This window comes from Capsicum annuum, chromosome 1 (genome assembly GCF_002878395.1).
Source record: "Capsicum annuum cultivar UCD-10X-F1 chromosome 1, UCD10Xv1.1, whole genome shotgun sequence".
Taxonomy (NCBI): domain Eukaryota; kingdom Viridiplantae; phylum Streptophyta; class Magnoliopsida; order Solanales; family Solanaceae; genus Capsicum; species Capsicum annuum.
The window spans coordinates 24,934,998-25,007,086 of record NC_061111.1 but is presented as its reverse complement, the minus strand read 5'-3'; the positions used below and the strand labels follow the sequence as shown (position 1 = coordinate 25,007,086).

At 33.2% G+C, this 72,089-nt stretch overlaps 3 protein-coding genes across 4 annotated transcripts; 2 read left to right on the top strand and 1 right to left on the bottom strand.

Moving 5' to 3' along the window:
• Positions 1–36,368: 36,368 nt before the first annotated feature.
• LOC107870096 (bifunctional peptidase and (3S)-lysyl hydroxylase JMJD7) lies at positions 36,369–41,859 on the top strand. Of its 2 annotated transcripts, none has more exons than XM_016716509.2 (5): positions 36,369–37,125; positions 39,394–39,569; positions 40,743–40,813; positions 40,954–41,294; positions 41,438–41,859. In XM_016716509.2, exons 1-4 carry the CDS (start codon positions 36,448–36,450, stop codon positions 41,172–41,174), a joined length of 1,146 nt encoding a protein of 381 aa, XP_016571995.1. In that variant the 5' UTR covers positions 36,369–36,447; the 3' UTR covers positions 41,175–41,294; positions 41,438–41,859. The 2 variants fall into 2 exon arrangements, with proteins under 2 accessions (XP_016571995.1, XP_016572003.1); XM_016716517.2 differs by having other exon boundaries at positions 41,412–41,859.
• Positions 41,860–43,021: 1,162 nt separating this feature from the next.
• Positions 43,022–50,972, bottom strand: LOC107870115 (putative F-box/LRR-repeat protein At5g02700). Its single transcript, XM_016716539.2, has 4 exons — positions 50,682–50,972; positions 49,895–50,379; positions 49,387–49,548; positions 43,022–43,745 (listed from the first exon to the last, which is right to left on the bottom strand). The coding sequence occupies exons 1-4, from the start codon at positions 50,845–50,847 to the stop codon at positions 43,461–43,463; spliced, it is 1,098 nt and encodes a 365-aa protein (XP_016572025.2). The 5' UTR covers positions 50,848–50,972; the 3' UTR covers positions 43,022–43,460.
• A 6,126-nt stretch (positions 50,973–57,098) lies between these two features.
• Positions 57,099–58,652, top strand: LOC107870088 (pentatricopeptide repeat-containing protein At1g31790). The gene has a single exon (XM_016716498.2). The coding sequence runs from the start codon at positions 57,245–57,247 to the stop codon at positions 58,505–58,507; it is 1,263 nt and encodes a 420-aa protein (XP_016571984.2). The 5' UTR covers positions 57,099–57,244; the 3' UTR covers positions 58,508–58,652.
• The last annotated feature ends 13,437 nt before the right edge of the window (positions 58,653–72,089 follow it).

Genomic DNA, 72,089 nt, shown 5'->3' with positions numbered 1-72,089 from the left:
AGGATTCATAAAAGGAGTAAGAACGAAGCACACTTCATCAAAGTTTTTCTATACACATGAGCTACAAAAGAATGGTGATATTAATGTGCAACAAATTCGTTCAAGTGATAATATAACTGATTTATTCACCAAGTCTCTTCTAACAGCAACTTTCAAGAAGATGATGCACAAGATCGGGATGCAAAGGCTCAAGGATGTTCTCATTAGGGAGAGTTAATATGCGTTGTATTCTTTTTTTTCTTACAAGGTTTTTTCCCACTGGGTTTTTCTTGTAAGTTTTTTAATGAGGCAATATATATGCGTATTGTTAGAGATGTGTACTCTTTTTCCTTCACTAGATTTTTTTTCCATTGGATTTTTTCTAGTAAGGTTTTAACGAGGCACATTATCTATCAATTATACATTCAAGGGGGAGTGTTATAAATATTTCATATATAGTGAATGTCTACTTACTATATATAGTGAATACCTACTTTACCATATATTGTGTATGTCTATTTATGGAAAAGTTAGAAATCACAAGGTTAGTTTTCCCCTATAAATAAAGGGGTTTTCCTTCATTGTAATTCATTCCTCAAGAGAAATAACAATTACTCTCTCTTCTCTCTCTACTCTTGTTCTTTATTCCTTATTATTTCATAACAGATCAAATAGTTATTTATTTATTTATTTAATTTTTGAGTTGAAACATTTGATGGAGCTTATTTCATCCAACGTCATACTTTCTTATAAAAGATATATCTGGTGTATTTTTTCTTCATCCGTTTTGCTTTCTTTTGATATAGCGAGGATTCTTATTATTTGACATTGTTATCTCTCTTGAAAGTGCAACGTAAAATTACCATGTGATTAATATTTTAAGAGTTGTTTGACCTATGCTATATTTGTCATCATTGTAAAATATAAACATACAAAAGATTTTATTTACAGGGGAAAAATTAAATTCTTGATTTAAACATATATTTGATAATATATTGATTATTTGTAATATACTTGATAATATATTGATTATATTTGATAACATTATTATCAAATCTTCTCCGAATCATATTTGTGTAGCCATTGTCTATGCGTACTAACTCTAATGTTAATCTTTTATTTATGGATGTAGTTTAGTCATTCTTTTTTTTTTCTTTAACTACTAGATAAAGACCTTTTACATATAAAATTAATTTTTGGATATATATATATATATATATATTCCTAAATCGTCACATGATATCACAAAGCGATTCTTGTTTTTTATAACAAGAGAAATTAATGTAGAATCCGCTATTTATAACGTTCTTCTTCTATATTTACTCGTAAGGTTTGTGCCATTTATAGAACTAAACATAGGACAGAAATTATTTTTTTAGTTTGTTGTTCAAGATATTTAATTTGATGATGGCACTAAATATTGGTGTAGTAAAGTGTAGAATTTGTGATAAAAAGAACATTCTGGGGTAAACTTAATTGAAAGTTGAGAAGACACAAACCAAATATAAAGGATAATATCTAGAAAATCTATTGACTTCCACTGTTTGCCACTTCTATTAAATTTCACACAACTTTACTCCAACTTGTGGTGTCTTTAAACTGTTGTAATGACAATCGTATTGAAATTTAAATTTTTTTGTATCTTTATCATTTTGGCCTTTTCCATAATTGTTTTATCTTATTTACGAGTTGTGGAGGTGGTTGATCTAATTTGCGATGCATTTTGGAGTATTTAAATGAACTTGTGGTTTAAAACACCCTTAAAAAGGGTTGATTGGACTTCGGCAATATTTTATGATTCGAGCCTCGGATAATGATTCTAATAGTTTCATTAACTTTGAATTTTGATTTTGGATTAGTAATGTGGTTAGTTCGGGTCCCGAGCCCTTATTTTGTATTTCGACCCTCCATTAGGAAATTAGTTAAATTGTGCCTAAAGGGGTTTCGAGGTTAATTTGTTGATAACGGTCCTTTTTCAAAAATATTATGTCACCATTGAGTTCAGAACATCAAAATTAGTCTATAGGAATTATTAATTTATTTCTGTGGGTTTCCAATGAATCCCGGAGGTCCATTCGGAGAGTTTTGACTTGTGCCTTTGTTTCTTCAGTTGTTATCTGGTGCATTCTCACTTCCTCTTTGCGTTTGCAGCCTTAGGCTCACGTTCACGAAGCTCTATGGACCCTAACTTCGTGGTTGAGACCAGAGTCTAGAGTTTGCAAATGGTTTTGTCATTTCTTCTTTGTGTTTACAGTGTTAGGCTCGCATTCTTGAAGATCTGGGTTAGGGAAACCTTGCTATCACAACTTAGGTCCCCGCATTCATGAAGGCCTTTAGACCTAAAAAGATTATAATTTTATTCTTTGGCCTCAAATTTTACTTTCTCATTTTTGAACTTCTAGAGCTCAGATTAAGGCGATTTTAAAGGGGATTTCACAATTTCTTTCATGGGAGAGTTCCTAAACTTTTATTTTTTCACTTTATATTATTTTCATTTTTAAAATAACTTTAAAGCGTAGATTTTAAATGCGATTTTGGGGGTTTTCACCTGATAAAGTGTAAATTAATTTTTCTTCGATTCGAGATTCGATTTTTACTCGATTTTGCGTGAGTTTTCAACTATAGACTTCTCTTGATATGAAAAATATTATTCTTACATAAATTTTCAATTTTATCCTTGTGTTTCCTTGAAATAATTTTCAATGAGAATTTTAGACCCAAAATAAATATAGTCAATATAGGTATTGTTGGACTCTTTTTGACTTGTAGATGCCATATTTGATTAGATTAGATGCACTAATATTGAATTGAGAGAGTTGAGCTTCCAAATGATGCTTTTTGACTGTGCTTGGGCTTGTAGATCTTTCTTTAAGGTAAGGTAAGATATATCTTTACTTTTTTCAAAGTGTTTGTGTGTTGTATACTTGTTTGTTTGTAAGTTGTGATTCATTTAGGATTGGGGGGGAGGGCTTCTTAGATAAATGACAAACATCTCCACAGGTACCAGAGTCTTTGATAGATTGTGGTTAAATTATTATCTTGATTAGTAAGTCTTAATACTTGTAAATATCCTTAAGGTAGAATGTAGATAGATAACCTGATGATCTCGAATAAATGATATTGAATACCTATTTTAGAGCTTGAATCTTGTTATCAGACTATTGTGATGATTGTGATTTAGTATCATGTTAGAGGGTAATTATGTTATCCTCATTATTGATAGAATGATTGAGGTCTTAGAGGATACTCAGAGTATGAGTAGACTTGTAATAGTTAAGGAGACTTATGAATGGAACAAGCTATGTTTGGATTCCGGGATTAATTGTTCTTGGGATTGTGGTTTGTTTTGTGTTGCTTGTACGGGGCTTATGTGAACATTATTATAGACCTGAGTAATTATTTATGATGGTGTGTCCGAGTTGGGCTTATATACATATTGATTTTGATTTGAAAGGATGTATTATTGTGATGTCCGAGGAGGCTTAACTTAATGTTATTGGTCATGTTTTATGTATTAAATGCCTTATTTATTATTGTGTCATGTGAGTGGGGCTTGACTTAACATTTTAGGCCTTATATGAGCATTTAATTGCATATTCATTATAGTGATGCCAAGTAAGGGGATGAAAATGATAATATTGATGACTATATAACTATTTATTCTGGTGGTGCCAAGTGAAAACTGATATCATGAATTATTGATACATTGAGCTGATTTTGAGATCATTTATACACGTAATAGATTTTTAATCTTCATGTTGATTCATTATGAACATTATATCCTTATGTTATGTATGCATATTCATGAGATATTAGTACCAATGAGACGTTCTGATTTTTGTAAGAAAATGAGACACTTTATAAAATGCCTATACCGAGGAATATATCGATAAAATTAATTTGAGACATGAGATTCAGATTATAAAGAGTATATGAGTTGCAAACCCCCCATGGGTCCTATCTTAAGAGCGGTGAGGCTCAGTAGATGTATATAGAAAGTCACGCGATGACTATCAATTATTCATCATCATCATCAAATTACATTGCATGACATTTTCTTTGTATGGTTTGATATCGTCGTTGAGTGCTTACTTGTATAGTTAATTTTTATGACTAAACCTTGCTTGTGATATTGTGTATGGAACATTCATTTCACTTCATTACATTATATTATTATACTTATTGGATGATTTTGGAGTTGAGGTACACATGAGACATAGGGTATGACTATGGCTTGATTAGTGAGTCCTGTAGTGCCGCACCTAGTGGTAGCATGACATACTCATAATTGTACACTCTCACTACTTCATCATGGATTATTGACTAAACGTGATAATTTGACCTAAGATAGAGTGTAAGTGAGTCTTTCTTTTCCTTTTTTTATTCTTGTTGATCATAAAATGGCTAGTATTGACTCACCTAGACTTATGCGCCTACTTGTTTATGGATGATGTTATGACTGTGTTGGGTTTCCTTATTAGAATGAAGTAGAGAATTTAATAGTCATAGATCTATTTAGAGAAATCTTGGGTAGTTTGGGTGGTGGTCCTCACCATCACTTTAGAATAGGATCGGTTATCGACGATGCTTGCTTAGTATATATGATTTCGTACTCACCTTTTTTTTTCTTTTCTTCTTCTTATTTTTCTACACCTCGTGAAGGTATGGGGTTGAGTAGCATCTTGTAGATTATTTTATTTAATATTGGCATTGCGTAAATCGAGGTAGTACTGACAGACTCCAAACTTATTCAGATCTCTCTTTATTTATCTTATGCTCACCGACATTTAAGATACTTTAACTATTGATAGTATTATATATTTAGAGGCTTGTACTGATGACAACCAACCGTGGAATGTATTTTTTATACTTGAGTCGTGTGTGTGTGTGTATATATTTGAGATTCTTCCGTTTCTGCTTTTGATTTCCTTTAATTCTTGTTCTTTGGGTTGCCATTATGTGCCTATTCTTTTTGGTCATGGTAACTATCGTATTTTATTTATTGATTTTTTTCAAGGGTTTCAAAATTGTAAAGACCGCCAAGCGCCAACAAACACAACCTTTTAAATAGAAAGGGTTAGTTACTTATTAAAATAGGTGTCAACCTTCAAGAAATCATTAAGGCTTTTTTTGAAAAAAAATTATAATAAAAATAAAAGTTTAATTAGATAGGGTTAATTTAGTAATTTTACTTTTAAATTTACAAACAATCACTAGATCACGAATTTGATTACTAATTCACGAGTTTGAATAAGTAATTACTAAGAAAAGAATTCAAACAAATAATTACCAATGTTGTTAGCAACAAAATAAATTATCTACATCACATCACTTACATTATCATCCTTTCTCGTCAAACAAACAATCACTTATACACGAGTTCAAACAAACGATTACTAAATCACGAATTCAAGGAAGACTTCCAATATATATATATGAGATTCTAATTTTAATATCCTCTATGAATTAGGTTAACCTCTTAAGCTTTGTTTTAATTTATAAAAATTCAAGGCTTTACAAAATAGTTGTCACGATTCGAACCTATGCCTGGCCGTGACGGGCAATCTCAAGCCCACTATGGGCCAGAGACAACCCCTTAGATTTATCTCAAGAGCACCATAAATGTAAATAGTAGAAGTTAACCAAAATAACATTAAGAAGGATAAATAATCCAAGTGGTAATTCTAAGAATCAAAGCGAACAACCAACCCAACACTTGTCCACAAAGCCTCTAAACCAAGAATACAAAACTAAGTCGGGACATGCCCCCAACTATGACAAAGAGGAATTCATAATTCCCAGAATATGAAAAGAAATACTAATAAAGTGATAGGTTTTTCAAAAGATGGAGGCTCACCACTTCACAGCAACTCAACCGACGTACCACACCACTAATGCTGCACAGGAGTAATAGAAAACCCCTCAAACCTTATATCATGAAACGATGCAGCATCCAGAGACGATTAGTGGGGAGAACACTAGCATGTAACTCGAGGGAATGGAATAAAGTAGTGCACTTATCAAAAATCAGTCAAAACCACATACACAACATTTATATATACATATATAAGATACAGGGAAGGGACAGGGGCCATGAACATAAAAATTTAAATCATTATCCTAAACTATGTAGCTCACTCTGTCCTAAAGAAGCCCATGGGCTATATGGGTCCGACTCCTCCTACCGAAAGGGCCCAGTGCATGTTAGTAGTACGTATGACGAAACCGAGGAAAGGCTAAAGACACCGAGGTGATAGACATTCAAACTATAATGTGTGTACCAAGCACACAATTACATAGACCCCCATGCCGGCAAATGTGATTTTAAGTGTTGGTCCTCCCCGGACCTATACCTTCATGGTAAGCTACATAATTTCCTTTAAGCCCAAATTAAAATAATTTGCAAATATATCCAACCATAAATCAAGGAGTCTTTATTAAGGCATTTACCTACCTGGCATCGTCATACCAATATGCTTGCAAGCTTATATAATTATGTCAAACCAATGCATGTAACCATTTAACTCCTAAGTTCTATTTAAAATCCAAACCTTGACCACCAAGGTCCTTCAAAAATCATTTTTTATCCATTTATCCTTTAATTCAATACAATATTTTCAAAAGATAAATTAATTCATGCAATTAGCCAAATTCAAGATCAAGTTTACAAGGTGGGTTGAGGTTAATGCCATTACCAAGCGAAAAATCCCTCAATTTTGGAAACCTATGTCACCCATTCCATTCAATTTCATAATGCATCAATTTAGTCCGAAAAACAACCAGCTAAAGCATGAATAATCCACTTAAAATAAGGAATAAGCAATTCAAGTATTAACTACCCAAAACCCTCAACCCAAGTTCAAACACATAATTATTGAGTAAATAAATGCTACAATGTAAAAATACAAGTTAGGGATGAGCAACATGCCTTTTAGATGAACCAAATTTGTGACATCTTGAATCTGAGCCTTGGAAGTATGAATTTATGAGAAGAAAACCTAACTTTTCTCTCTTGAGAGTGGAGAGAAGAGGAGAGAAAGTATTGAAAAACTGACTAAACATCAATATACAAGGATTATTGAATGATTTAAGTCGTAGGGGAGGAGTTTGGGGTGAGAAAAATACCAAAATACCCCTAAAGAAACCAAAGAAAAATTGCAGGGATTCTTAAGTTACGACTAGGTTGACAACCCATCAGTTTGGTGACAACTCGTCAACTAGTCGTTGATATTTAGCTGATTTTACCATTTAATGGTTAAGGTTGACAACTTGGGTGGATGGATCTTCACCTAATTGATGACTCGTCAACTTAGTCGTCACCTAGTTGATAGCTTGTCAACTTAGTCATCACCTTATGGTAGATAGACACTTCCAAGTAAAATGAGCATAACTTTCACTCCAGTAAAGGATTAAGGTGAAATCGGAGGCGTTGGAAACAAGACACGAAGACCTATCATTTAATATATAGTAGGCCACCTGAACCGTTATATTATATAAGCAATGGTCATTGGAATTTGACCCAAGTTGAAACGTCCACTAAAACTCAATCAGTAGAAATGTTCTCAACTCATCTTTGAGTTAGGCGATTTGTATGATCTCAATTCATCTCCAAAGATGTTCCCACAATATAGAATTAATCAGCACACTTATATTGACATAGAATTATTGGGTTTGGTTTTATACATATAGGAATGGCGGCTTGAATTCTAGCCCAAAAATATAGGGTGTTACATTATCTCCCTCTTGAAATCATTCATCATCGAATGATGAGTATGAACTTATTAAAGCTCTAAAAGTATGGAATAAAGGATGTAGCTTCACATTAGGAATTCTTCCTCAATAAAGCATACATAGACATCAAGATGAAAGAGCTTCTTGACATCACCAAGTAAATCATGTAAGCACGAATTATGGGATGATGAGACTTGACATAGATATGATCTTGAGCATTAGCTCTATGGAACATGATCTAAACAACATAAGGCATGAATTTTTCCAGGAATCCTCAGATTGATTAAGATAGATATAAGATACAAAATGTGATTTTTTTGAGATACACGAATAGAGTAAAAGAATTCTCCACCTTAAATGATGAATCTAATAGACCTTAAATAGAGCCACACTTTTCAACTATGCTTTCAACTATGAATACAACATTTCACTATCTCAATCTTATAATTCCCTTACGAAAACCTAACTACCAGAGCTTGAGTTTAACTATATATTTCCTCCATGTTGAGGCCTAACTCTAAGTTAAATGGTGCTAGTTTAATCTATGGGACCCTATACTGTACACCCATCCGAGAATACTTCTCCACCTTACCACTATGATAAAACAACCTCAGGTCTTAATCAAGGAGTACCAACTATATCACACAATGATTTGTGTATCTATCAATCACAACATTCAAGCCTATTTTTACTATGCCCACTTTATGGATCTCCCCACCAAAAAAAACAACTTCAATCACTATGACAGAGATTTTCACCACATCTCCCCTTATTAACTATTTCACACAACCAAAGTTCATCTCCCTTTTCCCTCTTCATCTACAACCTTAGCTCGAGTGGCTACACCAAAAATTTTCACATCAAAGAATATCTACTCTCTTATCTAAAATATTACTCCGCTTCCATAGCCACTACCATCCTAACATAAGGACGGTAACTAAGGGACTAGAGTACAAGCATCAAGAATAGGAACGATACTACTCAATTATAACTCTTATTTATTATACTACTCAAGGTGTGACCTGTGAAATAATAGTACAATAGGCATGAAATACTTCATAAAAACCACCTAGATCAAAAATAGAGGGTCGTTTGGGCATAAATATAACATAGCCTATGTTCTTCGAACTGGGAACAGTGAGAAATATGAGGGCATGTATCATAACTCATATAACAAAAAGGCGGGATTCATATATTCAAAGAATAAGACAAGGGTTGCCTCTTGAAGCTATTGCTTCTAATTCTAAGAACTGAGAATTGTCATGAGTTTACATAAATAGCATCACTTTGGGCTAAGACATGACATAAGATGAGTTTGCAACATAAAGAGAGTATAGTTCCTTAGAACTAAGAATAAAACGAGACATGAGTTTATGGACCATGAGTGTCATATCATAGAGCTTGAATACTTGGAAGCTTGAATTCCTGAGAACACTAATGCTTCTAGTTCAGTGGTTGGAGCATGGACATAATTTGAATAGAGAACTCAAACTTTAGGCGCAGACAAAATTTTAATACATGAGACACTGGTAGAATGTCTACATAATCCCAAGTAGAAGAAATTTTCTAGGATAAGAATAGATTTATCATGACTCTTTCCTGAAACTTACCACCATGAGAAAATTCAAGATCTGCCTTAGTTCATAATCTCCCTGTCACGAGCTAAACCAGGACCTGGCTGTAACCACGAATCTCAAGTCCGCTGTGGACCAGAGACCACCCCCTTTGCCTAGTCAAACAAAACACAATACACTAACTGTGGCTAAATTTGAACATATAACAAGATAGAATAATCAAAACTCAAGAAATCTAAGAATGTCAACAACCATCCCAATCCACAGTATCCACATAGCCATTAGCATAACCAAAACCAATCTAAGTTGGGACATACCTCCGACGATATCCAAAACGAAAATCAAATAAGTAGGTCTAAGACATAAATGAATCAAGACTTTAAAATAATAGCTCTTTCAGAGAATGGAGCTCAACACTTCAAAGCTAACAGCTAACAATCCAAAAATCCTAACATTGTGTAGGAAAAATAGAAGTGTCTCTGTGTCTGACATTGCATGGGGATACAATGTCTGACGACGGTTAACGGGTTGAGCACTTAAATTTAACCCAGGGAAGGGGTAAAATAATACAAGGTCAAAACCATAATAAAATCCACATGCACACAATGTACAAACATATATATATAATCATGTTGGGTAGGGAACAAGGCTTATAATAAAGTAACTCATTAGCCTAGACTATGTAGCTCAACTATCATAAACAGGAACCCATGGGCTATATGGGTTCAGGGCCTCAGTGAATGTTAGCCGCACGAACCAAAGGTATCAAGGAAGACCAAGGACTGCACTGACTCCACGTTAATTAGGGATACAAATATATAATAAGTGTATCACAAGCACACACTCATCAAGACCAACCCTTACATCGGCAAACATGAGTTTCCAGTACAAGGATTTCAAGACTCACTCCTTTACGGCTTAGTTGCATGACCTCCATTAAGCCTAATTTAAAACAAGTTTTACATAACCCATTCATTTACCCCAGGGAATGATACATTAAGGCACACCACAGGAATCATCATACCCTTGCGCTTGTAAGCTTACACTTATGCCATTTTAATTACATTCCACCATCTTAGGGGAATTCCATGACCTCCTTTGTTTATTAAATAAAGTATGTGGAATGCCTCAACCTTTTTTAGTTTATCAAATAAATTTAGAGGAATGCCTCGACCCCCGAAGTTTCAATTTCAGTCAAAACACGGCCAACAAAGTCTTCAAAATCCATATTTAACCTTTTAACCATTTATGCAATGCAATGGTGTGGGTAAGTTAGTCAAACCATGTGACAAATTGATATTCAAAATCAACTTCACAAAGGGGTTGGGGGAACACAATTTCCAAGCCAATTTTAATACCAAAATTATCAAATTAGGGGAATGCCTTGACCCACATTCCAAGTTCCACACCCAATGTAACGCCTAGAGACTACACCCTGGGTGTCACACGGTACTTACGAACTCAAAGGACCAAAATCTAACCTATGACTGGTACCTGCTGTGAATACTGGATAATAATCACGGAACATATGTGGAAGTAAAACTGAAAATGCCGTAAGGTTCATAAACTAAAATCAATATTGAGTACAAATATAGAATAACTGCTAACTGAAAGTGTCTGAAAGCCTTTAAATATCTGAAATAAAAGAGTTGATGGGATAAGCCCCAATTAACTCCAACCACTGTATGAAAAATAACTGAAGTACTGAAATGATGCAATGACTGAATAAATATCACGTCCTTGATGGGTGAGGACTCACTACTGAAGCTATGGCTGATCGACTAATCTGTCTAAGTACGGTCAAGAATCCAAACGTCCGAACCTATGATATGAAACATCATAGTGCAGAAAGAGTATTTGTTAGTACTTTGAATATACTGGTATGGTAGTTGAGGTTAAGCTAATATGCATGGGTTCATGTACATAAGTAATAATAACTAAATACCATAAAGTAACTAGATGAGAGATTACATAAGACTGAGACTACTGCAAATACTGAACACACAATACCAAGCATATATCGTCTGTCTAAATTAGACTGAAACTGAAGTACTGAGTTGTGGCAACTGAATACTGATAACTGTACGTCGTGATCATGTAGAACTGAATTGAGTTTTGTACTGAATACTGAGTATAGAATATTGAAACTATAATTGTAGGAGTTATCATCTAATCGACATACCTCGATTATAGACTGATGTGAGGTTCAACTTGTAACCCCAGTTAGAAGAATGTTAGCACCATGCCACGGGATACTAAAACTGGCTGGGTCAACCCTAATTTAGAAGGAAGACTCATGAGATATATATGGTTATATCAACCCTAGTCTGGAAGAAAGACAATTTACCCTACGCTAGCTACGTAAGTTTGTAACTCAGGGACTGTTACTAAGGGTCAAACCCTAAGCTGGCAAGAATGCCCCCATCCCTGGGTTCGCTCGGTGCTGAATCCTACTTCCAACTGATATGACACTAATCACTAGACTGATTCTGTTAACTGACCAAATGCTACTATTTGGGATACTACAGGATCATTCTATTACAACTAAAAACTAATTAAGTAGCTAATTTCAGGTATACATTACCCCCAGGACTTGATAGAATAAACAATGGAACCATATCACAACTCTAAGAGTATTACAATTAGGACATCATGCATAATTCGTTCACATAGACACTTTGTCAAACACTTAGGGAGCATGATTTTTGTACATGAGAAAGAATAACATAGGGATATCATGGCTACAACATTCCACTCATAATTCATGGGTTATAACATGAGGAGTACACAAATCAACACACATGTTAGTTTATTTATATGAAATACATAATCTTCCTAGTTTAAAACCCATACAACAACACATTCATGAACATAATTCAATTTAAGAATGTAAATCATAATTTAAGTTTTCAAAAAGGATTCTTGAACTCTAGGGGTGGAAGGGACCCAAGGATGAACACCTAAACATACCTTGATTTATGAATTTGTGAGAATTGATGGTGAATTCTTGAGACTTGGACTTGAGTTAGATGAACCTAGGTTTTGTTCTTGAGAGGTTTTGAGTGAAAATATCAATTTGGGGGCAAAAATACTGTTTTAGGACTTAAATACCGTGTTTTGGACCACTTAGGTGAAGGTAAAAGACCCTTTTTGCCCTTAAAAATGTAGAACAAAATTGTATAAAATACACGGGATGGACTGGCCAGGGCGCCATGGGATCCAGAGTGCTGCTCAGGGCAGGGCGCCGTGGGCTCCATCGCGGGCTCCCCCAGCACCAGACTGGGTAGGGCACCGCGGGCTAATCGCCCTAAGCTACTATTTTGGAGTTTCAAACACACCTTTACACTTGTTTGAAAATTCCAAAACTCACCCGAGATATACTATTGACTTCCCCGATCATGAATAAACTTAGAAACTATATTTTCAATGTCGAGAAGGTCGAGAATAAATTCATCAAAGTTGAGGGCTCTATAAATAACAAAGTCCTAACACTTAGTAAAATATTCTAAATCTTGGCCCTTCCTACTTGAAAGAATGAGATAAAATGAACCTAGGATTACGGGGTCTTACACCTATGCACCCAATTAGTTCAAAAACCATTGGTAAAACACAACCAATGCATAATAAATCACAGGAAAACAATTTAAGAACCAACCATGCCAAAACCCTCAACCCATGTCAAAAACCACATTCAATTTCACATCAATAATCATTTAATACACATGTTTAAAGGAAAATAAGTTTGAGGGTAGAGTCGCATGCCTAAAAGGTTTACAATTATGGAGAAGAAATCAACCCTTGAGCCCTTAGATTACCAACTTTGAGAAACCTTAGCTTGTTGTTGCCTTTGGGATTTGAGATAGTTTGAGTGAGTGTTTATGCTTGATAAGTATTGAAAATAACACCCCAAAGGTGCTTTAGGGTTGCAGGTCTTAAGTGGATAAAGACGGAAATGTCAAAAGTTCCCTTCATTAAAGGCTAAAAAATTATCGCCAGTGACTACGGATCACTATAGGACTCGTAAGGACTCACTACGACTCGTCATCATGAGTCGTAGTCTGGATAGTAGTTGAGGGACCTCTCTCTGATAACCGTATGACTTACACTATAAAACTCATCAAGAGACCCTATGACTCATAGGATCCTAGTCACACACTAGTCACCCTATGATTTAGACACCACAACTCGTAATGATTTTTTATGACTCGCGACCTCTATTCATTATCAGGACAGTAGCATAGGAACCACTCACTGGTAAGACGATGATTTGGATCCTATGGATCGTAAGGACACCTTACAACTCGTCAGGTGAGTCATGGGATGGACATTGAGTTCAAAAACTCAAAAATTTTCAGGTACCAAAATTCGGGATTTTACATTCTCCCTCCTATAATCATTCATCCCCAAATAATGAGATAAGTCATCTATTAGTACGATTTAACACAGAACACAACCACACTACCTTTAACAAAGACAGAAAACAAAGATATTAAGGAATACACATACCTTAAGCACGATTATTCAGAGCGAAAAATAGGAATAGATATCTGGACTTCCTGTCCTCTTCAACTTTCCAAGTATCTTCTTCAACCTTATGATTCCTCCAGAGGACCTTTACCGAAGCCACATCTTTAGTCCGCATTCAACAGACTTGATGATCAAGGATTTCCACTGGGACTTCCTCATAAGACAAGGAATCTGAAACACCAACACTCTCAAAAGGAACAACTAAGAAAAGATCACCCACATACTTATTCAACATCAAAACATGAAAAATCAGATTAATGGAACCCAAACTAAAAGGTAACTCGAACTTATAAGCTACATTGCACAATTTTCTCAAAATCAAGTACGAACCAAAATATTGGGGACTGAGCTTCCCCTTTCTTCCAAACCTTATAACTAACTCCCTTTATGGGAGACACCTTCAAGAATATCCATTCACCAACATCAAACTTCAACTCCCTACGCCTCACATTCGCATAGGAATTTTTGTGACTTTGGGCGGTCTTAAGTCTATTCCAAATCACCATTACCTTTTCTATGGTTTGGTGAACCGAGTTCAGGCTGAACAACCTAGTCTTACCAACTTTGAACCACTCAATGGTAGACCTACACCTCCTACCATACACAGCCTCGAACGAAGCCATTTGAATACTCAAGTGATAGATATTATTATATGCAAATGCTATGAGAGGCAAATGATCAACCCATCTACCACCAAAGTCAATCACACAGGCCCTTAGCATATCTTCCAAAGTCCAAATAGTATTCTCCATTTGTCTATCCATATGAGGGTGGAAAGCGGTGCTAAGGTTCACCTTAGTCCCTAAACTTCTCTGAAGTGAATGTTAGAAGTCAGATGAAAATTGTGTACCTCAATCAGATATGATAGAAACTGGATCACCATGCAACTTTACAATTTCCTTAATGAACAACCTCGCATTATCCTCTGTCACATACTTAGTCCTTACAGGCAAGAAGTGAGCAAACTTAGTCATCATTTCCACAATAACCTAGATTGAATCAAACTGACTACGAAACCTTGAAAGGCCAGTAACAAAATCCACATTGATCACTCCCCACTTCCACATAGGTAACTCAATCTCTTGAGATAAATCGCCAGGCCTCAAGTGTTCAACCTTCACTTGTTCACACACCATCCAGTTAGCCACAGAATTAGACACATCTCTCTTCATATCATTCTACCAATAAATCTCCTTCAAGTCATGATACATTTTTGTCAAACTAGGATGAACTGTGTACCTCAACTCATAAGCCTTAGCCAAAATCTTTTCCCACCTATCGACATCAGGAACACACAATTTCCCTTGGTACCTCAAGATACCATCACCACCAATCTCAAAAGTTAAGACTTTCTATTGACCCACATCTTTCTTAATCTGCATCAATATAGGGTCCAAAACTTTCTTCTCCTTTACCTCAGCACCAATAGATGACTTTACCACCTCTTACACAATCACACCTCCATCCTTAAAGTCCAAAAGATGAACTCTAAGGTTAGCCAAATAGTGAATATGCTTCACCAAACCTAGCTTCTCATCATCCACATAGGATAAGCTTTCTATGGACAACCTGCTAAGAGCATCAGCAACCACATTAGCTTTACTTGGATGATAGTGGAGACTCATATCATAATCCTTGAGCAACTCAAGCTATCTTATTTTCCTGAGATTCAAATCCTACTAGGTTAACACATACTACAAGATCTTATGATCAGAATATTTATCAACATGAACTTCATACAAGTAATGATGCCAGATTTTCAAGGCAAACAGCATATCCAACAACTCTAAATCATGAGTCAGATAATTCCTCTCATAAACTTTCAGCTGCCTAGAAACATACTTCACCACCTTGCCACACTGCATCAAAACACAACCAAATCCCATAAGGGATGCATCACAAAACACAGTAAAACCATTAGTTCCCTCGAGTAGGGTCAAAATAGGAGCAGAAGTCAAATTATCCTTCAACTACTCGAAACTCCTCTCATAAAAAATAGAGCAAAAAAACTTTACCTTTTTTTGAGTCAGTTTAGTCAACGGAGCAACAATAGATGAGAAGCTCTCCACAAACCTCCTATAATAACACCCAAACCCTAAAAGCTCTAAATATCGATTGGAGTCGAGGGCCTAGGCGACTTCTTAACCACTACAACTTTCTGTGGATCAACCATGGTCCCTTCACTAGAAATAACATGACCCAGAAAAGTAACAACATTCAACCAGAACTCGCACTTAGAAAATTTAGCATTCAACTGTTAATCCTTAAAAGTCTACAACATTATGCGTAGGTGATTGGCATGATCATACTCACTCTTGGAATACACCAAAATATCATCAATAAATACAATGACGAACAAATTAAGAAACTGACAGAATACTTAATTCATAAGATCCATAAATATCGTTGGTGCATTAGTCAAACCAAAGGACATCACCAAAAACTCAAAATGACCACATCGGGTTCAAAACACAGTCGTAGGGATATCCACCTCCCTAATCTTCAGTTGATGATAACCCAACTGAAGATCAATCTTAGAGAAGTACTTAGCACCCTAAAGCTGGTCAAATATATCTCTGTTCCTAAGAAGAGGATACTTATTCTTCACAATCACCTTATTCAATGGCGATAGTCTATACACATTCAAAGGAAACTATCTTTCTTATGCACGAATAGCACAGGGGCACCCATGAAGAAACATTAGGGCGAATAAAACCCTTATCAATAAGATCTTTCAACTACTTCTTAAGTTCTTTCAATTCAGTTGAAGCCATTCTATAGGGAGAAATAGAGATAGGACGGGTATCCGATAGAAGGTTAATCCTAAAATCAATTTCCTTATCAGGAGGATTTCCAGGGAGATAGGAAAGGCCTCAAGAAATTCACTAACCACGAGAATGGATTACAACAAAGGGCCCTCCAATTTAGAATCTTTAACTCAGACCAAATAATAAACACACCCTATAGAAATCAATTTTCGGGCTCTAAGATATGAAATAAACCTTCGCTTAGGCACTAGGAAACTATCTTCCCACTCAATCACTACCTCATTCAGGAATTAGAAACTGACCCTTCAAATTTTATAATCCAGAGGCACATAGAACAAATGGAGCCAATCTATCCCCCAAATAACATCAAAGTATAACATATCTAACTTTATCAGATCTACCAATGTCTCCCTACCACTGATAGATACCACACAGCCCTTATATATTCTTCTAGCTACAACAGAATCACCCGTTGAGGTAGAAACCAAAAAAGGGATCAGAAATATACTTGAGACTAAAACCAAAATAAAAAGCTACATAAGGGGTCACATAAGAAAGAGTAAACCCTGGATCAAGTATACATTACACATCACAGGAAAAGAATTGTAACATATCAGTAATGATATCAGGATAGGCCTCAGAGTACTGACGGGTGGTAAGAGCATACAAATGATTTTGGCCAGGACCGGTACTAGAAACAGCACTCTTTAGAGCAGGAGCTGAAGAAGTAGCCATAGGGACCTTATTAGCCCTAATAGAAACATCGCCTGAAGGACAGTTCCTCTAAATATGGCCAGGCTGGCCATATCTAAAATACTTATTTCTCCGCTCATCAAAAAAACCATGATGCAACTATCTAAAAAATACTACAAGAAGAATATGATAGAGCTGATTGAGCTCCACTGGACTGAGATTAGGCATCTTGTGCATTAAACCCAATGTTTCTCTAAAAGTAGTGATCACCGAATGGTTGAGGATATGGAGCACTAGCCGTAGAATAAGAGCCAGAATTTTCTCACTTCTTCTTAGATCATTGCCTGCCACCTCTATCACTATTTTGGTGACCTCCACCCTGCTTAAAATATTGGGATCTCTTACTTTTCCTCTCTCCCACTTCTGTCTACTTCTTATTTTACTCCTCCACTTATTGCATGTACACCACAAGTCTAGAAATATCCATGTTATTATTCAGCAAAGCGGCCTTACACTCCAACACCAAGTCCCAACATAAGCCCAATGCTAATTTTCTTATCTTAGCCCTCATAAAAGACACCAACTCCGGAGCATAACTGGATAACTAATGAAACTTTAGGGCGTACTCCTTCACACTCATCCTGCCTTGCTTCAAATTCACAAACTCCTCAACTTTCACCTCTCTTAACTCCTAAGGAAAGAAGCAATCCTAAAAAGAACTAAGAAATTTATCCCATAGCGTCAACTCTGCATCATCACCCCTAGACTGATCACACTCCTCGTACTGCTAATATGCCATATCTTTCAGATGGTATGCGGTTAATTCTACACCCTCAGAATCATAAACATGCATAACTTAGAAGATTTCTCTATCTCATTTATGAACCCTTGAGGATCCTCCTCAAACTTAGAGCCAGTAAAGGTCGGAGGATTGAGTCTCATAAACTTTCCAACTCGAGTAACCTCAGAAGAACTCATAGTAGTACCAGTATAACCAAATTGTCATGACTGGGATGTCATCAGCTAGGTTAACAGTTGAATAGAATGGCAAAACTCGGCATTGTAAATATCTTCTTGGGGAGGTGGGTCATGATTATCATCTAACCAAAAAGCCTGGGAAGGACTGGTTGGACCAGTGGAATCCACGAGGTGTAGTGCAATCAGGAGCTAGGACCCTAGATCGGGTTCGTACCTCATAGGTAGGATAGGCTCCATTACCATTGTTCTCAAGTGGGACAAAATAGGTTCCACAAGTATCAGATCTTCTTGGAGGCATGATCTAAAATGCGAACAAATAGGAATTAGAGAAATTTGAGACCTTAGATTCTAAAGCCCAAAATTGAACAACAAGAAAGTAAAACATTCCTAAGTGTCTCATAGCCTCTCTCTTATAAGAGTGGCATGCTACACAATCATAAAAAAGACTCTACTTGACATAGATTTGTGGACACCTAATTGATCATGAACCTAATCTTTGATACCAACTTTGTCACGACTCGGACCAGGGCCTGGCCGTGATGGGTATCTCAAGTCTGCCGGGGACTAAAGACCACCCCCTTTGCCTAGTCAAACATAATATAATACACTAACAGTGGATGAATTCTAAGCATATAACAAGATAGAGTAATCAAAACTCAAGAAATCTAAGAATGTCAACAACCATCCCAATCCACAGTATCCATATAGCCTCAAGCAGAACCAAAATCAATTTAAGTTGGGACATGCCCCCGACAATAGTTAAACTAAAACCAAAGAAGTAGGTCGAAAACATAAATGAAACAAGACTTCAAAATGATAGCTCTTCTAGAGAATGAAAGCTCACCACTTCAAAGCTGGCAGCTGATAATCCAGTAATCCAAATACTGCATAAGAAAAGCAAAAGTGTCTCCATGTCCTGCATCGTATGAGGATACATCGTCTAGAGATGGATAATGGGTTGGGCGCTAGCATGTAACTCAAGGAAGGGATAAAATAATGCCATGTAAAAACCACAGTAAAATCTACATGCACACAATGTACATATATACATATATATATTTATATAATCATGTTGGGGTAGGAAATAGGGCTTAGCATGAAGTAAAACATTATCCTGGACTATGTAGCTCAACCGTCATAAATAGGCTTCTACGAGTTAAATAGGTTCAGCTCCCCCTGCTGAAAGGGCCCTTAGTATGTGTTAGCCGCATGAACCAAAGGTATCAAGGAAGTTAGGGAATACCTAGATCCCACTTCAATCCAAGATACAAGTATATAAGAAGTGTGTCACAAGCATATAGTCATTAAGACTGGCCCTCACATCGGCAAATATGAGTTTCTAGTACAAGGACTTTAAGACTCACACCTTCACGGCTTAGCTATATAACTCCCATTAAGCCCAATTTAAAACAAGTTTCATATAACTCATTTATTTACCTAGGGAATGATACATTAAGGCACACCATAGGTATCATCATACCTTTTTTCTTGCAAGCTTACACTCATTCCAATTTAATAACATTCCATCATCGTGGGGGAATGCCACGACCTCTTTGTTCATTAAATTAAGTTTGGGGAATGCTTTGACCTCTTTTAGTGGGAATTCCTCAACATTGGAGGTTTTAATTTCCATCAAAACATGGCCAACAATGCCTTCAAAATCCATGTTTAAACTTTTAATCATTTATGCAATGCAATACTGTGGGTAAGTCAAACTATGTGACAAATCGATATTTAAAAACCAACTTCACAAATGGATTGGGGGAAAACAATTTCAATACCAAAATCATCAAATTATGGGAATGCCTCGACCCTCATTCCAATTCCCATACCCATGCACCCAATTGGTTCAAAAACCATTGCTAAAACACAACTAATGCATTATAAATCATGGGAAAATAATTTAAGGATCAACCATGCCAAAACCCTCAACCCATGTCAAAACTCACATTCAATTTCACATCAATAAACATTTAATACACATGTTTAAAGAAAAATAAGTTTGAGGATAGAGTCATATGCATGAAAGGTTCACAATTATGGAGAAGAAATCAAACCTTGAGCCCTTAGATGACCAACTTTGAGAAATCCTAGCTCATTCTTGCCTTGGGGATTTGATAGAGTTTGAGAGAGTGTTTATGCTTGATAATTGTTGAAAATAATGCCCCAAAGGTTCTTTAGGGTTGTGGGTATTAAGTGGGTAAAGAGGGAAATATGGAAAATGGCCTCTATTAAAAAGCTAAAAAATTATTAGCACTGACTACGGGTCACTATACGACTCGTAAGGACTCACTACAACTTATCACCATGAGTTATATTCTGGATAGTAGATAAGGTACCCCTCTATAATAACCCTGCGATTCACACCATATGAATCCTCAATATGCCCTATGGCTCGTAGGGTCCTGGTCGTAACCAAGATAGAAGCATTTGGGTACACACTAGTCACCCTATGATTTGAACACCACAACTCATGACCTCTAGTCATTATCAAGATAGTAGCGTAGGCACCACTCACTAGTCAGACAATGATTTATCTCTTATGGATTGTAAGGACACCTTATGACTCATAAGGTGAGTCGTAGGTTGGCCAATGAGTTCAAAAACTCAAAAATTTTTAGGGACCTAAACCCGGGGTGTTACACTCCCCCTTACATCAAGGGTCACCATCCTAGACTTGCGTACATATCCTCTCATCAAATCTACAAGCACAACACTTAGCACAATGGATATGCCACTATACATAAGAACACCAAACTCTCCTCATAACTAAAATATGAAGATGCTACCCTCCAGGGATACTAATCTTAACTTTTTCTACGTTACATAGTCATCACCTTATAACTCACACTCTCATGACCCTACACATCCATACTTTTTAACACATAAAAATCCATTCTTCACTCCTTAGTATACTAGTATTAACCCTTTAGTTGTATAACCTCACAATTAACAAAATACTTATAACTATACCAAGGAAACACATCATCTATCTATATTTTCCTCAATTCAACTCTAAAGAACGCCATACAAAAACTCTCTAGACTCCTATATACAAGAATTTCAAAGACATGAACTAGGTATATATACACATGACACTATACACTTAAAACCTCATCTAACAACATGCTACCTGGGGTTCAAATTATTCTTATAAATCTAACACTCTTATCCACCTAATGACTAAGCCGAAATTCATCATCTCAATATTAGTCCTCACGTATATATCAAAATTATCCACCCACATCTTTCATAAGTTATCAACTTAGGATCTTCCACACATCAAATCAAGTCCACTAATTACTCCCACAATTCTTGCATCACTATCCTCGAGCTAACATTCTTATCACCATAATTACATCTACAGTTCAAGCTTAACATCTATTACCAATCAGGAATTGCCAATGGAACATCCCATATTCTGTACTAGTCCATCAAAATATATGACAAATTAATCAACCCAAATTCTTTATTCCACTAAACTATGACCTACAAGAACATATTCTTCACAATATTACTACTACACCTTAAAATTGACTACACATCTTTCCACCTCCTAGACTAGCTTGCAACTACTAGGTAAAAACTCAAGGGTCTCTCGCAGTAGTAAGACTACATAATCAGGATAATCGATCTTAATCTTATAACTTAACCCCTTGTGGTCTATTAGCACATTCTCCTTCCACACAATATAGCTACTTACTCATAACTATATTTAAACAACCTTCAAAATTCTAGAAACACCACTGAGTCCCCCTTTCTAAGATTTCCCAATTGAATATGAAATTTAGACATTACGAGTCAACCTATTCTTCCATTTACATCCTATGATCAATTTTCTTACTACTACAATAACTATCCCTCATTAGCTCCTTCCCTATTTCAAATAAATTCTAAATCACCATAACTAATCACCTCTTTGACTAACAACTCTAAAATCTACACATTCTGGAACCATAAAAAATCACCATAAGAGCATACCACCCCCAACATTCACCTAATGGTACACAAATACAAGCATTTTTTTACAAAAAAACTACCCCCTTTGATTTTTAAACTTATGAATTCATATCACTAACCTTGGGATTATCTCACTATTCATAGGTCATAAAACCCTGATTTATACTACAGCTCGGGTGGAAATACTATTCCAACATTCAGATATATATACTTTCCCCCTTAAAAGAGATGTTTGAAATAAAGTTTTCAAAGTTTCTTTGAAAAAGGACTGAATAAGCCTCTTACCTTGGGCAATAATGCATGATTCATAAAGATAGAGGTACATACTTAAACCTATACATTTTGACTGACTAATGGACTCGTTTCAAGTCCTTGTGCCATTTCACAAGATTTTGATGACTCAATAGGAAATGACTACATCATTAGGAATCTAAGTTTTTGCACTTGTATTGCCTCGATAATGAATCATAGCCCATAATGTTAGAGAAAGGAAGGAATTTGGACAGCTTTCACATGGACAACACTAATGCACGATCTAGAGTATGAATGAATGAGAAACATTTCCTAAATGCCTCGTAGAGTCCTTATAAGTGTTTTGCGCTACACACTCATAAAAGAGACTCTACTCGGCATGGCTTTGTAGACACCCTGGAACCCTAAACTGTTCTCTAATACCAAGCTTGTTATGACCCAAAATCGACCTGGCCATAACGAGCAATCTCAATCCCACCATGGACTAGAGACAACACCCTTAGCTTTATCTCAAGAGCACCATAAATGTAAATAATAGAAGTTAACCAAAATAGAAACAAGAAGGATAGATAACCCAAGTTATAATTCTAAGAATAAAAATGAACAACCAACCCAATATTTGACCACAAAGCCTCTAAACCAAGAATAGCAAACTAAGTTGGGACATTCCTCCGACTATGACAAGGAAGAATTTATAATTCCCAAAATATGAAAAAAAAACTAATAAAGTGATAGGGCTTTACAAAAGATAGAGGCTCACCATTTCACAGCAACTCAACCGATGTACCGCACCCCCTAACATTGCACAAGAGTAACAAAAAAACCCCTTGAACCATACATCATGAAATGATACAGAATTCAGGAATGGTCAGTAGGGCGAACACTGGCATGTAACTTGAGGAAAAGGGATAAAGTAGTGCACTTATCAAAAAACAATCAAAACCATATGCATAATAATTAGATATACATATATAGGATGCTGAGATTGGGACAAGGGCTATGAACGTGAGAGTTTAAATCATTATCCTGAACTATGTAGCTTGCTCTATCGTAAAGGCACATTTTGTCTATATACGTCTTGCTCCCCCTTCCGAAAAGGCCCAAGTGCATGTTAGTTGCACGTACCGAGGAAATTAAGGAAAGTCTAAAGACACCAAGGTGATATCCATATAAAAGATATTGTATGCACCAAGCATACAGTCACATAGACGCCCACGCAACAAGCATGGTTTCCAATGTTAGTCCTCTAGGAACCTATACCTTAACAGTGAGGTACAAAATTTCCTTTAAGCCAAAATTAAAATAGTTTGCACATAAACCCAACCATAAATCAAGGAGCCTTTATTAAGGAATTTACCAACCTAGTATTGTCATACTAATATGCTTGCAAGATTATATAATTATGTCAAACTAATCCATTTAACTATTTGACTCCCAAGTTCCATTTAAAATTCAAACCGTGGACATTAAGGGACTTTAAAAATCATTTTTATCCATTTATACTTTAATTCAATGTAATGTTTTCAAAAGATAAGTTAAATTATCTAGTTATCCAAATTCAAGATCAAGTTTATAAGGTGAGGTGAGGTTAATGCCATTACCAAACCAAAAATCTCTCAATTTGGGAAAACCATGTCACCAATCCATTCAATATCATAATTCATCAATTCAATCCTAAAAAGCATCAGTTAAAATATGAATAATCCAGTTAAAACAAAGAATAAGCAATTCAAGTGTTAACCACCAAAAACCCTCAACCCAAGTTCAAACTCGTCATTCAAAACACATGATTATTGAGTAAAAAAGCAACATGCCATTTAGATGAACCAAATTTGTGACACCTTGAATCTAAGACTTGGAAGTATGAATTTTGGAGAAGAAACCCTAACTTTTCTCTCTTGAGAGTGGAGAGGGGAGAAAGCATTGAAAACTGACTAAACATCAATATACAAGGCTTATTGAATGATTTAAGTCATGGGGAAGGAGTTTGGGGTGGGTAAAATACCAAAATACCCCTAAAATAATAAAAAAATTACAGGAATTCTTCAGTTGATGACTAGGTTGACAACCCGTCAATTTGGTGACAACTCGTCAACCTAGTCTTCAATATTTAGTTGATTTTTTCATTTATTGGTTAAGCTTGACGACTTGGATTGATGTCTCATCAACTAGTAGATGGATCATCAACTTAGTCGTCACTTAGTTGACAGTTCGTCATCTTAGTCATCACCTTCTGGCAGACAGAAACTTCCAAGTAAAATGAGCATAACGTTCTACTCTAATATCGGATTAAGGTAAAATTTAAGGCATTGGAAAGAAGACTCGAAGAACTTTAATTTAATATATATTAGGCCACCTAGATCATTATATTCTAGAAGTAATGGTCATTTGAATTTGATTCAAGTTGAAACGTCCATTAACCTCAATCGGTAGAAATTTGATCATTTTTGAGTTAGGAGATTTTTATGATCTAAATTCATCTCCAAAGATATTCCCACAATATAGAATTGATCATTACACTTATATTGATATAGAATCATTGGGTTCGGGTACACGCAGGAATGACGATTCGAATTCTAGCTAGAAAATGTAGAGTGTTACAATAGTGAAACTAACAACTTATTTGGATGATTGTTATAGGTTGTATTGTATCGAGTTGTTAGTTTAAATGGAATATTTATTTTGATTATTATTTAAATTTTATTGTATAATATTGTGTAATTATAAAAAGTTCCATGTTGTGTAATGAACGCTTCAGTGTGATGACGTTTCTCTACATTTATTTTTCTTATTATTTGTCTTTACTTATTATTTGATAATTTTATTTTATTCTTTATCTTTTTTTACAGTAGTCTACCCACCTTACTTTTTCTTGTAGGTTTGTCCTCCAACTTATTGGCGTGTAACATTATGTAAGTATAAAAAATGATTATAGTATATCTAAACGACCATCTATATCTATAATCTATAATATATTAAAAGTGTGAAGACCCTTAGAAAAGTGATTTGAACTTTTTGCCCTTTATTAAAAGTTTCTGCTTTAGATAAAATTGTCTTTTTACCTTTTTCTTAAATTATTATACTATTATCTTTATAATATTGAATATTGACTTTAATAAATATATTAAAAGGGATTAGTTGTTTGGGGTTTTTTTTCCTTACGTGACCTTTCCCGAAAGAAAAAGGTTTACTAGACTTTTTCCAAAAAAGAAAGTCGTGTGTTTGTGCTTTTGTGGTTGAGCAGGTGAGGTTTTCCCAAAAATCCTTTCCTTAAAAGAAAAAAATTATATTTTTTGGGGGGGGGGAATTAAAGATCGGCTAAAATTTATGAAAATATGAAAAATTCTATTGAAATATTAATTAATGTCCTTTTTTATTTATGAATTCTCTATTTCCATATAAATCATTATATGTGGTTTTTTCTTGAATGTCTAGCTTTCATGCGATTCTTTGTTGTACTATAAATACACATTCACCAACATTGAAAAGGTAGGCATGCATCTCATCCCGGTAAAAAACATTAGTAGGTAAATGCTATAAATTATTTTCTCAATAAGTTGTGTATTTTTCTAATATCAGTTTTTAAAATATGTAGCTCACTTGATCAAATCATATTAAATAATATGATTATTTTTCTTTCTAAGAAACTATTTTTATTGTTTCCTTAGATCCAAGTTACAAATCAAATTTTGAAATTATGTGTGAATTGCAGAGAAAGAGCATGACTATATTTAGAGGGATAGAAAAGATATAGAGACTATTTCATCAAGAAGAAGGATTGAATGGCATGAAATCTACAAGTCAAATTTTACATTTGTGGGATGGAACAAGTCAAATTACGCTACTTTATGAATTATCAAGCACTAATCATCATCTTATTGAAGACATCAAACATAGTTTAAGAGATTGTAAATGAATTTAATCTACTTTATTTGTATCTTAGATATTTATAAATACTATATATAACTAATTAAATAAATTTTTCATCTTTACATGTTTAAAAGATGTTGAATTTAATTATTGTATCCATTTTAATTATTTAATATCGTATTTAATGTAATATTTAAACTCATCAAAGTGAGGTACACACATAAAGCGCATACACCTAAATTAGTATTTATTAAAAACACAAAGTATGATATAATACAACACAATACATTATTTTACGAAACAGTAAGTCACAACCAACCAAATAGAGTGTAAAGGATTAGGGGGAACTCACTTTTGGATGTGCGATTTCTATTTTTTCTGTGGAGTTGGGTGTATCTTCTTTTGCGAGTAAATGTGTGATTTATAATCTATTTTTGTGTGTAGCGGAGTTGCTAACATTTGGTGGAATTTTTTAAATACTTTTAATTAAATTATTTTTTACAATTACTTTCAAAACCAACACACAATTTATTAAAAATTTGATATAAATCTTGAATGCTTATTTTGGATAAATTTAAAAAGATTAAAATTGCTCAAGAATATATTCAACGAAGGACTACTTTTAGAAAATAGCCACTGTTTCAACAAATTTAGGTGCTCTAGCCACAGTTTCAAAAATTACCATCCATGGCCGGTCTAGTAAATGTATACAACTAATTGTATTTGATATAAAATATAAATAAAGTAAAATTCAATTGACTGTATTCGATTAAACTGATTATAAAATTTAGTTAATGTATCAATTGTATGCAACTGATTGCATGTGATATAAAATATAAATATTGTAACAAATTATAGGCGGCAAAAGCATATTATTTGTATCATTTGATGCATAGGTATCATTTGTATTTGAAGTGTTCAATTTTTATCACCGAATACAAGTTTATTTTAAAGAAACATATAAACACAAAATACCATATACGAAACTGATTGTATGAATAAGATATAAAATATAAATACAAATGTATCATATTTCAGTTGAGTAAATAAATATTGATACATTAAAATTAAAATACAAATACCTAATACATATACATATTGAACAAATATAAAAAAAGAAAAAGAGAGAAAGATGAGAGCCAGCTATAGAAGAGCTAGAGATGAGGGGAGGAGAGGGAGAGAGGGAGAGAGGGAGAGAGGGAGGGGGGGGGGGGGGGGGAGAGGGAGAGAGGGGGAGAGGGAGAGAGGGAGGGGGAGGGTCGTGGAAAAATTGTGATGCAAGATAATAAGAGATGGAGATGTTTAAAAGTTGATGAAAGCTGATTCAACAATTAGTTAGTTAGGATTTGAAAGCTGATTCAATTGATTATAGAAATTTAAATGCAAAAATTATGGCATATAATTACCCAATACCAAATAAGATATTAAAAATAAGATAAATACAAGGATATAATTACTTTGGTAAATTTGATTGTAAATCAGGATTTTACCATTTAAAGTTAGAAGAAGAATCTAAGGAATTAACCGCTTTATTTCCTTCTATCTAATCAGTTTTCGTTCTTATTTTATTAGTAACTCTTTTTGCTCTTACTTTCTGTTTACATGGTGTTATAAACCACCAATCCGTTCTAGTTATTATATGTGGGTATAATTTATCTAAAAATGGCATTCCTTGTAAAGGGTGCGGATAACTTCTGTGGTAAAATAGATCTATTATAAATACAATGGATCTATTTTTATTTGTGCGTGGATATTTCTTAACTTCTCTAAATATTTTAATTTTTATTTTTATTTTGAGTTTATTTATGTTAGTTTTATCGATATTCATATCATAGGGGGTGATTATATGGTAATTGATTAAATGTTTTACTATAGCATTCTTTATTTTTTTTCTCTTAGTTTTTGTAATTTTTCTATATTATTTTGAAGGTATTCTAAATATTCTATATCTTTTGTTTCAAAATATCCAATTAGATTGTCTTTCATAAGTTTTTCTTATAATATTATTTCTTCCATATTTTCTCTCCAATATTTTAAATATTCATAGTTTATCATTTTATCCTGTAGTAATTGTAGATTTATAAATTTCTGTATAATAATTTATCCTAATTGTACTATAATGTATATCTAATTCTAGATTTTCAATGTTATTTATTATCTTGTGTTGTCCTTCTCGTAGCGAGTTTCAAAATTATATAAACTATCACATGTACTTTTTCCTAAATTTTCTAGGGTTTCTTTTATCCATATTAATTTTTCTTTTAGATTCTCCATTATTTTTCTAATTCAGTTTCTATAATTAATTTCTTCATTTAGATTATCTTGATTTTCTCTAGTTTTTCTAATATATTCTAACATTTCTTAATCTGAATAATATCCATCTGGATAATTATCCAGGTATAACTGTTCTATCCAATTTATAATTTCAGTTTCATAGTCTAATACTTTTTCTAATATTATTCTCTTAATATCTATAATGTCTATATCTCTAAGTATATATAAGATTAATATTTTAAGATTATTTGTCATTTATAATTGGTTAAATACTTTATTATAATATTTTTTAGTTGTTTGTTTTAATATCATTAATTCTTCTATATTTTCACTAAGAAATTGTATACATTTTATATCTTTAATCCCCATATATTCATCTAAATTTGTTTTCATTTGTTTTTCTATTGATTGTATATTTTTCATATCCATTTTTCAAAATTCTAAATATATATAATTTATAATGGTTGATATGTAGGTTTGGTATGTAGGTATTTGTAAGAGTAGTTAGGTAAGTGTGGTATATAATTTATTCTAGTCATAAAATATTTATCAAATATTTTTTCCAATATGATTTTTCTTATATCTACAATTTCTATATCCTTAAGTACACACAAAACAAGTATTTTAAATTTATCTACCATTTCGTCAAATAAATTAGTATTCATTTTCATATGATGTTTTTTCAAAATATTCTCTTCAATCATATACATAACAAAATATGATCATTTTAGATTGCTATATACTAGATTATTCTTAAATAACATATTCTTCGGTCACTATTAACATGGTAATCTGGATACTTTTCCCTTAAACAGCGCCTCTACTCTGGTTACTCCCCTATCACGGCTTTCTTGCCTCACCGGTTTCACCTTTAGGATGGCATGGTTCTTAGGGATTTTTCTCCTTTTCCACCTTGCTAATAAACTTCTTAACATGCTATTTTTCGAATAATTCTACTATAAAGCAACTAACATGAACTTATTTTATCATATTATGATTGTTAGGAATTTATGAATTTAGTATTCATAATAGTAAATGAATATACCTGTTCTGGTAATTTTGATAATTCTAAGCTTGTTCCTCCATAGATTTTTCCATTGAAATATACCTGTTTTTTAAATAATCAAATTATTTGTTGTAGACAAGAGAGAGTTTTTTGCTTCAACGCATGAAGACTTGCTTCTTTCTGCCTTCTTTGCCTTCATTTATAATGGATGATTTACATAATTTTTCGTGCTAATGTTTTACACGTTCCTAAAAACTTTACACGTATCTACATACTATTCCTAGAAAAGACCAATTTTTTACATAAAGTCTTACAAACTTAAAAAGGTCAAAAAGTCTATAGTAGGCTAATAATGGTATCTACCTAACCTAGTAAAGACTAACTATATAATGTCTTTTACGTAAAAGAAATCAAAAGCTATAATAATTAACATGTTGAAAACTATGTCATATGTCCTTTTCATATCTTTTATGACTTTGATAACTTTTGTCTTCTTTTCTTTATCCGTAGTTGATTTTTCTTCGTTGTTGTCTCTATCGTATCTGCTGCTTTTTTTATCTTTTTTCCAGCTGGCATGCTTATCTTCATTCTAACTGTACATCTAGGACAATATTATCTTCTCCATTACATCTCGAACATTGATAGTCTGGATATTTGTGTCCAATTATCTTGCAATATCTTGTCAATAATCCATCTGAAATAAATCCTCTTCTAATTGCTCTTGCAGTAGATTATTTTTCTGGGTTAAGTAACGTCAATATCAATTGTCCGACATCTTCCATATCTGTTTGTCGTAGTTCTTTTGAATTTGAATAAATGATCTGATGGTCTCTTGAATAATATCTCCATATTCGGTTTCCATTGGTATAATTATTTGCTAGTTCTTGAATAATTGTAGCTAGTCCAATAAGTCGTTTGTTTGCATAAAAATCAGGTATCTCGATTCTGGGTATCTCTGGCTGCTGCATAATATATTCTGGTATAGTCATATCTCTGGTTAATTCTATTTTTACAACTTGTATAACTGGTTTTATCTCATCGTATAATATCTCTACTGGTGCAGTATAACACTTTATATAAAATAGATTTTCTTTGGTTACTCTTTTATAGGTGTTGAATTTTTTTGTAATTCTTCCATAGCTGATAGTTCTTCTCCATCTTGGGTTTATATGGTATTTAATAATCCATAATCAAAACAAGTTTTTATTAAGCTTGGGTTGGTTTTGGGTAGTGCAATTAGCTTGTTGTGACCTTGTAATCTTTGGGTTATATAGTTTGTGTTGGGTTCTTTGATATCTGTAGCTCTGGGGTTAAGGTTTAGAAAAATTTGTATTCGGTAGATATTTTCTATGTATTTTTGGGTTGTATAGTTATAAACTTTTTTATCTTGGTTCAGAGTATCTCGATATGTGGTAATTTGTAGGGGTATTTTCAAGAGGTCTTTTTGTATTTTTGGTGTAAATGATTTTTCAAATGTCTTATTTAAGTTCATATTCTGGTATCTTTGTCCAATAACTCCTTTGCTTGTACCAACAATTGTAGATTGATAAACGTTATGAGTTTTACGGAGTGTCCCAACGTCTCCTTCTAGCTGTGGAATTTTAATGTCTTCCGATCGACATAATCTGCACACTGCTGAGTTAGCTGATTTGTAGCTATAGACTTCAGTTTATCTTCATTAGTCTTTAGCTTTTCTATTTCATTACCCATACTGTCCACTTTCATTAAAGCGTAGTTAGGGTTTTGAATATCTTTTCTAAAGCATCATCTTCTATTATATCAGTCTGTGTAGCTTTGTCTTGATATATAATCTGCAATAACGTTTTTGTTAGTACTAATTACTTCAATTATAAATGTAAAATTTAATATATTCAATACTAGTCTCTGAATCTCTTTTGTTGTAACTGAATTTTGTATTTTCTTTATTAGCCACCAACGTACCTGTGTATTAACTGTTCATACAATAAACTTGTTATATACAATATATGGCACAAATGCTAATAAACATTTATATAATGAACATAATTCTTTTCTATTTATTTTCCATTTTATTTCTGTTTCATTAAACGTTCCTGAATAATATCTATAATGATGTTCTATTTTTTTATTTTCGAACTTATATTTAAGTATTCCTCCATAACTATATTGACTAACATCTGTTTCTACTACATATATAAATTTTCTATTTTCGTCTGAAAATTGTAATTTTGGTAATTCTTTACAAAGTGTTTTTATTTTCTGGACTTGTTTTTTATCTTCTTCGTTATTATTATATTCTACATCCTTTTTTAAAAATAAACTATAAAGGCTTTAGATTTTCTGCTAATTTTGGTATATATTCCCTTACTTGATTTACTAATCCCAAAAATGATTGTAATTTCTTTTTTGTATCTAATTCTTCTTTCGAATTTATTATTTTTTGTACTATATGTTGTTGCATTTTTACTCCACTTTTATCTATTTGTATTCCTAAAAATTCTATCTGATTTTCCATAATTTCAGTTTTCTTTTCACTTAAACTTATTCTCGATTTTTCTATTATATCTGTAAATTATTCTAATAATTTTAAATGTTCTTCTTTGGTTTTTGTATATAATAGTATATCATCTATATATACTATACAATTGAGTAATTGTTTAAAATAACTATCCATAAAATGTTGATATCTACCTGGTGTATTTTTATATCCAAATGGTAGTACATTCTATTCATCAAATCCTTGTGGTAACGTAAAAGCGGTTAATTCCTTAGATTCTTCTTCTAACTTTAAATGGTAAATCCTAATTTATAATAAAATTTACTAAAGTAATTATATCCTTGTATTTGTCCTATTTTTAATATCTTATTTGTTATTGGGTAATTATATGTCATAGTTTTTGCATTTAAATTTCTATAATCAATAACCATTCTACGTTTTCCTCTTTTTTGTTCACTATGTTTATTTACTATAAATGCTGGATTATTATGTTTACTATTACTTTTTTTGGATATATTGTTTTTCTAATAATTCATCTATATGCATTTTAAATTCTTTTAAATCGTCAAAATTATATGTTAATGGTTTTTGAGTTATTATGTTATTTTTATCTATTAATTCAATTTTTATAGTAGTTTTATGTTTTCCCATCCTTTTAATGGATCTTCACTATATAGTTGTTCTAATTTTTTCTTAATTATTTTCATCTTATTTATTGAAAATATAGTTATTTCCTTTTTATTTATTGAAAATACGACCAGTTCTACTGTATCTTCAGTATTTTTTACATTTTCTAATTTTTGTGTAATTTTTTCACTTCCTTCTATCCAATCAGTTTTCTTTCTTATTTTATTAGTAACTCTTTTTGCTCTTACTTTCTGTTTACATGGTGTTGTAAACCACCAATCCGTTTTAGTTATTATATGTGGGTATAATTTATCTAAAAACGACAATTCTAAAAGTATATCTTTTGATGTTAGCTCATAATTATAGATTTCTTCTATTGTTAATATTTTATCTCATACTTGTGTTTTTACATTCTTAGCTTTATAAGTAATTAAGCTTCCTTCGTTATTAAATCCTTTAACTATTATTGGTGTTTTTAATTTATCCAATTTACTTTCTGGTAAACAATTATATCTACATAAATTAGCTTCTGCTCCTGTATCTATCATAGGCATATATATCTACTGTAATACCCTTCTACTACTATCTTCGTTAATACATATATTTTCATATCATGTTAAAGCTCTTCTTAAGAATAATTTCTCTCTGTTATATGTTATAGATAATTGTGTATGCTCTATATTATATGGTTTTACTTGTTCTAGCCATTTTATTCCTAATATTATGTCTGTTTTTTGCATTTCTTCCTTTATTTCAAATTCTATTTTTATTTTTCTAACTCCTATTGTAATTTCTTTTTCTGCTATATTTTTAGTGTTTATTAAGTTTCTTGGTAGATCTGGGCATATATTATTGTCAGGTTTTATTTCCTTATTTTTACTATTGGTGTATCTATTCCTTCTCTAAAATATGCTTTTATCAATATCTCTGTTCCTCCAAAGTGTACATATTTTATTGGGTCTTTACTTTTTATATTGTTTATTTATTTATTAATTATTCTTTTTGTTATTAGTGGTATACTAGCTCTTCCTTTTATATATCTACAATATATTACATGTTTTTTTTTGGCTTACTACGTAGTATTCTTCTTTTTTTCTACTAAATATGTTTTTTATTGTTGGTATTTTAAATATTTTTTCTATACTTAAATCTAATTTTTTTCCTTTTATTTCATCAAATATATGACTATCAAATATTATTTTTTGATCTGTTCCTTCTTCATTTAAATATTGTTCCTTTGTTATTTTTTTTATATCTTCTTCAGTTATTTGGTTTATTCTTATATCTTCTTCAGTCATTTAATTTATCTAATTCACTATCTATTTCATTCTCTGTTTCATTCTCTGAAATTTCATATATACTATCTTCACTTTCTAATTCGTAATCTATATAATCTATATGTATATATTCTGTATTTTTTATTTTTATATTTGATATTTGTTTATTTTTTGAATTTTTAGGTAATTTACAATCTCTAGCTAAATGTCCTAATTTTCCGCAATTATAACAAGTACATTCTTTCATAGATTTCTTTTTTTATATGATCTTTTATGTTTATAATTTTTGACATAATATCTTTTTTCTTGGTTTCTTATATTTATATTTTGATTTTTTGTATTTCTTATATTTCTTATGTCTTTTTCTTTTCTTATAATATTTTTCTTCGCATCCAAATTGAGGTGCTTTTTATCTTTGCAACATGCTAAATTTCTTATTAATGTTTTTTCCATTTTTATTTCTTCTCTATATTTTCACATAGGTTTCTATACCATTGTTGTAAAAACTTTATTCTTGCTCCTAGAGTATCTACTATTTTTGCTTCATCCCAACTTTTTATTATTTTTGAACTAAATGGTTCAGATAATTTACTAAAATATAATTTTCTTATTTCTTTACTTTCTTCTGTATTATATGTTCCTTTATAATAATATTCTTTAAATGCGCAAATATATTCATCTATGTAACACATATTACATATTGCATATTTTAACATTAAATTTCTATTTGTGTCTTTCTCTTCATTTTGTTCTTCTTCTATTGTTGTCATGTTGCTAAATTCGTCTTTTATAGTTATTTCATATTTTTTTAATAATTATATAGGTGTTAATTTAGTTGTAGTTGTTGATGATGTTTCTTCTGTAGGTTTGTCAGTTCTTAAAACCCTTTTACTATTTTCAGTTAGATTTGAAACCATAATTTCATTGTTCCTATTAGTGTTCTTTCTATATATTCTGGTGCATCTGTTACATTTATATTATTATCTAATAATTGTTTTATCATATATCCTATCCATAATATTATTATTTTTTCTGTATCTATTACACAATTTAAGTCTAAAAAACTATAATTTTTATTAACTATTTGTTTTGGTGTACATTTGTCATATTCATCCTTTATATTATATTTTTTAAACTTATTCTTATAATATATAGGTTTTCTTATTTCTGATGTTCTAGGGATTATATTTTCATCTTTTTTTTAATCAAGAGTATTTATTTCTGTGTTTCTATTTTCTAAGTTTTCTTTATTAATTACTTCTTGTTTTTCATTGATTTCTAAATTTTTTGTATTTGTTAAGATTTCTGTATATGTTTAACTATCTTCTGAATCATAATTATCTGTTTCTTCAATATCTATTGTATTTATTTCTAATTCCCTAGTTTCTATTTTTTTATTGTTTATTTCTAATTTTTCTTTAAATTGATTTATCTGGTTTAATAATTTTTGTTCTTTATCTTTTTCTTCTTTTTCTTTCTGTCTTTTTTCATACAGATCTTTTAGCATTTGTAGTTCTTTTTCTAATTCAGCAATCCTACTATTTTTAGTTTATTCTATTTTTCATATTTCTTCTGTAGTTTGTTGTTTTATTTTTTCTATTTCTTTTTTTCTATCTATTTCTTCATTTTCTTTTTCTATTCTTACCATAGCTGTCAATTTATCTTTTAATTTTAATTCTTCTTTTTTCTAACATTAAATATAAATGTTCACCTATTTTCTTATACCTTCTTCCTATATTAAAAAATACTATTTTTATTTTTAATCTTTCATGGTTTTCATCTTAATAGATCATGTTGGTATGTATATTCTAGACTATCTATTGTTGATTCTTGATATTTGTTCTTTTTGTGCATTTATTGAGTTTTTACTAACTCCGACAATTATGTTATATTGTAGTCTTTCTATTCTTATTTTTAATTCTTTACGTTTTTTAGATATTATTATTTGTTTTAATTCTTTATATTTTGGTAATTTTTGTACGTTATTCATCTAAATAATATTTTGGGAATATCTAAATCTAGTTTTATCAAATAAGTCATAATTTTTAAATTAATCAAATAAATTCAAATATATACAACTTTTATAACTTTAAACAGCATAGACTCTGATACCAATTGTAGGAGATACGAATAACTTGTGTGGTAAAATAGATCTATTAATTTTACTATTTTTACAACAATGTTTAAGGACAAGAACTACAATAATAATAAAAAATTATATTTTCCTCCGAAAAAATGTCATATTTACCTTAATCATATTAAGTGAAGAAATACACAAATTAGGATTTTCTTGAGTTTTTATTTTGTTTTGAAGCAACAAATACTAATAATGCATACTAGAAGAGAAGTTAACTTAAGTTCTCTTTTTCTACGTAACTAAAAAGCTCAAATTTTTTACCTGTGAAAGTGTAAAGTGCAAACCAGCAGTGGCAAAAGAGGGTTTAAGCACACAGCCATGGCAGAACAAGAACAATCACCCCTCCAAAACCTGTGGCACGAACTTCGAGATTTAACACTGGGCACCACAACCCAAATTGACCACATCTCTTCCCCACCCACCCCACTCCACTTCCTCCGCAACTACGTCTCCCCTAACAAGCCTTGCCTCATTTCCAACTCCATTAATCACTGGCCAGCCACATCTCTCTGGCACTCAACACCATACCTCCTCAACACCCTCTCTTCCTCCCCGGTCTCGCTTCACCTCACCCCAAAAGGCCATGCTGACTCACTTTCCCGACACCCCACTTCCTCGTCTTCACTTTGCTTTGCTTCAGCTGAAGTGCAACGTGTTCGTTTTGAAGATGCATTGACACGGGTGTTGGAGTCGGATACGAAGCGTTGCGTGGGGTACTTGCAGCAGCAGAATGATTGTTTTAGGAGTGAGTATGGGGCGTTGAGGAATGATTGTGATGAGGATATTGACTGGGCGTCTCAGGCGTTTGGGTGTTTGCCTGAAGCGGTGAATCTTTGGATTGGGAATGAGATGTCGGAGACGTCGTTTCATAAGGATCATTATGAGAATGTTTATGCTGTTGTTTCTGGGGAGAAGCATTTTTTGCTTCTTCCTCCTACTGAAGTTCATAGGATGTATATTCGTGACTATCCTGCTGCCCAGTACCACTACTCCCAGGTTCCGTAGTTCTTCTTACTCGTTAAGAATGCAATTGTAGAACTTTATGGTTTATAACTTTATGTATGTTGATGTATTCCCATGAAATAGCAATTTTGTTCCCATTTTTATCTTTATTGTGTTAATGAGTTATGTCGTCGTAGTTTTATTGGGGTTTTATATGTTCTCAGATTGTAGCACTTTTTGATGTATATGCGTTGATGGGATGGCATGAAAGTAGCAAATTGGTTGTAATTTGTTGTGGAGAACTTGACTTCTAGTATGTTATCTTGTTCTTTAATTTATTCACATGTTCCGTAATTTTTCTTTAGTGTACTTGTTATGCCGTTGAAGCTTGGTTCTGTTTTATATGTGAAATTCTACCAAATGAATGCATTTGTAGCGCTTTATGGTTTATATATGTTGATGGTTTCCCATAGACTTAACAAATATATTCCATATTCTTGTAATCTAGAAGTTCTTGTATTCAGGCATATGAAGTTGTAGACTTGTAGTTTTGTTGGGGTTTTATATATGAATTCTAGGAATGCAATTATAGCACTTTATGGTGTATATGTGTTGATGGCTTGGCATAAAAATAGCATTTCGGTTGTAATTCCTTTTGGAGAACTTGAATTTCAGCTTTGGTATACTGTATTGTTCTTTCATGTATTCATATGGTATGTAATTGAACTTTGTTGCATTTTTATAATTGAATTCTTGCTCTAGGATTGAATGCCTTTGTAGCACATTATGATGTATTTGTGTTGATGGTTTGGATGAAAGTGTTAAACGCGAAGATTTTCAAATATAGAAAGTTGTCATTCTTCTTTTATGGCACTGGACCAAAAGAAAGGACCATCACATAAAAAGGCGCTGAGGAAATTTGATACATGTATATATAGCATTTTTTGAGTTATAGCTAGTATTTAAGAAGAAATAATTACTAAAGGCAATCCAAGTTGCAATCCCTGTTCATTCTTGGAAATAGGAGAAAATTAACCTATTTTAGTTGTTATAGCAGCGTACCACTGCCCATGTTCCATTTGTTCCCCATTCTTGTCTTTCTTGAGTTAATGTGTTATGTCCTTGTAGTTTTATTGGGTTTTTATATGGATTCTCAGATTGTAGCACTTAATGATGTATATACATTCAGAGGCAGATCTAGGGGTGCGGAAGGGTGTACATATATAAATTTTGAATCCCCTAAACACAAGCCTAGAGGTTGGCTCAATGGTTTAGGGAATTCAATATTTAAGTTGAGGTTCTAGGTTCAAAATCTAGATGCTACATTTTTATTTTTCGGACCTCCTTAATGAAAATCTTGGATCCGCCACTGTATACGTTGATGGGTTGGCATGGAAGTAGCAATTTGGTTGTAATTCGTTTTGGAGAACTTGACGTCCAGTATATTATCTTGTTCGTGAATGTATTCATATGTTCCATAATTTTTCTTTAATGTACTTGTTATGTGCTTGAAGCTCGATTCGGATTTATATGTGAAGTTCTTGCAAATGAATGCATTTGTAGTGCTTTATGGTTTATATGTGTGATGGGTTCCCCATAGAATTAACAAATTTGTTCCATATTCTTGTAATCTAGTCTTTCTTGTATTTGTGCGTATGAACTTGTAGTTTTGTTGGGGTTTTATATATGAATTCTAGGAATGTGACTGTAGCACTTTGTGGTGTATATCTGTTGAGGGATTGGGACAGAAATAGCAATTTGGCTGTATTCCTTTTGGATAACTTGAATTTCAGCTTCAATATAATGTCTTTGTTCTTTAATGTATTCATATGTTATGTACTTGAAGTTTGTTGGGTTCTTATATGTGCATTCTAGTTCCAGGATTGAATGCCTTTGTAGTGCTTTGAGATGTATTTGTGTTGATGTGTTGCAATGGAACTGTTAAAAGCACAGATTTTTCAAATATAGAAAGTTGTCATTATCCTTTGAGTTATAGCAAGTAGCTTGGAAGAAATAGTTACTAAAGGCAATCCAAGTTGCAACCCTTGTTCGTTCTTGGAAATAGGAGAAAATTAACCTGTCGCTTCCAAATTGACAAATTGTTATAGGTGTTATAGCAGTGTACCACTGCTAGAAGTTGTCCTTCATGTATTCTAGAAGTTGAACACGTTTGTAGTGCTATGTGATGCAATTGTTTTCCTGAGTTGCCACGTCCCATGGAATTAGGAATTTGGTTATAATTTGTTTCAGAAAACTTGGATTTCAGTACAATGTACTGCTCTATTGTGCTGACATGGATTCTGCTGCGTTCTCGATTTATAGGATAATGGGGAGTTCTCTTTGGAACTGGAGGAACCAGCGAGGAATGTCCCATGGTGTAGCGTTAATCCATATCCTTCACCTGAGTTGAAGGAGAAGGAAATGGCCAAATTCCCCTTATATTTCAATGGACCAAGACCGTTTGAAGTTACAGTCAAGGCAGGCGAGGTTCTTTACTTGTAAGCTTTCACGATTATCTTTTCTTCTCTTTGTTCATTTAATTTCGATTTTCCCCTTCCTAACACTAGGTCGAATCATTGGTCTCTTGACTGCATTACATAGTTGGTGATGTTGATGCTTCTCAATGTAGCTTGGACATGTGCCTCACTTTTCGTCCCCCAACCCAGGAAAAAGAAAAAAAAGAAGTTCAAAATGAGATTTCTTTTCCGCCTAGCCGCAAAGCTTTTGCTAAATAATTTGGGCTGGAATTCCAAAGCTCAAACAATTAGTTGAATGTACTTTATTCTCACTATAATAAGTAAAGCCAATTAGCAAAATGAGATGGAGATAGCAATGGCTAGCAGAAGCTTGTTCTGGCTAATGGAAGGATAGGTAGTAAGAAAAACACTTTATAATTTGCATCTAAACCTTTTTCATTCTTTCATGACAGCTTGAATGCCATGCCACTTCCCACAAATTAAGCATCTAACTATTATCTTTGCTTTGTTAAAGTCAGCAGAAAATGCTTACTGCATTATTTATTTAGGTAGTCACCACTCCTTTCATTGATCAAGGTTGAATAATTTCTTGGCATGCAGTATTTATCCTCTTCTCCTGGCATCAAGCAGGAATTATTTTTAGAGAAACTAATACTTTTTCTTGGTGGAATGACACCAATTATGCAGATGAAAAATTGAAATTGGAAATTGAGTTGGGTATTTTTTAGGGTGTGTATTTAGTAGGACTAATATTTTCAGTATTCTTGGATGACCAAGGCTGTTCATAATTCTTTAAAAACTGAATTACCAGAATGAACCTCAAGTTTCAGCTTTCGATTTCTGTAATTTGGCAATTCAGTTTGGTTCTCGATTTGCTTTCCAAAAGTTCAGTGATTTGCTACAGTTTGTAGTTGGCATAATACAGAAACGTATGCTTTAACTTGTGCGCACCCAAAGTTGGAGGGTATATATGCTAGCTGAGGCCAAGTTAAATGGCAGGTTTATATGTTACACCTTTTTAGTTTTTACAGAAAAGATACTGAACAAACCAAAAATCAACCCCCCTCTGCTAATTGTATGGAAAAATTTGTTGGGCATTTCAAAAGTTCTGTTGCATTTCATGAGGCTGTCTGAGTGGTAACTTTATTTAGTGGTGTTATTAACCATATTACTCTTTTATGCAAATTAATCCAGGCCAAGCATGTGGTTTCACCATGTTAGACAGAGCCCGGACAGCAGAGGACTCACCATTGCTGTAAACTACTGTAATACTCTTCTCCTAGTTAAACAAGAAAACTGAAAAGGCAAAAAAGAGAGCAGAGGAAAAAAAGCCTAGTATCTTTCTCTTTCATTCATTTCCAAGGATACTTACTGTGAACTAAAAACACTGCTGTTTGTCGGACAGGGTATGACATGCGATTTGATATCAAATATGCTTACTTCAACTTCCTGCAATTGCTGCCTCATTCCATGCTGTGTAATTGTGCATCATCTGGAAAATTAGGTGTGGAGTCACAAAACAATTCATCTATATGCTACTCTGAAGATGAATCCAGCATGGACAACACTACTGCTTCTGCAAATGATAATATATCAAACGATCCTGATGACGCCGCAGAAAAGTAAGTATCACTCTTTGTCAGGAACCCAATGCTGAGGAGAAGCAAGGAAATTTTGAGTTCGACAGATCCAACTTTTCCGTTCATTGTTGTCCTACCATCTGCAACTCTGATTTAATCAGCAAAGGTGAGTCTGCAATGTGCCATTTGATATCCAAAGTTAGGCTATCAGTGATATTCTCCACTTCTGTCCTGTTCTGTGTCTTATCGTTTTACTTGATGTTTCGGTAATATGCTATCGAAGCTTCATTTACATGTTTTACTTAACAGCAAGGGAAGGTCAATCTGATCCGATTGAATGAAGAAGAGTGGCCATTAGGATGTACCAGAATCTCCTCAAATGATACAAAACACTAGGTTTTTGCCATAGATTGGAGCAGAGTACACAAATGGAGTTTACAGTAGGAGTTCACAAACCGCCTCCCAATATTAAACTATCTATTTTGCTTGCTTCTACTTGAATTTCTGCATGTAAGTGCCTCCAGATTGTGTTAGTGGAAACATTTGTTTCCCAGTGAGAAGGAAAATGGACAAGCCAGAGCTGTAATCCTTGTGAATAATTTTGTGTGCACAATTTGGAGTGTCGTGTAATTCATCATTTTTCACTTTTACTAATGCAGGTCATGGGTTCAAAACGTGGATTGTAAAATAGAATTAACAAACTTCATATGATTACTGCAAAGTTTGTTTAGTCAAAATCTTCTCAATGCATTGCCGATTGTCTTATACGCATTTTATGCTGCAAAAACATTCTCAAATCCTGTAGAACCATATGCTGGAGTTCTCCCAGGAATTGTCTCATGCATATGCGCTTTTATGCCCAAGTTACGGCTTTGTAACTTCCAAAATACGTAAACTCGCTATGCATGACATCACCCCCCAAATCGACATCAGCCACCAAATCATCCGCAATAGCAACTGCATATTTTGCAGAGTCAAGGATCATAAAACTAATTTTAAATTTTTAATAACCGATCGTGGATATTGGTAATATACTTGCATTTCTGCGCAACGTAAACATGGTATTAACCTCTTCTTTTTTTTTTTTTTGAATAACCGTACTTCTCATTAGGTACGCAAGATTGTTTCACAACTCCTCAAAGCATTATTATTATTATTAATTATTATTATTATTATTATATACACACCCTTGTTGATCCTTGATATGTAGCCAACTCATCAAGCAAAACTAGAGGTATTGGCCAATACATTGCCATTGGCTGCATTATATTCCATGAGAAATTCCTTTCATAATGCAAATCATCTTCATGGAACTAAGAGGTGTTCTTAAAGTCACACGTTCATTTACTCAAATTACTACTCCCACAAACCAATAACAAAAATACAAGACAGGGCAAACAGGAGTAACTCTTGTTTGATTTCTCTGCCATTGAAACATTACCATATGGTTTATCATAAACGATGAAAAGTTACCAAATGGTCAACTGTCAAACCCCGAAAGCACAGCAAAATATAACAAAGAACAATGTAGTAGAGCCCACAGATGAAATGCCGTGAGAGTATTCAAAAATCAAATATATTCATATCATTAAAAAAATAAAGACTATTTAACCAGAGTCTGTCGAGTAAAGATCAATAGGAAGTCCATGAAAATCAAAATGAAATGGTCAAATATATGAACTAGGGAAGTTCGGTGGACTAAAGCTCCCGCAATGTGTGGGGCCGGGGAAAAGCCGAACCACAAGGGTCAAGTATATGAACAAGGAACACCAAAAAGCTCATTAAAAAATTCAATCAAAATCAGAAAAGGGCAGTACAAAACCAACAAAAAGAAATAGGTTCAACAACACATAAGAAGAATGAGCACAAAAAATTGAGATACGCGAGGATAAATACCCCTAACAAACCAAGCAAGTAACTTATTTTAATGTGCTGGCAGTCACATCTACAGCGACAAAGAAAGTTAGCATGAGCACTGAACTTCAGGAATCTCAAAATCCTCCTTACTAAGAGAGAATACATGTTAGACCTGGCAAGATCATAAAACTATGAACTTAATCAAGATACAGATAGCTGTTTGAATACCAAGTTGAAGAAGATGATGGTGCACAAATACAGCAGGGGAAAGATCACAAAAAGGATCATTTTTACTAACATAGACGAGTTAAATATTCATAACATCATCAGAAGTGAACCCGGAAAGATAGAATATGAAGCGCCATTTCTAGTGTGCGGAGAAACAAAACCACATGCATTCCAGTCATCAAAATCCGACTCATGGAAAACCAGCATAAATTTGGTGGAGCTTCTCCTGCAACGTTCCAATTTGCAGCTAATTGTGACAATATGGGGAAACACATTTCTTTGAACAGTGCTGGCATTTTCTTTTCTTTGCTATGATAAGGAACTTCTCCAAAACCAATGCACTCTTTAAGAGAAATTGTGAAAGTTCAAACAGCTTATGACGGTGCTCTTCCAAACACATCGCAAAGGAGCAGATAATATTAATACTCTTGAGACTGCGAAATGCAAAGTTTGAAATCCAACTCTCCAAACCGATAGTATCATCTTTGTCCAAATAACTAACATCATAGCGGCAGTGAAAATGATGACGATCCTGGAGATGGGCAATATAATTTGGATCAAATATAGGTCGATCGCCTGATCAAACTTATACAACAACAACAACATACCCAACGTATTCCCACAAAGTGGGGTCTGGGGAGGGTAAGATGTACGCAGTCCATACCACTACCTCGGGCGAAGTATTGCTCAAACTTATATTACACAAAAGTAACAAATAAATTTCATGGTAAAGTGTCTCGTACGAAATGAATTTCAAAATCACGAGAAATATCATTCGCAACAAATGATAGCATATTCCTATCTTATTGACTCAAGGAGAAGGTAAACCAAACAAAGCATAAAAACGTTGAGTTGTTAACCATCGTTTTTTCTTTCAGTGAGCCATTTTATGAAGGAGAAAATAGGAAGTCCTTACCAGATCAATCTGAAACTTTACAGTGACAAAAGATAGTTATTGATAACTAATACAGTTGCATTTTCCTTTAAAAAACTTTCGATATGGGGAGGGTAATGATTAACTCAACAGAACAGAACAAAAAACTCAATAGTTGAAAAAAATAGAAGGAAGAACAGAAGACAAGAAAAACGTGACAACTGTTTGCAGAGAATGTGTCTGGATACATTTATTCAATACACCTGGTAGCCTGTAAAGGCTTACATATTTTAAAGAGTCATTATCCCACTAAACCACTACTGTAATTCCACTAAACGGGTTCTCCTAAACTTAAGGAACACATTTCTGCAGTATATGAAAAAATATCACAAGCTAAAAATAAGAAAGTACTAGCTGAACACTAAAATATAGCTATACTACAGACTTAGTCAAACTAGAAAGTAGCAGCTGATGTTGTACAACTTTAACACTCCCTCTCGACATCAACTCCTGTCTTAACCATAAACTTTCAAACATACTGACACTTGAACCTTTGGTGAAAGCATCTGCAATTTGCTGCTCGGTTTTAATATGCTCAAAGTCAATCTCTCATTTCAACACTTTTTCTTTGATGAAATGGTAATATATTTCCACATGCTTAGTCTGTGCATGAAAAACAGGAATTCCGGCCAAGCAGATCACTGACTGATTGTCATAGTACAAGGGAACTGCGTATCCAACTGGTTGTTGCAAGTCCTTCATCAACTGCATACTGCCCGATAATCAGCTTCTGTTGTAGACAACAACATTGTTGGCTGTCTTTTTTGAGAAAGAAATTTTTTTTCTTTTGCTGCACCAAGAAATTGCTCCAACTCCAAGCTTAAACACAAAGCCAATATTTGAACAAAGGTATCATGATCCCCTCCATATTCAGAGTCATAGTATCCGACCAACTCGCATTCTCACCTTTCTTGTACAAAAGACCATATTCAATCGTACTTTTCACATAACTTATTATTCGCCGAACAGCCTCCATGTGGTTCTTCTTTGGATTGTGCATGTAGCGACTCATCACAACAACTGCAAAAGAAATATCAGGTCGAGTCTGAGTTAAATAAATCAGACTACCTACCACTACCAATTGTCGATAAATCGTCACATCTTCCAAATTTTTTCCTTCATGTGCACACATCTTAGCATTTGGCTCCAATGCTGTTGAGATTGGTTTGCCATTAAACATCCCAAACTTCTTCAACAAATCTTTGGAATATTTTTCTGATGCTAATAAATTCTTTCTTCATTACGATCAATCTCCAAGTCGAGAAAATGGTTGAGCTGTCCAAGTTCCTTCATCTGGAAGCGAACTGACAAATTCTTCTTGGTTTAGAGAATTTCTTCTTCACAAACTCCTGTTAGGATTAGATCATCCACATATACTAGCACAATAGCTAGTTTTCTTCCAACATTTTTCACAAACAAACTGGAATATATCGGTGCTACGGAATAACCACTATGAGTAAGAAATTCTGAAAACTTACCATACCATGCCCTTGACACTTGCTTTAATCCATATAGTGCCTTTCAAAGCTTACACAAATACTTAGAATGATCTTGACTCTGAAAGCCCATTGGTTGACACATTTAGATCTCCCTATCCAACTCTCCATGCAAAAATGCATTCTTTACGTTCATCTGGCAAAGGTTCCAATCTTTATTAGCTGCAAGTGCAAGTAGAATCCGGACAGTGGTAAGTGGTAAGCTTTGACACTAGACTAAATGTTTCATCATAATCTAGTCCATATTACTGAGTAAAACCCCGAGCTATAAGAAGAGCTTTGTGCCTTTCAATTGATCCATTTGTGTGATGGTTTATCTTGTAAAATCCATTTACAGGAAATAGGTTTGACATCCTTCGACTTTGCCACGAGCTCCCAAGTTTGATTCAATTCTAGCACAACAATTTCCTCCTCCATAGCTTAATTCATTTCGGATTTTGGAATGCTTCCTTAATAGTTTCTAGCTCTCTTTCATCTTCTTTTTCTAGTATGGCAGAATTGACATACTTGGGATTTTGCTTCTGATTCTTGTTGACCTTCTAAGTGTAGGTGGTGTGTTTGCTCCATTTAGCTCACCTTCTTCACTTAGTTGTTCGTACAAACCAGTTTGCCAAGGATTTTGAGTCACACCTTCAACATTATCTCCATATAGCTTTATCTTCAGCTTCATCAATCTAGACTCAACTGGATATGAGACAAGTACAATATATCTTTGAGAACATCTGAATCTGGCAGCAGTTCCTTATTTGAAGACCACTATGAAGAGGTTTCATCAAACATCACATTTCGAGAAGTGTAACACTATCCGTTATTGGATCACAACATCGCCACTCTTTTCGTTGACTGTCATACCCTACAAAATACACCTAACAACCTTTTTGTCTATCTCGCTACGTAAATAATTAGGTACAAATACATAACATACACATCCAAAAACACGGAAATAGCTAACTGAAGATTTCATGATCCACAACTTCTCAAAAGGTGAAAGAAAACTTAACCTTTGGTTGAGAAAGTCTATTGATCACAAAAGCTGCAGTTTTCATAGCTTTTGTCCAAAATTGTGCTGCAATATTTTTCACGTGAAGCATGCTTCGACAAATTTCTAATAGGTGTATGTTCGTCCTTTCTGCTATGCATTCTGCTGCGGCGTATTTGTACATGTGAACTGATGATATTTTCGACACTTTTGAAGGAACTCAGCAAAATCATATGAGGTATATTCCCCACCATTGTCAGTTCGCAAGCAAAGAATTTTCTTGTCAACCTCTGCTTCAACAACCTTTTTAATCTCTTTGAATTTTGAAAATGTATCACACTTTTCCTTTAAAAAGTAAACCCACACGTACCTGGAAAAATCATCAATGAAGATCAACATATATTTCATCCTGCCTACGGAAACTTGCTTGACAGGTCCAAACACATCTGAGTGAATTAACTCTAATGGTTCCTTGGCCTTATATTTTGACTCCTCATACAGAAGCTGATGCACTTTACTGCACTAACAGCCTGCACATATCACATTTGTACTTACTGAAAGTTTCGAAAGACCCTTCAATATTGACTTTTCCATCATGACACTAAGTTTCGAATAGCTAACATGACTCAACCGCATATGCCATAAGTCTACGGTTTCTTTCTTTCTTTTCTTGTCTATATATGCGGTTTCTGCCGACATTACATAGAAGGAATTCAATCTTCGTCCCTTTATTACTGACTCTTCTTTAATCTCAAGATCGTGAAATATCCCTACATCTTGCGGACCAAACAAAACAAAGTAACCCGATGATGTCAATTTTCTTTTTTGATAACCGTGGTGTCCGGGCCAACTTGCGCGCACCTCAACTAAATCCACGGGATACCTACCACCTACCACCAGCAACAGGTACCAGGTAACTCTGTCCACCAAGGCTAGAACATATGGGAAGAAAACACCTATTGTTTGTCTCTGCTGGTAATTGTGCTAACGAAAGAAGATTTTTCTTCATATCTGGTACATGATAAACATTTTGGAGCAGCATCAAATTAGCACAATTATTTGGAGACACTACAGCCTTACCGATGTGAGCTATCGGTAATTTTGTGTTGTCGGTTGTCACCACCTCACGACTTCCCTTGTACTCAGACAGATTTTGCAGCTTCTCTTTGTCGCCGGTCATATGGTTCGAGCATCCGAAATCAATAATCCGGTCATTCTCATAGTTAATTTGAGGTTGTTACTGTAAAAGCTAACTCCTCTTGTTCAACAACAAAGAATGTTACAAAATCCCAGTCATCTTCACTATTTTCCTTTAGACCGGAAGTGGCAGCAACATTGCTCTCAACAAGCCTTTTATTGAACCAGCAAAACTTGGCTTAATGGCCATTCTTTCTACAATTGTGGAACTTTCCTTCAAACCTCTTATTTTTGCCCCATTGATTCTTTGAAGCTCTCCTTGGACGATAGCTTCCCTCTCTTTGATGATTTTTTGCCTTATCATCATTTCTTTTCGATCCACCTATATTGTACTGCTTGGAGTTCCCTCTTCTTTTGTTGATGTAGAGCGTTTCCTCACCTTTTTGTGAAACTCCACTCATTTGTTTTGCCATGGCTTCTTGGCCAGCAAGCAAATTCTCAAACTTTACAAGTGATGATTGATTTTACCATCCCTGTACTGCAGTAACAAAATTTTTGTATTCAAATCTCAAACCATGAATGATTATTCTTTTCATCCTGATTTCCCTGATTGGAGTTGTTGGTTCCAATTCTGAAATTTCACAACATATCGACTTCACTTTATGAAAGTATTGCGCAATGCTCACATCATTTTGAGCTATCGACAACAATTCACTTTCTAAAAGTTGTAGCAGTGTGTCATTCTTCTTTGAAAAGAGTGCAGCCAACGTGTCCCGAGCTTCCTTTGGTGTTTCAGCTTCTCGTATATGTTCCAACATATCTTCTTCGATGGCGGTTTTGAGGGCAAACAATGCTTTTCCTGCTTTAATCATCCATTTCCTCAATGGGTCATTTGGTTCTTCTACCCCTAGTTTGACTTCGCTTCGATTAACGACTTCCCAAAGATCTTGACCTTCCATGTAGGAGGTCATACATGTCATCCATGTTTTGTAATTCTGATGTTTGAGTTTCTTCACTCCACCTATGGCTTAAAAATCAATTATTTTAGTTTTTGTAAAACAACAGTTTATGTTCAAGAAGATGGTTGTTGCCACCAACAACAAATATATGTTTTGTGTGGCTTCTCTTTCTCTCCTTTAAATCTGGCTCTGGCTCTGATGCCAAATGATGAACTCAACTGAACAGAAAACTCAATAGTTGAAAAGAAAAATAGCAGGACGAACAGAAGACAAGAGAAACATGATAACTGCTTGCAGAGAATGTGGCTGGATACATTTATTCAATACCCTTAGGGGCCTATATAGGCTTACATATTTTAAAGAGTCATTATCCCACTAAACCACTATTGTAATTCCACTAAACGAGATTCTCCTAAACTTAAGGAACACATATATGCAGTACTACAAAACAGGGAAAAATATCATGTAATGACCCTCACGGTCATTTACCTCAAGCTAAAAATAACAAAGCACTAGTTGAACGCTAAAATATAGCTATACTACAGAATTAGTCAAACTAGAAAGTAGCAGCTGCTATTGTACAACTTTAACAAGATAAGAGGGCATGTCAAAAATGCCAAAATATGAATAGTTATACGAAGGGAACAATAGAGGATGTGGGAACTTACATTGACTTGCATGTCGATGTTGAGTGTCTCCACGTGAGGGAAGGCCTGCAATATGCTAGCTACTCCAGAAAAATTGCACTTTGTCAATTGCAACTTGAGTGTTAGACATTTGCATCTCAGTTCTGGAAGCGGCACTCTGTCAAGCTGCAGCTTGAACAGGATCTGGTGTAGTATATTCAAAAAAGGAAGTAATTTATATCAAACCAATAGTTCTATAATAAGAGAATAAGACAACACTTGATGGGAATTGAGGAGTAATAAGGATGATAGAGAGTGAAATTCAGTCACCCTTTCCGGGTGTTTTTGTTTATATGTAAAACTTTAAGCGACAGCAACATATATACGATAAAAGAAAAACTATCATACTCCAAAGGATGAATGAAAAGTTGTAAAAAACCACAAAAGGTGAATGCAATGCTTTTTTTTCTTTTTGTCAATTATATTGCGCCCTAGAACTATCTGCAAAAAATCAAATAGAGCACTTAGAGTAATTTTGAGACAAACGTACCTCTACAAACCAAGACCCGATTGTTAGCTCTGTTACATGACTCAATTTCTGAAGATAATTTTTGACAAGGGTCTGCACAATACAATGATGATCAAGACATTTGTAATTCTCCCCATCTTCATAATCAGACCACATCTTACATCTAATACCAAAAGTAAGCTCAGCACTGACCAACGACGATACGTCTAATAACCTATAGTACTTAATATCCCCAATAGTTCCTGAAATCTCCAAATGCTGAACATATGGTGCAATAATTTTCAACGAATGACAACCTCTTCCAAAACGAACATAACAATCTTCCAACTTCAAACTCTTTAAGTTAAAATTATTATTAATTTCGAGACGACTAAAGATACGGCAAGATGACAATTCAATAGTTTCCAAAGCAGGACAACCTGATAGTAACTGCACAATTACTTCATCATCTAACTTCCCATGATTAAACTTGAATGTCTTCAGAGATTTCCATGATATAACAACACCTTTATCAAAATTACAACGAGTCAAATCTAATGAGATCAGCGACGAACAAGTGCAGAAAAATCAGGCAAATTATACAGTATCATATAATTAGACTCCATCACGATATTTTCCACATTGTTGTCGATAACATAAGTAAGCCATTTTCTGATCTCCAAGTCGTACCAACATTTGTTTGAAACTTTGAGCTGAAATTTGCTTATTTTTGAAGCGCTACGTTGTGATAAAACGAAATCGACAAAGGATATGAAGTTTTCATCCTTATAATGAAGAGATAAACAAGTAAAATTAAGGGTATCCGTACAAGTCCAGAGATGCTGCCACCGTTTAGAGATAACAGATGTGGTGAAAGCATCCTTTGTTGGTAAAAGAGAGAGGATTTTGACAAGCAGTGGATCAGGTAACTGGCTGATTCGGTCTAGGGTTCCGTCGTCGCCAATGATCGTTTCGATTACTTTCGGTTTCTTCATCACTGTTCTTAGAGCTTTTTTTCTTTTTAAATTTAATTTATTTTTTTTAAAGCTGATACTGCAAGTATTGCTTGGGAAATGAACATTTTGGCAACAGTTAAATATGGGAAATATCAACTAGACACCACAAGGAGCAACTTCAGCTTATCAAACAGAGCGTATTACCCTCGATAGAAAATGCAAATTAGGATAGAAAAAAAATATATTATGAAATAATAAAGAACAAAGAGTAGAGGGAGAATAGACAGGAATTCTTACTTTTCTTGAGAATGAATTTCAATGAAGAAAAACCTCTTTATTTATAGGAAAAACTAATTTTGGAGTTTTGTAACTTTTTCATAAATAGGCATATACAATATACAGTAAAATAGGTATTCACTCTATATATGGTAAAATAGACATTGTACATTTATAACACTCCCTCTTGAATGTCTAATTTATAGATAATGTGTATCGTTAAAACCTTATTAGAAAAAACCACTGGAAAAAAAATCTAGTGAAGGAAAAAGAGTACACATCTCTAGCAATATACATATATGTTGCCTCATTAAAAACCTTACAAGGAAAACCCAGTGGAACAAACCTCATAAGCAAAAAAGAGTACAACGCATATTAACTCCTCCTAATAAGAACATCCTTGAAACTTTGCATCTCGATCTTGTGCATCATCTTCTAAGTTGTAATTAAAGGAGATTTGGTGAATAAATCAGCCACATTGTCACTTGAACGAATCTATTGCATGTTAATATCACCATTCTTTTGGAGCTCATGCATGTAGAAAAGCTTTGATGAAGTGTGTTTCGTCCTATCTCTTTTTATGAATCCTCCATTAAGATATGCTATGCATATTGCATTATCTCTTGCTAACAAATTGACTGAAAATGCTATATCAGGTCTTGTAGTATTTGCAAGATACATGAGTACACCACTTGCACTAAGATATAGTACTGCATAACTAATCTAATTCGATATATTTCTCATTTCAGCAAATAATCTATTGTTTTCAAAAATTCTCTAAAAGTTTCAATAATTTTCAAGTTATAAGTTTATACAATATAAGGATTCTAAATAAGTTTCCCAGAAACTTCAAACATTTTGAATCCTTAGAAAGTTTCATATAAATTTTGTCAAGTGACAATATTTAATATTTCATATATGACATCTTCAAGTGCCTGGACTGCAAATTAAATAAGTTTTATACTTACCAAGATGCATCCTTTCATGTCACTTGATAAATGTTTCTACGTCAGCATACTTAAATAAACATAAAATTCAGATCCTCATAATCTTTCACAATATTGCACTAATATTGTATGAAAGATATTGATGATATATCATTTCGTATCGGTTCACAACGTGACATAACATTTTGAGATTTCATCACTTCATTATTTTCAGGTACCTGAACCTCTCATAAGGTTTCATAAAGTATTATGTCGTAGGCTCTTCAAGAGCACATCGCCTTCTTATTATGATTATTTGCTAATTATCCTTTTCGAAGATTATTTCATTTGAAACCGATTAGTCTACCATGCTTCATGCATGCATAGATTTTGTCCTTTAAAAAAGCAAAATAGAAGCACCTGCAGCTTAGATATGAGATTAAATTTGAGTCAGTAAATGCTTCCGGCATATGACTTGAATTATCTTTTAAATGAGGATCTGATGATAATTCCTAACATATTTCATAGATGCTTGTAATCTCCCCCTTATGTTAGGATAACTAACATACATCCTCCATCTTTTTTGAGAAATACATCTTTGTACATCATGGTATATTTATTAATTGTATATCGCTTATCAAAACTATTAAATGAAATAGTTGGTTCCTAACCTTGAATCAATTGAGAGGAAAAAAATAATTATAATTTATTGGTTTAATGCATGCAAGTCTTATTGTATGCAACATATCGTATTTCAGACCAACACATGAAGCTTTGTTCTCATCAGCAATGATTTAGCTATTTATTGAAGGGATTCAATGTCAAACCATTTTCATCAAGATGAATTGTCTTGATTGCACAATCTGAAAGTTATGCTCTTAACTCAATCTTATTGAGCAAACAACTTTATGAATGTCAAACTACTGGTTGACAATAAATGTACATGTGATTATCTTATTGATTTATCTTTTCAACATATCAAATGAAAGGTGAATGGACCCTTATTCACCTTTTATATTTTTCAAATTTTGAGAGATCCAATCCAATAATTAGTTGGTCCAACCAACTTATCATGAGAATAAACAACATGAAGAATTCTTGAAGAATTTTCTAATTCTTCATTACATGTCCAACACTCAATATGCATATCTTTGGGATGTTATAATCGTTCATGTCAACTTATGATCTTTTATTCTAGCAAACTCCATGTTTATCATGACATGTACCTTTTACTTTAGTAAACTTCAGATTCACTATTACATGAATAAATTTCAGTTATACTACTTTAGAAGTAGATTTCAAAATAACTCTTCTCGATTATTCTGACTCATTCAGAGGTGAGTTGTGAAGTCATCACAATCAATTTCACGTTTGTTGATAAGCTTCACTAAATATCATCACATTCACCCAGGGAATGGATCTATGCTTATAACAATTGAAATTCTCATTTCCATGAATGAAATATAATCGTGTGTAAAGCCTATCAAATTGATAACTTATAACCTCTTTTATGATATTGCTACTTCAGGAGCAAATCGAAGCATACATATGATCTAGAGAATTTTTTCCTAACATATCTTATAATCATAATATGCGTGTGAAAATATCATCAGTTTTGATGATCATTATCATATTGTCCCTCCATGCGTATATTCGTGCATTCAATCGGTTGTCTTTTTTCAGATATATTATGCACTGCTATCATATACATTTCAAGAATAAAGTAAGTTGTCATATTTCAGACTTATCATATATTGCTACCACATTCACTTCATGGAATGAAGCATATTTAATGAGACATATTTCATGACTTTTCATTAAAAACACATTATTTTGCCTTAGCCTTCATAATATCATCAATATAGTGCATTGAGATACAAACTCAATGTCTTACCCATATAAAAACGTCTTAGACATAAATTAATGGGACTTAAACCCAATATATTATCATTCCTTTTGATAATATTATTTTTGAGGAATAAATTTAAAACTTAAATAGTTCCAAACCAATTATTTTTCCTCAAATCCAACAATAATTATATTATTAGTAACAAAAGAAAGATAACATAAGGAATTACTAACCTTGAAATTATCTTTAGATTTATAATCTCATCTTGTTTGATAGAGTCTCGTACTGATAATGTATCATAAAACAAGAAAGAATAGAGAAAAAGAAGAATAGAGAAAGAATTAATAGTAATTCTTATTTCTCTTGAGAAAAAGAAGAATAGAGAAAGAATTAATAGTAATTCTTATTTCTCTTGAGAAATGAATTACAATGAAGGAAAACCTCTTTATTTATAGGGAAAAACTAACGTTGGGGTTTGTAACTTTTTCATAAATAGACATACACAATATATGGTAAAGTAAGTATTCACTATATATGGTAAAATAGACATTCATTATATATGGTAGTACATTTATAACAAAAAGGAATTTATTTTTGCTAGTAGGTCGAAGAACTTTTTTTTTCCTTGGGTGTGTTTGGTATGATGGAAAATGTTTTCTGAAAAATATTTTTCTATTTTTCTTTGTTTGATTGTAATAAAACATTGGGAAAATATTTTTCACAATAACTCATTTTCCTCAATTTGACGGAAAATGACTTTCCTCATAAACCAAGGGAAATCATTTTTCAGAAAATGACAAATGTGACTTATGACTCCACCCCTCTTCCCCATCCCAACAACACTCAAATTCACATTACTCAAAAAATTTTCATTACTCAGAAATATTTTTCACTGTGCGTTGCTCCAATTTTTTACTGCTTGAAATAAAAAATAGTGAAACTCGAATTTTTTTCTGTTTTCAATGTTCGTTAAATGTACTGTTATTTCCATGTGCATAGAGAAAAACTTACCTATGTTGCGTTTGCTAATTGCATATTCCATTTTGTCATCGTTGTAGCTTGTTTCATAAAGTTAATAAGTTTGTCGTTTCGTTGTATTTTTATTGATTGTAGTATCCTGAGATTGTCTTACCAAAATATTGAAAAGTGTCTCCTATGTTTGCTAATTAGTAGTTGCTTAAAATTTAGTGACTTGTAATGTTTTAGTATTCGATATTGATATTATTTGTTTTGCTTAAATTAGTTCTTACAAATTGTTGAGTTGCTAGAGACAGTGATACACTAGTTAACAGTTAGTAGTACTTTCTAAAAAATATTTTTCACTTACCAACCAAACACTAGAAAATATTTTTCTAAAAAATATTTTCTATTCACCAACCAAACACCATAAAATATTTTTCACTCTCCAACCAAACATGAGAAAATAAGTAGAAAACCAACTTATTTTTCAGGAAAACTTTTTCCAAGAAAACATTTTCCATGAAAAATATTTTCCATCATACCAAAAACACCCTTAGTTTCTCATCTGATGTTTGGTATCCACATTGGAGCCCGGTTAATTTGAATTCGCGTCGAGTAAGGCCCTATTTGGGAGTAGCGCTCCCAACAAAGTTTTCTCCATACCCAAGGTAGGTCGAAGAACTTTATTTTGTTACTCATGCTAATAATCATAATGCTAATTTTATTTCAAAAGTGTGTTATTCTTTATCATTTTATTTGGTAATAATTTTATTTATGTTATTATTTGAGTGAGCCGGGGTCTATTAGAAACAACCTCTCTACTTCCTCCGAGGTAGCGGTATGGACTTCGTACATCTTACCCTCCCCAGACCCACTCTTGTGGGAATACACTGGGTATGTTGTTGTTGTTGTATGTTATTATTTGATGTGTTTATATTTATTATTTTTTTCCTATTTTTTTGAAATTATTTTTATCTTGAGTCAGGAGTCTATTGAAACAAGCTCTCTATTTAATCTATGAGGTAGTGGTATGAACTGTGTATATTAATCCTCTCCATACTACACTATGTAAAAATATATTGAATTAGTTGTTGTTACTGTTAGCAGTAGTGGGCGTTCGATAATTCGATTCAATTTAGGATTTTTTATTTTGATTTCGATTATGAAATTATGTGTATCAAAAACTGAACCGAACTAATTCGATTCGACTCGATTTATGTAAATTCGGTTTGATTTGATTTCACTTTAATAATTTTGGTTTTTTGATTTAGGGCCTGTTAATGAGCTAAAATATGTCTGTAAATTGAATCATTTTTTAAGGTTAAAAATTAATTGAACTATTTTTTAAGATTAAAAGTTAATTGAACTATATAAATCCTCTACATCAATTTGATATAATTCAAAAAAAAAAACTTCTATTCGCCTTAAAATACTCAACTGCACTATTCAAACTTTGAAATCATATAATGTTGTTGAAAACATAAGCAACACAAGCAAATACTCCCTCCGGCCCAAATTACCTATTCCAAATTTTCTAATTTGATTTCTTATTTTACTTATCTTTTTCCATTAATCAAGAAGACAATTTTTTTTTCATATTTACCCTTTACATTAATTATTGTTTCTTAAAATTAAAATGTAAATATTATTTAATAGGAGTATTATGGTAAACTTAGACATGTTATTAATTATTTTTCTTAATTATGTGTCATCTCAATTTAGAACGGAGGGAGTAAAAACTTTGAAATTTAATTTTGGTATCGAATTTTGTAATAAAAACTTTGAAATTCGATCAACAATAAGGGATTATGTAATTCGATTTTTGATTTGAATCAAAAATTTTAATATAATTTTCTCATAATCAAAACTGAACCGAAATATGAAGATATATTTTCTCATAACATCAAAATTTCATAATTTGCAAAACTATTAAATTTTTCTCATCTAAAATAAAGTTATCAAATGAGTAAATCGTAATCATACTAAAATATTACTTTGATAAATTACATATTTCTATGTTCGTTTTTGTAAAATAACTTTTTTTAAGAATGGTATATTTCCTTATTTCAAAACAAATTAATGTTATAATTTTTATTAAATTAAATAATTTATAATCACACAAATACTTATGATTTATTTTAAATTTTAAGTTTGAGAACTCTTTATTTTAATTTAAAAGTTTGTATTTTAAGACTAAAATATCAATCACTTAAGAAATTTATAATCACATAAATACCTGTAATTTATTTTAAATTATAAGTTTGAGAACTCTTTATCCGTTTTAATTTTAAATTCTGTATTTTAAGACTAATACGGAGAAGTATTAATTTGTGAAGTAGTTGATGCCAACTGATCTTGGCGCGCGCAGTGTAACAAGACCTTTGCTTCAACTATGAAATCCACTATACAATCCTTGTAAAAATCAATGGAGGTCACGTCATCCTACCCAAAACCACCATTGTTCCATACCAACACCACTCCAAGAAACTCCAAGAAATCCCTACCCATCCCGACCCACCCCATCTCCAACACCTCCCTTCAATTTCAATTACCTCTACATAAACCCCACTACAAAATACACCAACCCATTAAACCACAACCCAAGAAAACAACAAACGCAAGTAGCCCAAGTTGCACAATCTCTGATGTTTTAAGGCTAATGGATAGTCTTGGTATTGATATACCCGTAGACACATATGTTTCGCTTTTCAAAGAATGCACTGAATTTCGCGATCCTTTGAAAGCGGTTGAACTGTATAACCATATTTGTAAAAGTGACGTTGTTCCTACCTTGCCGTTGTTGAACCGTTTGTTGCTTATGCTTGTGTCCTGTGGCTGTTTCGAACATGCACGCCAACTGTTTGATAAAATGCGTATGAGGAATTCTAAGTCCTGGGCTGCGATGATTGCGGGTTGTGTTGAAAATGGGGAGTATGAAGGGGCGTTGCGTTTGTTTATGGAAATGCAGAGTGAGGTTGGGAATTTGTGTAAATGTGGTGATGTGATTGATGATGGGATATTGGTGTGTGTTCTTAAGGCGTGTGTGGAGTTGATGAATTTGGAACTTGGGAAACAAATTCATGGATGGTTATTGAGGTTGGGTAATTGTGAAAGTTTGGCGTTGAGTAGTTTTTTGATCAAATTTTACGGGGAGTTTGGTTATCTAGAAAGCGCAGATAATGTGTTTGATCATGTTCCACGTTGTAATACAGTTGTTTGGACAGCTAGAATTGGCAATTTGTGTAAAGAGGAGGAGTTTGAAGGCGTGTTAAGAATTTTCAGGGAGATGGTAAGAGAAGGAGTGAAGAAAAATAGTTTTACATTTTCGAGTGTTCTTAAAGCTTGTGGGAAGTTGAGCGATGCTGGATGTTGTGGTCGACAGGTTCATGCTAGTTCCGTCAAGGTAGGACTTGATACGGATGGTTATGTGCAGTGTAGCTTGATTGACATGTATGGAAAATATGGGTTGCTAAGGGATGCTCTGAGGGTTTTTAATGCGAGAGAGGATAAGAGCAATATTGCCTGTTGGAATGCAATGTTGATGGGATTTATACAACATGGTTGTGGTGTTGAAGCCATGAAGCTTCTCTATGAGATGAAAGAAGCTGGTTTGCAGCCACATGAGTCATTGATTAATGAAGTGTTGTTGGTTTGCGGTAGTAGTAATATCGAAAAAATGGATGCTTGAATTTAAGAATCTCTCTTAGTTTCCATGAAGACATAAAGTGATTTGCACGATCAAAGAATTTCTCATGGAATATGGTGCAGCCAACCTTTTGAAAGATCAACAAGCACGTGTATATAATGGTGATATGGAGAGCTATTAAACAATCTTGTGGATAAAGTATCTCTTAGTTTTCCATGAATATATGAAGATGATTTACAAGATCATGGAATATAACTCAGCCTACATACTGGCTGATATTTCTAGTTTTCTTGATGAGTTAGTTGCATATCAAGGATCAACAAGGGTATGTATATAATAATGCTCTGAAGAGTTGTGAAGCAAGTTATAGCACTATACTATACTGCATTTGACATGGAGCCGAGCTAACATATGCTGGCGCAGAAATGCAAGTTCATTACCAGCATCCAAGATTGGTTCCTGAAAATTGCAAATTAGTTTTATGATCTTTGACTCTGCTAAATATATAGCTGTTATGATTTACTATGGCAATGGATCAGTGTGGGCACAGAAGTTAATGTTGATGATTTGGTGGCTGATGATGTGGTGCATAGCGAGTCTGCTTACTTTGGCAGTTGTAACTTGACATAATAGCAAATTGATGAGACATTGCTCTGTGAGAACTCCAGCAATATGGTTTTCCAGGACTAGTTATTGTAGAAGCACTCTACAGCGAGCAAGATCAGTTTGTGACAAATCCACGAAAAGCAGATATACTTGTTCTTATAATCAGAAAGGTCCATAATTCTTCAACCACTCTATATTATCGGCAACTCGTAGGTTCTCTTGAATTGTGATAGCTGCCTTAGCAGTAGGAGCAACAGATATGTAATGGCATTAATCTATTGTGAAATCTCTGAAAGTAAAAAATCTGTAGATGCACATAATATATAGTATGAGCATTATTCTAGTTGAGTCTAATTTTGCTATATTAGCGTGTCAAGAAAAATTGAGATACACGAGGATGAATACCCCACCCCACCCTCATCAGAAACCAAACTACTGACAGCAAAAACAGAAAGTTCCAGCATGGTTGCACTGAACTTCAGGAATCTCAAAGTCCTTACTAACAGAGAATACACGTTAGACCTAGCAAGACCATAAAACTGTGAACTTAATCAAGATAGAAATAGTTATTTGAATACCAATGTTGAAGAAGATGATGGTGCATGATTACGACAGGGGAAAGATCACAAATAGGATCACTTTTACTTACATAGACAAGTTTAATATTCATAACGTCGTCAGCAGTGAATCCCAAAAGATAAAATATGAAGCGCCATTTCTAGTGAGTCGAGAAACAAAACAACATGCATTCTAGTCATCAAAATCCCAAAAGTTTTAACACTTGTTCGTCATTGATCTCATTAGATTTGACTCATTGTGTGTTTGATAAAGCTGTTGTCATATAGTGGAAATCTCTAAAGACACTCAAGTTTTATCATGTGGAGTAAGATGATGAAGTAATGGTGCAGTTACTATCAGGTTGTCCTGCTTTGGAAACTATGGAATTGTCATCTTGCCATAGCATTAGTCATCTTGAAATTAATACTAATTTTAACTTAAAGAGAGTAAAGTTGGAAACATGTTATGGTGCTTATGAAAGAGATTGTCATTCATTGGAAATCATTGCACCATATGTTCAGCATTTGGAGATTTCAGGAACTATTGGTGATATCAAGTACTATAGGCTATTAGATGTATCGTCATCGGTCAGTGCTGAGCTTACTTTTGGTATTAGATGTAAGATCTGGATTGATTATATAGATGGGGAAAATTACAAATGTCGTAATCATCATTGTATTCTGCAGACCCTTGTCGAAAATTATCTTCAGAAATTGAGTCATGTAACAGAGCTAACAATCGGATCCTTGTTTTTAGAGGTATGTTTATCTTAAAATTACTCTTAATTGCTCCATTTGATTTTTTGCAAACAGTTGCTGAATGCAATGTAGTTGACAACTTTTGTATCTCATGAAGATATCTACAAAAAGAAAAAAAAAAGGCATTGTTTTCACCTGTTGTGGTTTTTACAACTTTTCATTCCTCCTTTGAAGTCAGATAGTATTTCTTTTCTGGTACTGTATGTTGTTGTTGCTTAAAGTTTTTAGATACAAGGAAAAGAAAGTCCCTTATTGTAGAACTGTCTGCTTGGTATGAATTACTTTCTTTTTGGTCGTACTGTATGTCCTTTGGGATATGTTTGGAGGAGCGCCGTCATAAGCTGTTTGAACTTTCACAATTTCTCTTAAAGAATGCATTGGCTTTGGAGAAGTTCCTTATCATAGCAAAGAGAAGAAAATGCAGGCACTGTTCAAAGAAATGTGTGTCCCCATATTTGTCACAAATGGCTGCAAAATTGGAAGGTTGCTGGAGAAGCTCCACCAAATTTATGATGGTTTTCCATGATTCAAATTTTGATGACTAGGATGCATGTGGTTTTGTTTCTTGCCCCACTAGAAATGGCGCTTCATATTCTATCTCTTGGGATTCACTGCTTATGACATTATGAATGTTTAACTTATGTAAGTAAAATCATCTTTTTTGTGATCTTTCCACTGTTGTATTTGTGCACCATCATCTTCTTCAAAATTGGTATTCAAATAGCTATCTGTATCTTAAGTTCAGTCTTGTGGTATTTATCCTCGCGTATCTCAATCTTTTTTGTGCCCGTTCTTCTTATCTGATGTTGAACCTATTTCTTTTTGTTGGTTTTTACTTCCACCCCCTTTCTTGATTTTTTTGATGAGCTTTTTGTTGTTCCGTGTTCATGTATTTGACCATTTCATTTTGAAGTTACTGGATTTCCTATTGATCTTTACTTACTGACTTTATTTAGTTAAGTAGGATTTGTTTGTTTAATGATATGAATCTATTTCATTTCTCTATTCTGTCACGATCCGAGTTGGGCTCCTGGCTGCGACGAGCATCCCAAACCATGAAAGCCTGAGAGACCCTAGCATATTATCATAAGCATTATTCATACCAAAAGAAATGCGGAAGAGAAATTGAAACATAAGAATGTCATAATCAAATTTAGTACATCATGACATCAATCCATGAAAACTCAAATTCAGTCTAAACTAGTCTTTGAAGCCTCAACTGAAATACTAGTCTGTCTAAGGCCCCGACCGGACCATGAAACTAAATGAAACCAACATACGGATAAAATGCCTTCCAAAGTAAGGGAAACTCACCAACTTTGAATTTTTGAGAGTAATCCACTACGGAGCTGGCCCATGTCTCGGAACTTACATTATGAGACAATGTAGCTGCCACAAGGACGGTCAATACTTGAAATGTATTGGTATGCAGAACTAACCAAAAACAACATAAATTTCATATAAAATAATCAAGACCATTGTGAAAACAGTTTAACATAATAGAGATCAAAACAACAACAACAACAACAAACCCAGTGTATTCCCACCAAGTGGGGTCTGGGGAGGGTAAAATGTACGCAATCCATACCACTACCTCCGAGGAAGTAGAGAGGCCGTTTCCGATAGAAGATAAAGAATAGTTAGCAAGATAATAGGGATCAAAACACATGGACATAATTAAAAGAGATAACTACATGACTTAGCAAAAATAGATTCCTAATTATCATATTTAGCTTAAGTTTTAATTAATTACAATTCGTAGCCCCCTCTTGTCTATTATTATCCCTAATTACAATTCATAACCTCTCTCATGTATTTTCTTTATTTTCTATTACTCTCCTTTTTAAATATTTTTTTTCCAGTTTTTTTCTTCATTTTTTTTTCCCTTTTTTTTTTTTTTTTTTTTTTCTTTTCCTTTTTTTCCTTTTTTTTTGTATTTTTTTCTCTATTTTTCAATTACTCTCCATCCTTTTTTGTATTTTATCTCCTTCTTTTTCTCTCATTTTTTATTTTTATTTTTTTCTTCTTTTCAGTTGTGCAAACTAACAAACACAAATACAAGTGCGAACTACAAAATATAAATACAAATGCAAACTATAACATCTATATCTATAATACATATCTATATCTATATCTATAATCTATATCTATAATATATTAAAAGTGTGAAGACCCTTAGAAAAGTGATTTGAACTTTTTGCCCTTCATTAAAAGAATTCGCAACAGACAAAATCGTCTTTTCACCTTTTTCTTAATTTATTATAAAATATAAAAATATTTAAATATTGATAATTAATTTTAGGAGTCTTTTTCCCTTTTTAATTCTAACTAATAAAACAAATCACATAAAAAAGGAATAAAAGAAATAAAAAATGGAAAGTAAAAAGAAGAAGGAAACTCACGTTAAAAAAAAATTTAAAAAATGGAAAATATTAAAAGAAAACTCACGTGTATAGTTTTTTTTTTTTTTAAAGAAAAGAAGTCTATTTTGTTTTATATAAAAGGAATCAAAAGTCTACGTAGTTGGAATCATGCACGTCTAAAAAAAAAATAAATCTAAAACTCCTATTTGTATGAGTTTTAGTTTATTTGGAGTTCATAAATAATTTATGAAAAGAAGTATGTATCTACCATATTTAGAAATTTTAGATCTCTATAAATTAAGTATTCTTCCTTTCTACAACAATATAATGGTATCTACAATGAACATATGGAGCAAAAATTATTTATTTTTGATCTTAGATTAGTTATTCTTTATTGTTTGATTTAAAAAAATTTTACGTCATGAAATATATTTTTATAATATTTGATTTATTTTGTAGGTGCATTGATTTTTGTAGGTAACTTGAAGATGGATGATGAAAAACAAAAATATCAATGGATTTCCTTGCAATATAGTTTTTTGGCAATGGACGAAACAACACATAGCTTTTATTTAAGCTTACATATTGTTGCATGAGTTTATTATTTGGTTTTAATAAATGTACATATAATGATTTTGTGTACAAGGTGATTAAGATTGCATACGTTTCACGAGTTTTGTTTCGATATTGTGGTTCAGGTTAAGCTTTAAATAGACAAGAAGTAGTAGTGAAAAGATTATAGCAGATTTAAATCAAGATGATGTAGAATTCAATTCTTAAATGGGCTCTACGATCAGTTGAAATTTTATTGAGCAAACATTGCCCGATTTGGTATAACTATGAGGTGATTGATGCGGCTGGAACTATTCTCCTTCATAAATTTTGTTGTTCATCCGTCTAAACTAAAAACATGGTAGCATTTCGCCTGCTTAATGTGTGTTTTGATATCATCATCAGAGCACATATGAATTGCTCCATATGTCATATCGATTTTTTTTTTTAAAGTTTTTTTTTTGATCTTTCTATAGCCTTGGTTGTTTTTGTTAATTTAGTTGTATATTTGTATGAATATATTAATTTTCTAGTTAAGTGTTTTTGTTTTTAATAAAATCAACAAATTTGTTTATTAACCAAGACATTTCTTTTACAATATCGAAGCGATTTTATATAATTGAACTCATTAAAATGAGATACACGCGCAAGACGCGTGCCTTAAATTAGTACAAATACAAGTGCGAATTATAAATACAAATACAGATGCGAGCTACAACATACCAATACAAGTGCAAACTATAAAGTACAAATACAAATGTGAACTATAACATACAAATACAAGTGTGAACTATAAAATACAAATACAAATGCGAACTATCATTTTTATTTTTTAATTATTGAAAAGGAACGATTGATTTTCTTTCTACGAATACTTGTTTGTATTTGTTGATACTAGTTGTATTTATTGATACAAATAAATACAATTCAATTTTTTATACAAATACAATATGTATTTGTATTTGTAAAATCATTTGTTTCATTTGTTTGTAATTGTATTTGTATCAAGTGATATTTGTTTATTTACAAATGCAAATGATAATTTTGACATACAAATACAAAACGGTACATTTGTATCAAATGATACATTACATATTTATATACTTTAGAATCAAGAAAATATAATTAATGCATTTACTTATTTGTATATAAGTATAAATAATAAATTGTTCATAGTCACGGCTAAATACAATATGCAATCAACTTACAAATACAAAATAATTATTTAAAAATAAAAAGGCATCGACGGAAATACAATACAAATGCAAATGTAATCCAAATATAATCTAAATATACAAACACAATAAAACCACAATACAAATATAATCTGATATAATATGCAGTCAATTATAAAATATAAATACAAAACAATTATTTAAAATACAAGTGCGAATTATATAAAATATAAATGATGGTGCGAATTAACAAATACAAGTGCAAACAAGAAAATACAAATACAAAAGTGAACTACAAAATATAAATACAAGCGCAAATTTTAAAATACAAATACAAATACAGTTGTATTAATGAATACAAAAATATAAATGACGGTGTGACTACAAATATGATATACAGTTGTGGTATTTAAGTTATCATTCATGACTTGTGCTCGAGTAGTTATATTTTTTGAAAATATAAAAAATATAAAATAAAACAGAAAAATAATAAAGAAAAGAAGTACAAAAAAGAAAACAAAAAAAATCAAAGAAGAAAGAGAAATAGAAGTTAGAGATAAAAGAAAGAGAGAAAAAAGAAACAAACAAACAAAATAAAAATCGTAAAAAATAGAAAAAAGAAGAAGAAAAAAAAGGGGAAAACACGAAAAAGAAAAAAATATAAAAAAATGAAAAAGAAAAAAATTATAGCGTTTTTGGAGAGACTAAATATGTAATGTATTTAGTTTTTTTATGAAAACAAACCACTGAGTATAAGTGAATACAGCGACCGCGAATCGAATACAACAACTATAAATGGTAAATATGTAAAGTGTGGCTATGGGAGGGGGTTTTGTGTCAAACTTTTGCTACTTTTGAAACTTTTCCTAATTAAAATGTTGCAATCAATCTTGTAAAAACACGGACTCACCTCTTTTCTTTAATTCTGAGCTAGATAATACACCCTATAAGTCTTTACACCACGGGCTATGTGGCTCCATCATTAACTCATTAGCCAAGCCCCCAATCTAAGTTGGGGCTTTGGGCTAAAAGTGACAAAAGAATTTGAAAATGAAGTGTAGGTGACACAAGTCTTAATAATTGAGTGGAGGTGACAATTACGTTATTATGGATTAAGAAAGTTGCATAAATTTGAGAATAGCCCACAAGTTTTTAAATTTACACTTTGATTCAAATATTTACCTAATATAATGGAAAATTGAGGAAAAAAAGGCGTGTTTCTCTCTCTTCTAATCCATTGTTATTTTCTCTCTCTTAGCTATTTTGTTGTTCATTGTTGCTGCTGCTTTATTCATCATCTTCTGCTTCATTGTCATCATCTTCTACTTCATTATCATCTTCATCTTTTTCTTGTTGACCATGTTGTTGTTGTTGTTACCATTACTGCTGCTAGTTGACCAATTTCTTAGGTTAAATTTTGTTTCGTACATCACTTTCCACTTTGGCATTACTTCATAGGAGACTTTGGTAAGTCAAATTATGATTTTTAGTTGAATTTGTCATCTGGGTAACTGCTATTATACTATTTTTTCAACAATAACATGCGAACATGAATGCAACATAAGAGCTATCTGTTTAAACAGATCAATCATCTGTTACGACAGATGAGACATCTGTTTCAATGGAAGACTCATATGTTGGATTCATGTTTATAGTTCTATAGTGTCGTAATATAATCGAACAGATAGGCCATATGTTGCAACATATGACCAATCTATTGTATCCAATTAGTTATTTGGTGCAATATGATAAATATCTGTTGTAACAGATTAGTAACCTTTTGTAATAGAACCTAAACTCGATTCTAACAGACGTGTCATCTGTTGCAATATGGTAAATATCTGTTGAATCAGATTAGTAATCTGTTATAATAGAACCTGAAATAGATTTTAACAGACGTGTCGTCTGTTATAATAGGTAAGTCATCTATCGTAATAGGTTAATTATCTGTTGCAATATGTCACTCATCTATTAGAATCAGCTTCAAAAGTGCCTTAGTACTGTAACATCTATCCCAACAGGCGCTTCATCCGTTGCAACAGATATATAGTCTATTGAAACATATGCTTCACCTGTTACAACAGATGATTCATCTATTGAAATCAACTTCACGAGCGTAATATGAATCCCAACAGGTAAGTAATCTGTTGTGACTGATCACTTACCTGTTGCAACTTATTTTTCACCTGTTGCAACAGATTACACATCTATTGGGATTCATGTATGGTACTATGAAATCACTATTAACTTTTTTTAACAAATGACTTTATTTAGGTACCACCAATGGAGGGATCAATAACAATAGGGTGGATTGTCATGGTCAATGGATCGAGAAGAGCAATCATATGTATGGCATTGAAAGGAGGGTGAAATGCTAGAGACGATAGTTATGACAGTCGAAAGTGATATTTCGTATGATGATTTTGTAAACTTAATCATCAACTATTGTGGACTGAATTGTCAACCGGAAGAACTCGTCTTCAGCTGCATGCACAACTCCTTTGAAAATCAGAGGGTATTACCTTTCAAGATAACTAATCAGGTTCCGTTGCGTGCTTATCTTAGTGATTCATCCAGGCCGGTGTTAAGGGTGTATGTGGTTGAAAAGACGAGAGAGAATGAGAATCAGAATACAGAAGAAGAACAACAATAATACATCTTTGATGATAGGTTAGATGATCCAGACATGAATATTCTAGATGATGACCAAACACCTATGCCCCTTGATGCGACCAATGCGGTGGGCAGTTCTTCTCGATTGACACAGTTTGGTAATCTTCAAGATGAGGGGACCAACTTTTTCAATGGAATGTCATTTAAGGACAAGAAAAAACTATCTACCACTTTGTTTATTTCTTGCTTAAAAAAAGATTTTAGAATAAAAAAGGTGATTAATTCGAGTAGTATCTTTTGCTACAAATGTGCTATTCCGAACAGCAAGTGGTGGTTGAGAGCGGTGAAGTACATAAGTTCTGACAAATTTGTCATTCATAAACATGAAAAATATCACACATGTGGTTCGTAGCACATCTCGGGCCAAAATCCTTATGCCACGTCAAAGGTCCTCGGTGAATATTTCAAGAATAATTTCCCCGATGGCAAAGACCCTTCTACAAGGATTATGACCAATCAAATCCTTACAAAATTGGGTGTCATAGTATTTTATTGAAAGATATATACGTTCATGGGGATTTACAAGGCCTTGGTTGGGGGACACACAAGCATGGGGTATGCAGTCTTGGATCCCTACCGTTACATGCTTGAGTCCACAAATTCCGAAAGTACGACGACATTGCGTATTGATGAAAACGGAAGGTTCATGTACTTTTTTGTATCCTATGGTGCTTGGATTCAAGGTTTTAGACATTTGAGTAAAGGCATAGCTGTCGACGGTATCTTATTGAGGAACAAGTATAATGGAGTTCTGCTAGCGACGGTGGCACAGGATGCGGAGAATCACATCTTTCCTGTCGCTTTTTGTGTAGCGGACAAGGAATGTGATGCATCTTATGGATTTTTTTTGAACAACTGCGAAGCTACGTCAAAGATACCAAAGAGTTGTGTTTTGTTTTGGATAGACATCTAAGTATTACAAAGATGGGTTCAATTTTCTTCACTTCATCTTACTTTGGTTGTTGCATCAGGCATCTTGGAGAGAACATTCGGACCAACTTTCACAATGAAAAGGTCGTGACCCTTTTTTATAGAGCAAATAAAGAATATAGTAGAGAGGAGTTTTTAGACCATTTCAATCAAATAGCGGATATGCATCCCCAGGTAGCAGAACATCTCGTACGTGTCGATTTTAAGAGATGGAGCTGAGCATTCTGTTTGGAAAATTGGTATATTCTTATAAATTTACTGTCTCATTTGAGTTACAAGTTTAGTATGATGTCGTACTAAGTGATTCTTTTGTATAAGTGCAATATTATGACGTCAAACATAGCTGAATCGGTAAATTCATTGTTTGGCGATAAAAGAGAATTTCCCATTAAGGCTCAATTTGAAAAAATAATTAAGAAGTATGACTAATTTTTTACTGAAAGACGTGTGCAGTTAGAGGACACAGGAACCCCATTTGTTCTAGAAGTGGAAAAAAATAATATCAACGAACATCAATCTGGGGAATAGGTTGTTATATCATCAAATATGAGATTACAAATTCAGTATCACCGGTGATGGTGATGTTGCCACGGTCGATCTTCAAACAAGATCTTGTATGTGTAGAGTTTTTCACTTGTACAAAATACCCTATTCACATGCTATGGCAGCGCTTCGAGCTACATACGGTGCAAAATATTGACGTAAAATTTATGATCACTTCTCTCCATATTATTCAGTGAAAAAATATAAAATGGCATATATAGTGGGCATATTACTCCGGTGCCTTCCGAGGAATCTTGGGTTGTTCCTGTAGTGCTTTTGGAGATATTAATACTTCCTCCATATATTGACTCAAGCACTATAAAATCGGGAAGAAATCCATATAAGAGGGGGCGTAAAGTTGGAGAATCTTTTCCATCAAGAAGAAATAAGTGCTCCGTATGTAAAGGCGCTGGCCACAAAAGAACTATATGCGCTGATTGTAATCCACCATGATCGTTGTAATTGCAAAAACTTGTGTTGTTGTTTGTTGTGTACTTTTGTATATTTAACTGTAAGAACCCGAGACTACCCCCTAGTCATCACACGGTGCTTGGAACCATAAGTGATCCCAAGCTAACCCATGAACTGGCATATCGTTAAGCAACTGAATGATAACATAATAAATAGCTGTTCTGCTATGCGGAAATATAATCATATTGGAAATCTAAAATAAATACAATACTGATAAATTTTTATAATCTGATAAATCTGAAAGATGAAACTAAAATTACATGACTGACTCTGAGTAATATCTACGAAGCCTCTGCTATACCGACTATACATAGTTGGGACATGCCTCCAACTACCACTAATCAATACAAATGAAAAATAAATAAACTGTACATAAACCAAAACTGTCTGGAGTTCCCAAAGTAGGAGAACTCATCACCTGCTGGCTGGAATCTGCAACTATTTGATCATGATGCGTAGGCTATAATTGATACCTACATTATGAGATAATGTAGAACATAGACATATATATGGATTAGTACTTCTGGAATATACTAAGTATGCAGGGGTGAATACAATAAGTAAAACTGATTTCATATGTAATCGTAAAACATGCACGCTAAGTGTAAGTAGACTCACCAACAGGCTGGAATAAACTAAAAACTAAAATATCTTAAACATAAGTGACAAACATTCTCTGATAAAATGGTGAATCTCTACACTTAGTTTCTGTAAACTTGCTTTAATGATATTAGTATAACTGAAGCTGGAATATGATAAGGCATAGATACTGTATGAATACTGGGTTTGAAACTACGTGATGGAGACTGACATAACCTGGTGATCTGAATATACAATCACACTGAGCACGAATGCATAAACATACTAACTTATCTAATTAACTAAATGTCTGATAGCTGAATACTGGACATGTAAGACTGAACTGTACTTAGTCTGAATAATGGGACTAAAACTGTAGAGTGTTATACATATAAGATAAGAACTGACTAAGTAACATGAGATAACTGAGCATGAATTTATGAAAACTGTATTATTTGAGAATGCAAGACCAAACATATAACATAATTCTAAAATAGTCTGTATACTGAGGTACTAAAAGACTGATAACTGAATAGCTGATAATTATATGCTATGATTAAGCAAACTTAAAATTGAACTGAGTTACTAATCTGATTACTCGACTGAGACTGTAACTAAGATGGTAACTAAGACTGTAACTAAGATCATATTAACACTGGATAATGAGTTTTGAATCTGATTAACTGATATCTGAGTTTACTAATACTATAGTATTAATAATTGAGTGACTGTTTCTAACAGTCCTGATTCTGTAGAATGGAATTGAGTTCTATACTGAGCTGGGTGATTGTGTTCGACAGTCCAGAATCTATAGAACTAAGACTGAAACTGTGAGAGGTAGTTATCTAACTATCATGACCCTCTCCAAATGGATTAGGGTCCAACCTATAACCCTAGTTATAAGGGTGTCAATACCGTGTCATGGGTAAAGACAAGCTTTGAGTTAACCCTATCTGACAAAAAGCACTTTCGCCAACCCTCACTGGCAGAAAAACTTATTTGAGATATATAAACCCTAGTCTGGAAAGAAGATACCTCAACCTATATTGGCTATGTAGTTCTGTAACTCAGGGATTGCTACTAAGGGTCAAACCTTATGCTGGCAAGAGTGCCCCCGTCCCTGGGTTCACTCGGTGCTAATTCCTACTTCCAACTGAATAGACACTGACTGATTTCTAGATAGTACTAGGCTTGAATGAACTGTTACTGATCGTGTTGTCTAATTGAACTGAACTGAGTTTACTAGGTCCCACTAATTAACGAAATATTATTGAGTTCTGTTAACTGACTGATTACACTGAGTTCTGAACTGAATACTAAACTGAGACAGTGACTAATTACTGAGTACCACTGTTCCTGACACTCCTGATACTATTTTGTAACTACTGTAGCTCTAGGTAAACAGCTAGATTTTTGGGTATTGAATACCCCCAGGACTCGATAGCATAAAAAGTAAAGCATAGCATGATCTTGAAAACATAGCGATAGTCAATTGTTCACAATTCATTCACTGAGACATTTTACCAAATACTTGGAGGTTATGGACTTGTACATGAGTGAGAACACATGGTAACATGTCATGATTATCCTATTCAATTCACATGGGCATTCTATCAAGCTCGTAGAGATTAATACTTTAATAAAGGGAAATTTTCCGAAAATATGGGAATCATGAACTTGGACATGAGAATATCTTAAACATGGGAGCATAGCATGACTACATAACTAAGATCATGAATTGGGAAATTCACGTGTAATTCATTTGAAATAGGACATGAGTGTTTCATCAAAACATGTAAAGTTCATAGCTTGAATGTAAGAATGTCTTAAACATGAGGGAACAATAGAGTTACATGGCAAAGTTCATAGCTTGGGGATTCATCTTGAAATTGACTTAACATAATATGGGAATTTCATCAAACATGTGGAAAGCATGAATTTAAAATATGAGAATATTGCTAAACATCATGAATTTAGGATCTATCATGGAATTTACTTGAATAAATCATGGAAAATTCAAATTCATAGCACGAGGAATTTAAAATCTTTCATGGAATCATACATGGGCTGAATTGAATTAAAAACTTCATGAAAACATGAAATCCAATCTTTCTTGGGCATATAAAATACCATAGTAATGGAAAATTCATTCTTTAATTAAAGTAAAGAGTTTTTGGGCTCCATGGGTGAAAGAGGACCCATGGATGAACTCCCACATACCTTAAATCTTTAATCTTGAAGGAGAAACACAATATTGAAAGCATTCTTGAATTAGGAAGCTTGAATTCTTGCTTTTCTTGAACCGAAATTGATGTTCTTGGTGTTCTTGAGGAGGCTAGGGTTTTTCTTTGAGAGAAAAAATGAATAATTGAGTATATATTGCTTTTGGGGGCTGAAATTAAGTGTTATGGGTGGA

Excerpts from the sequence above, each read along its gene's own strand:
- LOC107870115 (XM_016716539.2), bottom strand. The coding sequence starts at position 50,847 with ATGAAGAAACCGAAAGTAATCGAAACGATCATTGGCGACGACGGAACC. Across the intron at positions 49,549-49,894 it reads TCGGGTCTTGGTTTGTAGAG|ATCCTGTTCAAGCTGCAGCT; the intron begins GTACGTTTGTCT and ends ATACTACACCAG. Across the intron at positions 43,746-49,386 it reads ACATCGACATGCAAGTCAAT|GATCGTCATCATTTTCACTG; the intron begins GTAAGTTCCCAC and ends GCCCATCTCCAG.
- LOC107870088 (XM_016716498.2), top strand. The coding sequence starts at position 57,245 with ATGGAGGTCACGTCATCCTACCCAAAACCACCATTGTTCCATACCAAC.
- LOC107870096 (XM_016716509.2), top strand. The coding sequence starts at position 36,448 with ATGGCAGAACAAGAACAATCACCCCTCCAAAACCTGTGGCACGAACTT. Across the intron at positions 37,126-39,393 it reads CCCAGTACCACTACTCCCAG|GATAATGGGGAGTTCTCTTT; the intron begins GTTCCGTAGTTC and ends CTCGATTTATAG. Across the intron at positions 40,814-40,953 it reads CACCATTGCTGTAAACTACT|GGTATGACATGCGATTTGAT; the intron begins GTAATACTCTTC and ends TTTGTCGGACAG.